The 63,809-nt window shown below is 41.1% G+C and overlaps 1 long non-coding RNA gene across 1 annotated transcript; it reads left to right on the forward strand.

Annotated features, from left to right (window-relative positions):
* The first annotated feature begins 10,866 nt into the window (after positions 1-10,866).
* Positions 10,867-60,297, forward strand: LOC126281282 (uncharacterized). Its single transcript, XR_007551244.1, has 3 exons — positions 10,867-10,975; positions 48,456-48,542; positions 60,104-60,297. It is a non-coding gene; the product is annotated as an uncharacterized LOC126281282 (long non-coding RNA).
* The last annotated feature ends 3,512 nt before the right edge of the window (positions 60,298-63,809 follow it).

Consider the following 63,809-nt stretch of genomic DNA (forward strand, 5'->3'; position numbering starts at 1 on the left):
TTGACCTCTGTTGACTGCTCCACCATAGCTTTGTGCGGCTTTGTCGCATGTTTCACAGAAAATGGGACGATGGACATTTATCAACAGGCAACAAGTTCTCCAGCAGCATGGAGTCGGGGTCAACCACCCACTCACTGTCAATCATCTTAAGGCGGCTGGAGGCCGCGCACCGTTACCGCTTTCTTAGAGCTTGAGCCGCCCTAAGCTGCCTATTGTCGCTTCCCTTAGCCACTCCCTCGGCCGGCCACGGTCAAATACTTCCCTGGGGTAAACTAGCATCCAGTGAAGTGACTCGTTTCCACAAAGTTTTCATGTCATGTGAATTACTTTAAAACCATCACCCGACATTAATTATTCCACTACGTCCATACTATACCCTCTACAAGATGCATTGTGCCTTGTCAGTCATTTTGTTCAGCCCTACTGTTCACTCAATGTGAGTTAGGTGATCTTTAATGACTTCATGTAAGGGGCATAGTTCTTGCCATCTTACAAGGTAGCTGAACAGAAAGACACATCCTGCACCGGTACAACAGCAAACACAAACACCCCAGAAATGGACAAACAACAGTCACCTTTTACGAACAAGTCCCCGGTAGAGATCAAAAACAACAAGTCACTACCAGGGGAAGTACTCAGTGAAAACACATCAAACTCCACACTAAAAGAAACCATAAAGCACGAAAGACGTGCTGCACTACAAAATCGGAGCAACAAACAAACAGCCAAGAACACCAAACAGACACAACCAAGGACCCCAAGCGGAATACTGGGATAAAATCTGCTTCCCAACTGCAGAACAAATTGACAGGATGATCCTAAGAGTTGAAAATCTGCTAACTAATCCCAAAGAACTATGTAAGCTTTTAGGGGAGGCATGTGCGCGAAGGGGAGAGGGCCTAAACCTAGAGAAAGTAGACAAGGACTTTGCGAGAGCACATGGACGTGTGCTTCTGGATTTTAAAGAAACCACACCCAAGAGTTTTTTCTTCACTAGATATTCCTTCTGAAGGTAATACAACTAAACTGCCAGGGCAGTAACGCCGGCCGTAGTGGCCGAGCGGTTCTAAGCGCGTCAGTTCGGAACCACGCGACTGCTATGGTCGCAGGTTCGAAACCTGCCACGGGCATGGATGTGTGTGATGTCCTTAGGTTAGTTAGGTTTGAGTAGTTCTAAGTTCTAGGGGACTGATGACTTTAGAAGTTAAGTCCCATAGTGCTCAGAGCCATTTGAACCATTTGTTAAGTCCCATAGTGCTCAGAGCCGTTTGAACCATTTGAGCCAGGACTGTACCCTAGTAAACATGGAACTAGGTAGGCTCTTAGAGGAAACAAAAGCAGACATCGCTTGCGTTTAGGAACCTTTTCTGTGGAAGATTTCAGGGCTCCCCTAACATTACATCACAATAGCAGGAATACTAAACGCGAAAGCCGCGATAATAGTAGTTAATAAAACCATCATAGTAACACAGATCTCCCAGTTTTGCTCGGAACACATTGCCACAGCATAAATGACAGACGGACAGGATGTATGGCTCATGTCGTCTGTTTACGCTCAGTACTCGAATGATATAGAACCTTTCATAGACAAAATAAAAAAACATTGCACGACACTCAGAAAGAAAAAGGCTGCTCATTCTAACTGACATCAACGCAAAATCCTGTGGTGGAACTCAGATAGAACTTATGACAGAGGTCAATTAGTGCTTGATGTGGTAAATGAATGCAACCTCTTCATACTGAATAGGGAGGGTCAGCCACCTACCTATCGCGGAGACGCAGGTGGTGTAAATAACATAGATCTTTCTCTAGGGAATGCAATATCTGTTCCACTAGTCAATACACGGAGGGTATTAGATAGAGCCACACACAGCGACCACAACGCAGTCGTCATTACTACGGACAGATATATCAATACACATAACATGGACCATGACAGCAGCATTTACTCATAGGAGGAGCCGACTGGCAAAAAGTTCGCGATATTGTTGAGGTGTCATCATTAAACACTGTTCAAGGCAGTATAGATTACAAAACGAGTGTACTGCCAGATGTCCTGCAAAGAGTACAGGAAGCAGCTATACCACGGGCTAAACCTGGGTGGGGATAGAAACAACCGTGGTCGACAGAACTGGCATGACTAAGGAAGGATTCACGAGACAAAATAAGGTACTACCAACAAGCAAAGACAGCTCCTGAAAGACAGATAAGACTTGATCTGTATCGTGACACTAAACAGAAATACCAGAAACAACTAAAGATAATAATGCAAGACTACGGGACCAATTTTGAAAAAACCCAGCTACAGAACGACATCTGGGGACAATCATTCAAGACAGAAGCAGAATGAGTTGACTACGACAGTTTTGTCAACACTAAAACAAGCTGACGGCACAGTGACCAGAGGATGCGGAAGCACAGCAGAATATCTTCTGAACAGGCTCCTTCCAGATGATGACCCACACAAGAAGAAAGACACCACGCTGACCTAAGAGCGAGATTGAGGCAGCCATACATCAGTGACAGTGTAACCATGACATTTGCGCAAGAAATCGCGACGGAAATCAGAAGGCTTAAAAACCGAAAAGCACCCGGCCCAGACAAAATAATTTCAGAAACATTAAAACAAACAGTAACACAAATCATACCTATTCTTACTAACATGTTCAACGAGGCACTACCAACAGGCAGAATTCTAAACCTCTGGAAAATGCTAATGTAGTAATAGTCAAGAAATCACAAGGCAAACAGCCAACAGACCCCAAAACGTACCGACCGATCAGTCTCTTAAACACTCTCGGCAAGGTACAGGAAAGGCTCCTGTGTGACTGTTTACAATCGCACAGACGCCTCCTCGCTCTAACATCCCATCAATTCGACTTCAGAGAAGGTAGATCAATAGAAGACGCCGTCAACAAAGCACTGTCAGTTACAAATAGCATCAGTGACAAATACGTGGCCACCATACTAATCGACATAGCCGGGGCTTTTGACAACTTGTGGTGGCCATCCCTCTTCTCCAGATAAAGGGAAATGAGAGATTCCCTCTACAGCAGCCTCCACGGCTACTGCAGTGGCAGAGTGGAGGGCTAGTACACGAAAGGTTGTCGAGAGAATAACAAAGGGATATCCACAGGGCTCGATGTGCGGACCAGTATTCTGAGATATCGCTATCGAGCCTTTGCCCTGGACAGTGACGACAATGTAAGATGTGTGGTGGCTTACGCAGATGACCTGCTCGTAGTGGTGTCAGCCAACTCGAGAGCAGCACTAGAGACAAAAGGCACACAACTGCTTCAGAAAATTAACAATTGATGCAAAGAAAAAAATTAAAAATAGCTCCCAACAAAACTGTATATTTACTGCTCAGAGGGACACTACAGAGGAATCCAATTATAAAATTAGACAATACAAGCATACAGAGGAAGAAAGCCACACGTTGTCTCGGACTGCATCTTGACGAAAAGCAGACTTTCAACCATCATATAAAATTGGCGATTGACAAAGCCTCCAAAATTATGCACAAACTAGCAAGATTAAACACGACTCAGTACAAATTACCTATTAAGACGATAAGGACCTACCAAATTGCGATATTTGAATCCATCGCATGCTTCGCCACAAGTGCTCGGGCTCACAGACTGACCATACAGACTAACAAGACAATTGCAAGACGAGATCAACGTAGCGTACTCCTGAGAATGAGCGGAGCCTTCAACATCACGTCACTAGAGGCACTTTGCGTTGCGATGGGGACCTGTACTATAGGCATAACAATACGTTACAGAGCTTTACTTTAGTGGCTTGAGAAGGACAAGCTCGATAAAGTCACCGAAATTACGGGAACCAACGTTATGAACGAAACACAAATGAAACAATAGCGGATTCAAACATGGCAGCGAGAGTGGGATGCATCCGAGAAGGGTCTCCGAGTACACTTTTACTTTCCTGATGTACGTGAAAGACTACAACCGAAACATGTCAACCTAAGCCGGGGGATGGTCCATTTCCTGACAGGCCACGGGGCACATTCGGTACATTTAAACCGTATGGGATTAACTAACGATGAAGTATGCGGATGTGGAGAAACTGGGACACCAGAACACGTCACACTGCTGTACAACACGCTAGCATAAGTGAGACCTATACAGGACGACTATGACATCGCCAGAATAATACGTAATCCCGATGACTGGAACACAATAAATAGCTTTGCCGATATTGTATCTAACACCACGCGAAGAATACAAGCACCAAAACCCATACTGAAGGAGGCATAGACAAGCACAAACAACACAACAAACCACATGGGAGATTAGATTAGATTAGTACTTGTTCCATAGATCATGAATACGACACTTCGTAATGATGTGGAACATGTCAGGTTAATAAAAGGTGTCTATACAAGATATTACATTAGACAAAATATTACATGACACTCAATATTTTTAATTATTTTTTTTATTTTTTATTTTTTTGTGGGGTTGGGAAATTACCCGTTTACTATATCCAAAAATTCATCTAATGAGTAGAAGGAGTTGCCATTAAGAACTTCTTTCAATTTCCTTTTAAATGCTATATGGCTATCTGTCACTTTTGATGCTATTACGTAAGTGACCAAAGACTTTTGTGGCAGCATAATTTACTCCCTTTTGAGCCAAAGTTAGATTTAACCTTGAGTAGTGAAGATCATCCTTTCTTTTGTGCAATGAACACTCTTTTACTCAATGATGAGTTGCCCCAGACTATGATGCCATGCGAAAGCAGAGAATGAAAATAGGCGTGGTAAGCTAATTTACTCAAATGTATATCGCCAAAATTTGCAATGACCCTAATAGCATAAGAAGCTGAAGTCAAACGTTTCAGCAGATCCTCAGTCTGTTTTTTCCATTTCAACCCTTCATCAATGCATACACCTAGAAATTTTGAATATTCTACCTTAGCTACCGATTTCTGATCGAAGTCTATATTTATTAATCGTGTCATTCCATTTACTGTGTGGAACTGTATATACTGTGTTTTGTCAAAGTTTAATGAGAGCCCATTTGCAGAGAACCACTTAATGATTTTCTGAAAAACATCATTTACAATTTCACCAGTTAATTCTTCTCTGTTGGGTGTGATCATCGGCAAAAAGTACCAGCTTTGCATCTTCGTGAATATAGAATGGCAAGTCAGTAATATATATTAAGAACAGCAGAGGACCCAAGACCGAACCTTGTGGCACCCCATTCTTGATTGTTCCCCAGTTTGAGAAATCACCAGTTTTTTGCATATTATGTGAACTGTTTATTTCAATTTTCTGCATTCTTCCAGTTAGGTATGATTTAAACCATTTGAGCACTGTCCCATTCATACCACAGTACTTGAGCTTATCTAGAAGTATTCCGTGATTTACACAATCAAAAGCCTTTCATAGATCACAAAAAATCCGAACAGGTGACTTCCGGTTACTCAGAGCATTTAATATTTCATTAGTGAAAGTATATATAGCATTTTCTGTTGAGAAACCCTTCTGGAAACCAAACTGACATTTTGTTAAAACTTTATTTTTACAAAGGTGTGAAGCTAATGTACAATACATTACTTTTTCAAGAATTTTGGATAAGGCAGTCAGAAGAGATATTGGGCGGTAGTTGTTGACATCAGTCATATCCCCTTTTTATGCAGTGGTTTAACAATGGCATACTTCAGTCTATCTGGGAAAATGCCCTGCTTCAGAGAGCTATTACATATGTGGCTGAGAATCCCACTTATTTCTTGGAAAAAGCTTTTATTGCCCTGCTGGAAATGCCATCAATTCCATGTGAGCTTTTATTCTTGAGTTTATTATCTTCCTAATTTCAGAAGGAGAGGTGGGTGGAATTTCAATTGTATCAAAGGGTGTGGGTAATGCCTCTTCCATTAACTGCCTTGCTTCTTGTAATGAACATTTAGATCCTATTTTCTCTACAACATTTAAAAATGATTATTCAAAATGTTTTCAACTTCTGGCTTGTTGTTTATCAAGTTTCCATTCACTTTGATGATGATACCGTCGTCCTGTACTCTTGGTTGTCCTGTCTCTCTTGTAATAATATTCCAAATTATTTTGATTTTGTTATCGGAGATATTAATCTCAGACATGATGCACATGTTTCTGGACTTTTTAATAACTTTTCTTAATGTAGCACAGTAGTTTTTATAATATTTGGCTGTTTCTAGGTCACTACTCTTTCTTGTTGTTAGATACAGTTCCCTTTTGTGGTTACAAGATATTTTTATTCCTTTAGTAAGCGAAGGTTTTTTGCATGGTTTCTTATAATTAGATTTAACTACTTTCTTGTGGAAACAGTTTTCAAATTCTCTTACAAGTGTATTATGAAATAAGTTATATTTTAAATTAGCATCGTGTTCCTTGTCCACCTCATCCCAGTCTAACTGCTGAAGATTTTCTCTGAAATGTCTAATTGTTGAGTCATTAACTGAAAGCACAACTTTGGAGGGTAGTTTTGAATTACTGAAGGGAGCTACGTCATATACTGTAACTAGCTGAGCATCATGATCAGAAAACCGATTCTCAACAGGATAAGAATTTATGTTTTTAAACCTATCTTGGTCTATAAAAGTGTTATCTATCAATGTGTCGCTGTCCTTTACTACTCGAGTAGGAAAATTAATCACAGATGTCAAATTGAAAGAACCGAGCACGACTTCCAGGTCATTCTTCCTATTACACTCTTTCAGTGAATCAACACTGTCCCCACAAATAATAATTTGCTTTCCCCTATCTGACAGATAGCATGACAAGGTATCCAAGTTTTCCAGGAATAAATGAAAGTTTCCTGAAGGGGACCTATATTGTTACAATTAAAAAGAGCCGTCCTTCAGTTTAAGTTGACAGGCACATGTTTCTATATGTTGCTCTAGACAAAACTTTTTTGTATCTAAGCTTTCTATACAGTAATAACTTTTGAGATATATGGCAACTCCTCCTCCTACCTTACTCTCTCTACTCATATGTGCAGCTAGTTTATAACCACTGGTATTTACCTTTTCCATATCACACACAATGTGATGCTCAGACAGGCATAGTATATCTATTACATTATCAGATTCAATGTCATCTAAACAAACCAGGATCTCATCTACTTTATTCTTCAATCCTGCAATATTTTGGTGAAAAATGGTAACATTATTATTTACTTTCCTGTTGTGAGAATTTTGTGAGTTTTGGACCTATTTAGAACCTGCCTGCCTGAACTTTTCATTGGACACTGATATTAGTCTAAAAAAGAGGTACATCCATGAGTACTAGTGTCCCCCTTATCGATTTCGCTAACAACCCTGCCAGTTTACTCTTTCCTTTACTATTGAGATGTAGGCCATGCCTTGCGAAATACCCCCTATCATTAGCCTCGACAGGAACCAATCCACAGTCTGACAGAGTGGCCGCTCTACGCAACTGATCCAACTCCATATTTACCCTCCTGACAGAGCGGTTCAACTGGGGCTGATCATGCCACACGAAAGCAGGCAGCAGCCCAACGTTGGTATGGGTTGTTGCCGAGGCTATTTTCACCAGGTCACACTCAATGCTGTAGCCCTGATCCCTATCAATACTGTTTCCTGCTCCACCCACTATCATCACATGATCCTGCTTTGTGAATCCCTTGGACAAGGAACCTACATCCTCTATCACCTGGCTAATACTTGCACTTGGCTTGAAAAAGTTTGTGACCTGGTACCTGTCATCTAATTTTTCCTGCACAATCTGGCCCACACCTCTTCCGTGGCTGCTACCTACCTAGTAACAGAACTTTCCTCTTACTTTCTACTTTTTTTTTTGAAACAGTTGATTTCCTAGTAAGATTCTATTGCATCTTAACTACATCTTCTTGTACTGGAGTCTCTTCCTTACTTAACTGTGGTAACAAGGCAAATCTATTGGTTGTGCCAATTGGGAAACAGTCAGACACTGTCCTCTTTCTGTGGCCCCTGTTTCCAGCTACCACTTCCCACCGCTGTTTACCCTCCTCCCTTAACCTCTTCAGTTCCTCCCTCGCTCTGTCCAAATCAGCCTGAAGGGCACTAATTTCCTTCTCCTGTTCAGCTATAATCCTATCTCTTGAGAAAACCCTGCAAGAGAATGGAAGAGTCTCGTTTGCTTCCCCAATTCCCACACCGCTACAATTTCCCCAATGAAACCACCTGTCCCAACAGCTGCACATAACCCCTGAACTAACTTTCCTACTGCAGCTCACACACTTAGTATCCATGGTAGTTTGGACATTAGTTAAGAGATTTACTAAGTGATAACGATAATGTATTAACTACAGATGGAAAAGGACACTAAATATGTTTTGGAAACTAATATGTAAGTAAACTATTACCAAATGCACTTAAATTTGTAGTATAACACTAAATATCCACAATCAAAAATTAGGCCTAACCAGCCGAATGTAACCAAAACGAACTTTTTGCGATAAGTGGAAGAATATGTAAATAAAAGAAAAACCTTTAATGGAAAGCTTGAAGAGTACACTAATGAATATATTTAATTAGTTAATCTATACCAAATGCACTTAAGAATGCGATATAACCCTAATTATGCACACTTGGAAAGTAAGGCAAAGCCCCGAAATATAAAAAAACGAACTTTTCACGATTACTGGAACAACACGCAAATAAAAGAAAAACCTTTAATGGTGAGCTTGAAAAGTACTCTAATGCACTTCCAATTGCGCTAAATATGACACATACACAACCACAGATACCGAAACCGAGGAAGGTACACTAAATGAACATGACTCAGAAGGGATCAACATGTAAGGGACCAAAACCAACAATGCATGACAATGCATGTCACAAACAACACAACAGTCATAAAAGAAATAAAGACCGGCACCACATACTAACACAATAGTCTTAAATTAATGTCGCTTGGGAGGAGAAGGCTCAAAGAACTTTTATTCCTAGGCTCCCCCCCCCCCCCATGACATACTGCATAGTGTTTAAAGTATACTACACACAAACAGTAATGTATTGCTCATCTTATTGTGTGCAGACAGAAGTACACTCTCTTCTCTATTCAGAGCTACAACCAATGAATTTTATATATCAGTAATGTATTATTTATTTAAGGAATAATGCATTAAAGTAGCAATTAACTATATTCTATTTCTACTACAAAATTACAAACGTATGTGTATTTATCATGTAAAGCTAAAATTCATGTATTCCATGTATGAAGTGCTCAATCAGTATTTAATCTGTATTATCTGTGTAAACATACAATAGCACTAACCATTTTAGATGAGAATAGCTCAGGGATGTACCAAGACCTTCTGATCTGAAATAGAAATAGGCCATTATCAACCAACATGCTACTTAGACTATATTACACATCCAAATACAGCATATGACTTCCCTCTACATACTGCAAATTATTTTCACCACACTTATTGTATTACATTTTCTTTTTTTCTTTTTCTTTGACATTTGCATTATATAAATTATATTTTGATCAACTAGGTGGTAACATATTATATGGAATCATTTTAACAGTTGTTAATTTTTCAATTAGCTGTAACATTAGAGAAATCTTTATATATTATGTTCTTTATATTTTTTTAAAAAAATGCAGTAACAACTATATACCAATAAGATTGTAACAATGAGCATTCTTTGCTGTTAGATTCAGAAGCATCTGACCCACCTCAAATTTCAAGGAAGTGGGTTACTCTGTACTGTTAATGAAATAAACAAATAAATATTCATGTGATAGAGTTTCATTAAGTCCATATCTCGTAAGGCACAGCACCAAACTATAAATATTTTATTCATTTCCTTTACTGTAATTGCCTTAAATTATCTTGTGATTTATGTGTACTAACATGTGACGAAAAACTGTTATGTAAATTGATGTTATTATTTTGAGCTGTAATATTACTCACAGTTTGTGTGTATACTCACCAGTCAGAACGTTATGATCACCGACCTACCATTAAAATAGACCCGTCCAGGCGACAGCAGCGTCACCTGACGAGGAATGACTGCTAATCAGATACACGCACGGAGCCATGTACAAGGCAACAATCGTCTACTTGTGGAGCTCTTTTAGTGTTGTTTTGGTGCTGCAGAGGTTCGCGAAAGCGACATTCAAAGCTGCTGTGACTTATGAAACTGTCGCCATCTTCAATGACCATCTTTCACGATAATTCAGAACACACTTTCGTTCGCGTTGACATAGCGGATGACGCTTTTCTGTTTTCGCTGTAAGTGGCATAAATCTTTGCTACGGTGCCTCTTGAAACCCCAAACACTTTGGCTCCTTTGGTTACGGAAACACCCACCATACAATCAACAACAATCTGTCCACGTTCGAAAAGACTGAGCTCCGACATAAATCACTCACAACTACACAGAACACTGTTCTCAGAACGTCGGATACTTGTTACGTATTGAGGACATTGCATGGGTGCCGTTGTGGTCAAATAACAACAGCGTAACCTGCAGGCTTGCCTAGCGACTGCATTTTTGTGCTCCAGGAGGCAATTCTCATAGTGTTACCGTTTTTTTTTTTTTTGTCCACTGCCTGTATATAACAGCTTTTAATACTCATAGACGTGTGGTCTGCACTATTTTAAGGTTTTTATGCCTGCTAGCTAACGACGTACTGTCGAAACTACTTGCAGAGTAATAACATGTCCGAAAGAACAGATACCACGCATTCGTATAAAGAATAATGAAGATTTGAGCATCTGCGTAGTGGTTAAAAATAAAAACGTCTTCGTTCCCGGGTCAGGCTTACGCCTCAAGTTACGCGGCACTAGTTGCGTCGTCTTCTGGTAGGAGCGCTGCTGTAGCTTCCCTCGGTGCATCAAGAGGTTGCGGGGCGCAGCGAGTGCATCACACGGGCATCGGCAGGCGCTCTGAGCAAACCGTTCCCTCACCGGCTGCAAAATGTCGTCTCCGTGCTGCGATGTTTGCAAGGGTACGTACACATCTCTGTTCACATAATGCTCGTGCCTAAATTGCTGGCTCGCGCCTGTTTTTCTATTATTACTTTATACATTTCGAACATGTAGTAGTACTGGCTGCTTTTGTCTCACCCACCGTTTACAGCAAACAGATGCTACCATTTATTTTCAGCAGTAGCTGTATAATATGAATCACCCACGCCACTTACAAACCACGTCATTTCCTTCGTTTTTTCTGTGTCTTAAGCCGCCTGTAACTCTTTCACATGCGAACCTTTGACATTCCTTGAGCGCAGAACTGTTATTGTTCGAAACCTATTTGATCTTACAGATCATTTCTGTTATTAATGTATTTTTATTTATATACTTTCAAATTTCTTGACGTCATTGTTGCACTATATGACGCCAGTCAAACGTGAGACAAGAGATTAGATTAGATTAGTTTTTCGTTCCATAGATCGGTGCTGAGGAGATCCTTGTGGATGTGGAACATGTCAACTTTTTAAACTGAAATAACAATACTAATAGTATGAGTATATAATACGTCATTTTTTAAAGCTGAAATAACAATACTAATAGTATGAGTATATACAATACATCATTTGTTTCTATTTAAAAATTCGTCAGTGGAGTAGAAGGAGTTGGCCACTAGTAAGTCTTTTAGGCTCCTTTTAAACTGATCTTTATTTGTAACTAAATTTTTTATGTTTGCTGGCAAATTATTGAAGATGAGTGTTCCAGAGTAGTGGACTCCTTTTGAACTAATATAAGTGCTTTTAAGTCCTTTTTGTCTTTCATTTTCACATTTCATTGGTTACCTATATTTTTGCCGGTTACTTTATCCTGTTTTTCATTTAAATCATTGTGGTGCATTGTCAGTGATAATTCATTGCAAAGCGCTGATTAGGACGTTATATAAACGGTTGTGGTAACTTGAACTAAAATAACGTGGGAAGGCTATGTCGTTAAAATCCGTCATCTTTGTCGTAAGGACTAACTCAAGATATACAGTTTTAGATTGTGTGGACAGGAAGGGCAAGTTTATATTTCTTTCCTTTCCTTAATGGGAGGGAGAGGGTTGGTGGGAAATTGATATTCAATCAAGTAGCTTTTTCCTAACGTTATTAGCCAAAAGTCTTACCAAAAAAAACCGGTACAATAATGAGTTCGACCCATACATCGAAAATTTAATGAAAATTCAAAACCATAAGTAGATGATACACTTAGGTTGTCAAACCACTCAGCAATCATAATCTAATACTGGCTATATGTCATCAATATTCTGACCCTCTAACGCGCTGTTTGCCCAAGATAGTATTTTCTTTTTTCCGCGAGTCATGTTCCGCCTATAGTTCCTACTTGCCATAACTTTCATTTTTCTCTATTCACAATATAACTCACACCTTGCTATTTCTATTCTCAACTAGAGTTCGAAGTAATTTAACAAGCAATAATGTAAGACAGAGCAATCCGCGGGACTCCACCTTCAAATCAACACTTACTACGATTAATAAAGACCGCAGCGACACATGGAAAGCTACACATTCTGTAGGGGTTCAATATAAACCTTCGTCGTGCGTTAATGCGTGTTTTTCCACCGCCGCCTTGTGTGTCGGCAACGCACCGGCGGAGTGTTTATTGATTTCCTCCCACGCAAAACTGACCTAGCTCACCGCTGCCACGTGTCTTGGGAGAGGATTGCATAAAATATGTATTTACTGCTGAGCAATAAACGTGGTTATACGACGCCTACCGATTTCCATCTTCCCATGCTACATGCTCCAATCGCCGCTGGTAAACCGCTTCACCGAAGCTGTTTGAATGAAACATAGAAACATTACAGTGTATACGCTAATTGATAGTGAAAACTAACGCAGGTGAAAGTATACGATATCAGCAAAATCGTTCCACTAAACGAGACACTCGCAAAATTGCTGTTAATATGTGGCGACGAACCGCATCTGAAATGTAAACTTATCGATTAAGTCCACATCTTCTTCTTCTCTTGTTCAGTAGCGCTACAGCACTTGATTAGCTTAGGCTCCTTCAACAATCTTCCTCCACACTTCTCGGTTATTTGCTGCTTTTTTCCACCCCCGGACTCCCATACTGGTGATACCCATTATTACCTCGTCGATCCATCTTCTTCTAGGTCTCCCTTTTCGCCTAGCTGAATGGATCTCACCTTTGATCATTTTCTTTGGAATTCTATCCTCTTCCATTCTGTCAAAGTGTAGTAGCCATCGTATTTCACAAATTTTACTATGTCCCTGCCTTGTATTAACTCTTGTAATTCGGCAATGTAGCGTATTCTCCAGCCTTCTACCTCCCTTATTGGCCCATAGATTTTGCGTAGTATTTTCCGCTCAATGGTTCTTAGTGCATTTTTATCGTGTTCTGTCAACGTCCATACCTCTGCCCATATGTGATAATTGGGCGGACTAGGGAATTATATATTTGTAGTTTTGGTTTTTCTTGTAACAAGGCTATTTTTGAAAAGCCGCATATTTGCAAAGTAAGCTCTGTTTCCTGCTTGTATTCTTTCCCTTATAGCCTTTCCAATACTGTTATCATTTGTTATTAGGGCTCCCAAGTAGTTAAAAGAGAACACTCCTTTGAAGCATCTCACATTGATGTTTAGGTTTTTAGGGGTTCTTCTGGACTCAGATTGTGACATTACCATATATTTTGTTTTGTTTTCATTTACTATGAGGCCAATTTTTAAGGCTTCTGTTTCCATTGCCCGGTATGTTTCTAGGAGCGTATTGGTATTTCTTCCTACTATAGCAGTGTTATCAGCGTATGCACGTATCTGGCTAGTTTTCGTAAATATGGTGCCTGTTTTGTTGGTTGTATTTACAACACTATGCAGGGCTATGTTGAATGGGACAGTAGAGAGACTATCTCCTTGCTTCACACCTTTATTAAAGTCAAAGCTTTCACTTGTTCTGCTAAGTACCTTTACTTTTGCTCTTGTCTCTGTCATTGTCATTCTGATTAGTCTTATTAGCTTAGCACATATACCAACTTCTTTCAGTACTCTATATAGTTCTTGCCAATTTCTGCTGTCAAAGGCTTGTTTGAAGTCGATGAATAGCAAATGCAGATATATATCATATTCATATAACTTTTCCGTCATTTGTGTTCTCACAAATATTTGATCGGTTGTTCCCCTGTCTGGTCGAAAGCCACACTGATATTCCCCTAGCCTTCTGCACACTTTTGTATCCTTTCTTTTAATATACTTGTGAAGATCTTATAAGCTGTGCTTAGGAGTGTTATACCTCTATAGTTTTCACATACTGTTCTGTCTCCTTTCTTATATATGCGGTTTATTATTCCAATTTTCCAATTGTCTGGCATAGTAAACTTTTCGGTTAAATCCACATCTAATTGGGCTCAAATTTCTACCATGGTCGCTGGCTGGGGAGTGAGGTATAAGGGGCGATCAAAAAGATTCCGTCTTGAGGATGTCGCTCCTTCGTATATGCAACGCAGGCACTAGTCCGATTCGGGTATATAAGCACCGATATCCTAGCGAGGGATTAGTGTGGCATTTGTGTCTTTCCTACATGTGTTCGGAAATGACGAAACGTGAATTATGGCGACCTTATTACCAAATGCCTCCAAACAGGACAAACAATGATAGACACCCTACAGAGAATGAAGAATGTCTATGGGGTAGCATGTCTGCTGAAAAGCACCGTTGTGCAATAGTAAGCCAAATTCTGTGTTGGTCGAGGTTCGACACAAGACGCCAGCCATCTAGGACGCCAGCGTCATCCATTATGGACAAATGGGTGACATTCGAGCAGTGGGACGATTGCCTCAGTGTTCACGGCGAATTTGCGTGACTGGCATACTCATTCCGGACCGAACGGCCTTTCAACGGAACCTTTCCGATCGCCCCTTAAACATTCATGATGGAGCTGCTTATGTAAGATGACATGTAATGCGCCCCTGTGGTCCAAAATAGATGGGTTGAGAAGATTCTGTATCTTGGTCTCCAAAACCTCTGACCTCAAACCTCTCGATTTTTCGCTCTAGGAGCATCTCAGATATGAAGTGTACAGCACTCTCTTTCATACTGTTAAGGAAATGGAGCAGTGGAGCGCATAACCTTCCAAGATTTACAACAATCTAAATATTATTAAACTAACTGGAACACTGCTTCATCCTGATGTCAGTGGCGGTTAATAGTCAACACATTTGTAATTATCTTTAAGAGGTCTCGTTTGTGCAGCCATGTTTAATGAAACGGTCTTGTTTCTAATATCGTTTATTTTCAGTTGTCTTTTTTCGCTATCAATTATAATACGAGCGTGAGTCAAATGAAAACCTTAAATTTTTTTTAAATATTATTTATTGTACAGAAGTGGTACAAAGCTGTATCACTTTTCAACATAATCTCCCCCACGCTCAATGCAAGTCCTCCAGCGCTTACAAAGTGCATAAATTTCTTTAGAAAAAATTCTTTTGTTAGTCCGCGCAACCACCCATGCGCCGCGTGGCGTACCTCTTCATCAGAACGGAACTTCTTTCCTTCCATTGCGTCTGTGAGTGGTCCAGACATATGGAAATCACTTGGGGCAAGGTCTGGTGAGTATGGTGGATGAGGAAGACACTCAAAATCCAGGTCTGTGAATGTTGCAACTGTTGTACGGGCAGTGTGGGGCCTTGCATTGTCATGTTGCAAAAGGACACCTGCTGACAGCAATACACGTCGCTTTGAATTTATTGCAGGCGCACATGATTTTTTAGGAGATGTGCGTATGTTGCACTGGTGACAGCGGTCCCTCTAGGCATGTAATGCCCCAAAATGACGCCTTTTTCGACGTCGTTCTCTCATTCCAGGAGTCAGCTGCCGTAGCACCCATTTTGCAGACACTTTGTGAAACTGGAGCACATCATGCACAATGTGGTGTGCTGACCCATGACTAATCTGTAAACATGCTGCAATGTCATTCAGTGTCACTCGGCGGTTTTCCTTCACTATGGCTCAAACTGCTGCAATGTTCTGTGGAGTCACAACTCGTTGTGCCTGACCTGGACGAGGAGCATCTTCCACTGAAGTCACACCATTTGCGAACTTCCTACTCCATTCGTAGACTTGCTGCTGTGACGCACATGCATCACCGTACTGAACCTTCATTAGTCGGTGAATTGCAATAGATTTCACACCTTCACTACCCAAAAACCGAATAACAGAACGCTGTTCTTCCCTGGTGCAAGTCGCAAATGGGGCGGCCATCTTTATAGTGATACTGCGACGGTATGTGTGCATCTGCACTATGTCTGCCACCTACAGGCCATTCTGCACGCTGTTCGTAGCACGCTTACCAACTTACAGAATAACGGCTCGAAATTTCGATTTGTTATTATAAATTTAAGGTTTTCATTTGACTCACCCTCGTACTTTCTTATTACTTTACACGTGGCAAGGGCCTTATCGACCGTACGCCTGCTCTACGAGCCTCTTCCATTTCTCTCCGTTGAGTGCACTGTTTATCCACTGGGTGATGATGTTCCTCCTAGCTGTGTCCTCCTGGATGTTATCTCGCCACACAGTTCTGGGTCTTCCTTTTCCTTTCATCCCATCTACATTCATGCTCATAAATTAAGGATAATGGTGATATATTGTGAAACAACGCTCTAGTGGGCGGTTTACGGGTTTAAATCACCTCAGGGTATGACCATGCGGTGCATTTGACCTGCGGTCGTCGCACGGTGGCGCTTGCAGCAGTCCACATACGCAGTGGTGTGTTGGTACATGTCAGAGTACGGTGCAGCGAGTAAGTGTTCAGACGTGCTATGGTGACTCTGTGTTGAAAATGGCTCAAAGGACGCGTATTGATGATGTTATCAGGGGGAGAATACCAGGGCGACTGCAGACTGGTGAAACACTCAGGTCGTAGCACGGGCCTTCCGTGTGCCACAAAGTGTGTTCTCAAGATTATGGCAACGATTCCAGCAGACAGGAAACGTGTCCAAGCGGTACAGTACAGGACGTCCGCAGTGTACAACACCACAAGAAGACCGATATCTCAACATCAGTGCCCGCAAATGGCCACAGAGTACTGCAGGTAGCCTTGCTCGGGACCTTACCGCAGTCATTAGAACAGTTGTCTCCAGACACACAATCTACAGACGACTGACCAGACATGGTTTATTCGCCCGGAGACCTACAAGGTGCATTCCACTGACCCCTAGTCACAGGAAAGCCCATAAAGTTCAAATGGTTCAAATGGCTCTGAGCACTATGGGACTTAACTTCTGTGGTCATCAGTCCCCTAGAACTTAGAACTACTTAAACCTAACTAACCTAAGGACATCACACACATCCATGCCCGAGGCAGGATTCGAACCTGCGACCGTAGCGGTCGCGCTGTTCGACTGTAGCGGCTAGAACCGCTCGGCCACCCCGGCCGGCGAAAGACCATAAATCCTGGTGTCACGAATACTGCACATGGTCACTGGAACAGTGGGCCCAGTTATGTTCATGGACTAGTCCAGGTATGGTCTGAACAGTGATTCTCGCCGGGTTTTCATCTGGCGTGAACCTGGAAACAGACACCAACCCCTTAACGTCCTTGAAAGGGACCTGTATGGAGGTCGTGGTTTGATGGTGGGGGGTGCGATTATGATTGGTGCACGTACACCCCTGCATGTCTTTGACAGAGGAACTGTAACAGGCCAGGTGATCGAGATGTCATTTTGCACCAGTATGTCCGCCTTTTCAGGGGTGAAGTGGGTCCCCCATCCTCCTGATGGATGATAATGCGAGACCACACCGAGCTGCCATCGTGGAGTAGAACCTTAAAACAGAAGATATCAGGCGAATGGAGTGGCCTGCTTGTTCTCCAGACCTAAACCCTATCGAGCACGTCTGGGATGCTCTCGGTCGATGTATCGCTGCACATCTTCAAACCCCTACGACACTTCAGGAGCTCCGTTAGGCTCTGGTGCAAGAATGGGAGGCTATACCCCAGCAGCTGCTCGACCACTTGATCCAGAGTATGCCAACCCGTTGTGTGGCCTGGGATCATACCCCATATTGATGTCGGGGTACATGCGCAGGAAACAGTGGCGTTTGTAGCACATGTGTTTCAGGGCGGTTTTCTCAACTTATCACCAATACCGTGGACTTACATATCTGTGTCGTGTGTGTTCCCTATGTGCCTATGCTATTAGCACTAGTTTTGTGTAGTGCCACGTTGCGTGGCACCACATTCCGCAATTATCCTTAATTTATGTTCATGAGTGTGTATCCTGCAGAATGGTATTCTAGGTAGTCTGTTTTCATCATTCTCTATACCCTGACCGTCCGTCAAAACAACATGACCGCTGAGAGATATAAAGGAAGAGAGTAAGGTTCTGGAAAAGGTACTGACAGGGATAGGAGCCTTGCGAGCCCAGTACTGCGGTCAGTTACGCTACGTTTTTTTGAGGATCCATAGTGTGAGTTGATCCTACAGATTCTCGATTGAGTTTAAATGTGGGAACTTTGGTGGCTAGGAAAGTGCTGTAAACTCACCCTGGTGCTCTTCAAACACGCACGTAAACTGAGAGCTGTGTGAGAAGTTGCATTGTCCTGCTGGTAAGTGCCATCCTACCGAGGAAAAACACATGGTATGCTGGGGTGGACATGGTTCCCAAGAATAGACCTGTAGTATGCTGACCCAGCGCGCCTTCCTAACTGACGAAACACACACAGAATGCCCACTGCCAGGACCATTCCGACGATTGTTGCAGGTTGTTTGCTTTCAGACGTTTCACGCCATACACGCCAACAGCTTCTGTCCGATAGAGCATAAAACGTGATTCATCTGAAAACGCCACCTGTCTCCACTCGGTGGACGTCCAGTTGCCGGCCGATGCGGCCGAGCGGTTCTAGGCGCTTCAGTCCGGAACCGAGCGACCGCTGCGGTCGCAAGTTCGAATCCTGCCTCGGGCATGGATGTGTGTGATTTCCTTAGGTTAGTTAGGTTTAAGTAGTTCTAAGTCTAGGGGACTGATGACCTCAGATATTAAGTCCCATAGTGCTCAGAGCCAATTGAACCATTTTTGAACGTCCAGTTGCGGCTGGTACAGTAAATTTTAGCCTTCGCTGTCGATGAAAAGCAGTCGGCAAGGGTGCACCAACAAGGGGGGGGGGGGGGGGGGGGGGGAGCGGATGAGTGATTCCCCTCCACCCTCCCGACCTGAGAGTCGAAACTAAATTGAAATCAAATGGTAATTTTTATAATCTGCGCCGATGTTGAGCACGCGAACTTACACTCTAGAACAGAGGATTTAGTTCACTACACCCCAAGCCACCTTACTTTGTGTGCCCGAGAGAGTGTACTACCTGTACCAGTGACTTATGCTCCCCATCCTGTTCGAATCGCATGGCTTTCCGATCTCCCACAACAGCAGGTGCTTCGCGGTTACCTTCGGTCGATATTACAATATCAAATTTCTTTGTCAAAGATTTGATTTAATATTCGTTAAATATATTTGACAAAGATCTTTGACGTGGTGCTGAAAAGGGGTATTACACTGTCATCATATTTTTCGTCAAAGTTCAATATAGCTGACAACAACAACTTGTTATTTACCGCAGCATTTGCATGTACCATAACTGCACTGTGTGCACATGCGGAAGAGAAGCGGTCGAAAAAAAAGGAAACGTACCTGGGTGAAGCCTTGGGTTTTACTGCGACACGATAGAAGCATTCAACAAAACTCGTTAAGTGAGTTTATAATGGAAGACGTCAAGTCGTACATCAGTTACTTAAGAATGGATGAGCATACCTTTCAGTATGTGCTCAGTGAAGTGTATCCTCATATCACAAAGCACAATGCTCACTGAAGAACAGCTATATTTGCAGAAGACAGGCTCACTGTAACACTGATTCCTTGCTACAGGAGAGAGTTAGGTTAGGTTACTTTAGGTCAGGTCTCCAATCTTCTTAATATATTTTTGTATTCAGGGTGCCTCAAGTTGTAAAGCGCCTCATCAGCTTCATACATCTCTACTAATTTTGAAGTTGTCGGTACACACCAACTGTATTTACCGGCAGTGCTTATACTAACACTACACATGACAGAACGATGCCAGTGCTCCATGTGGTAACATGTTGCATTACAGTGAATAGAAGACAAGCGACTTCTTTGATCAAATCTACAGCGAGGACCTAGATTTGATCAAATTTGTTTGATGACACACTAGATTTGACAAAGTTCCCTATTACACCATCAAATTTCTTTGACAAAGATATTTGACACAGAAATTTTGTAGTGTAATGCCGGCCTTAGGGTACTATATGCTTTACTCCCATCTTGTCTTTGCTACTACTGTTAAACTGCTTGCCTGAAATCAGGAGCGTATACAAACAATTTGCTGTATATTTAACAACCCAGAAAAAATTGTGAATTCTACACATTTCAAAAAATTAAAATTTTTTTGTCTAAAATAAAACACATTTTTGCAGTTGTTTGATATTTTTCAGTATCAAAACAGCTTAAAACAGTAGCTTTTGAAGGTTTTTTTCCCTGGGCTGACAAAGGAAGGACCCCTTGTGTCTTCTTCCTCTTCTACGCAACCGCCCTCACCCACAAAACTTCATTAATCCGCCCCTGCGATGCGCCTCCTGCAGAGGCCATACACAGCAATGATCGCTGAACGGTCATTGAGGATAGGCTGCTGGTAGCCCCTTGGTTCAACTGGGCGGTCAGTTGCTCAACTGTTGCACGCCTATTAGTCGATACACACCTCCTCAGCCGTCGTTCACCCTTGTCATCTACGGCATTACTGATGCCCTTCGCCATTTTGCCAAGCACTGTGTACTTTAACCACAGCGACACCCACAGTTTACAAAGTTAGCCGTTTCGGAAATGCTTCTACCCTTGTCCCAGTAGCCAATGATCATACCATTTTGGACGTCAGACAAATCGCTCCGTTTTCGCATTATTATGACGAATGCACTGTTTTCCGCGACCCCCAATTCGCTTTATATACCTTCCACTGCCAGAGCTGCCATTTGTCGTCTGTGAATGGTGATTGCACGTTAATGTCGAACATAGGCGGCGTTCACATTCTTTAGCATTTCGACGATGTTACGGTGTTTGTACAGTTATCTTAATTCGTCGGTAATATAGGCTATACCTACGGAAGTGAGCAACAATCGACCCCCGTGCCACAGGTTACCTGTACTAAGTCACATCCCTCCAACTTAAGGCGGAAACAAGCTCTACTGAGTGAGGCCAAGAAAATCTCTGCATCACCCTCTCTACCACTGCACCAGGAATTCTGTCATCCGCCACAGCAACGATTGCGATCGAGAAGACCAGCAAGCGTTACTGTAGGATAACTCATCGCGGGTGGTTTTGATCTAAATGAAAGCTGGGAGCATGAATGGTCAACAGAAACATTGGGAACAAGAGCCCATCACCTTGATCGCACAAAGAAGCCAAAAAGTTTTGACCTACCAATGAACCTTTGGTGTCGCCTTAGCAGGTTAAGGACTGGACATGGTTGTTGTAGCTACTTCAGGTACAATTGGGGCTGGACCAGTTCACCAATGTGTGAATGTAATCAAGAAGAGCAGACAACTGATCATTTAGTCCAACACTGTTCACTTCATTCATACCCTGGAACTCCGGATGACTTGTTCACTCTCACACCCAGCTTAATTAACTGGTTGAAAAAAAAAACTTTAAGGTTTAATCTTGTCTAATATCATATGTATATTGCATAGAATCATTTGCCTTATATCAACTGTATATTGTATAAAATCACTATACGATTAAATAAATAAATAAATATTTTTTTCTTTTCCGTCCATTCCATATTATTTTCATTACAAACAGGTGCAGATTTTTTTCTTAGTGTTTTTCTTTCGTATATTAACAGTTTTTCTTCATCTTCGTTCTAAATACACTACTGGAAATGGAAAAAAGAACACATTGACACCAATGTGTCAGACCCACCATACTTGCTCCGGACACTACGAGAGGGCTGTACAAGCAATGATCACACGCACGGTACAGCGGACACACCAGGAACCGCGATACTGGCCGTCGAATGGCGCTAGCTGCGCAGCATTTGTGCACCGCCGCCGTCAGTGTCAGCCAGTTTGCCGTGGCATACGGAGCTCCATCGCAGTCTTTAACACTGGTAGCATGCCGCGACAGCGTGGACGTGAACCGTATGTGCAGTTGACGGACTTTGAGCGAGGGCGTATAGTGGGCATGCGGGAGACCGGGTGGACGTACCGCCGAATTGCTCAACACGTGGGGCGTGAGGTCTCCACAGTACATCGATGTCGTCGCCAGTGGTCGGCGGAAGGTGCACGTGCCCGTCGACCTGGGACCGGACCGCAGAGACGCACGGATGCACGCCAAGACCGTAGGATCCTACGCAGTGCCGTACGGGACCGCACCGCCACTTCCCAGCAAATTAGGGACACTGTTGCTCCTGGGGTATCGGCGAGGACCATGCGCAACTGTCTCCATGAAGCTGGGCTACGGTCCCGCACACAGTTAGGCCGTCTTCCGCTCACGCCCCAACGTCGTGCAGCCCGCCTCCAGTGGTGTCGCGACAGGCGTGAATGGAGGGACGAATGGAGACGTGTCGTCTTCAGCGATGAGAGTCGCTTCTGCCTTGGTGCCAATGATGGTCGTATGCGTGTTTGGCGCCGTGCAGGTGAGCGCCACAATCAGGACTGCATACGACCGAGGCACACAGGGCCAACACCCGGCATCATGGTGTGGGGAGCGATCTCCTACACTGGCCGTACACCTCTGGTGATCGTCGAGGGGACACTGAATAGTGCACGGTACATCCAAACCGTCATCGAACCCATCGTTCTACCATTCCTAGACCGGCAAGGGAACTTGCTGTTCCAACAGGACAATGCACGTCCGCATGTATCCCGTGCCACCCAACGTGCTCTAGAAGGTGTAAGTCAACTACCCTGGCCAGCAAGATCTCCGGATCTGTCCCCCATTGAGCATGATTGGGACTGGATGAAGCGTCGTCTCACGCGGTCTGCACGTCCAGCACGAACGCTGGTCCAACTGAGGCGCCAGGTGGAAATGGCATGGCAAGCCGTTCCACAGGACTACATCCAGCATCTCTACGATCGTCTCCATGGGAGAATAGCAGCCTGCATTGCTGCGAAAGGTGGATATACACTGTACTAGTGCCGACATTGTGCATGCTCTGTTGCCTGTGTCTATGTGCCTGTGGTTCTGTCAGTGTGATCATGTGATGTATCTGACCCCAGGAATGTGTCAATAAAGTTTCCCCTTCCTGGGACAATGAATTCACGGTGTTCTTATTTCAATTTCCAGGAGTGTATTAACACTCCACATGCGTATAACGTTGTATGTATGTATTGAACTGGGGACCTAGAAACGACGGAGAGGCTTCGTCCCCACCGTAGCTCTGTGGTACACAACCCCATATCAAGCTACAGCAGTCCACTCACCCCACCGCCGCCACACGCCGAACCTACAGTTATTGTGCGGGAACGTCTCATTCCAGACAAGTGTAACCCCCAAAGTTTGCGTGGTAGAGTAGTTATGGTGTAGGCGTATGTGGAGAAAGTGCTTGCGCCGACATAGTGTAACTGAGACGGAATAAGGGGAACCAGCCCGCATTCGCCTAGGCAGATGGAAAACCGCCTTAAAAACCATCCACAGGCTGGCCGGTACACCGGACCTCGACACATCCGCCGGGCGGATTCGTACCGGGGACCGGCACGCCTTCCCACTCGGGAAGCAGTGCGTTACACCGCACGGCTAGCCGGGTGGGCTCTGTATAACATAACTGGTAAATAGTCGATTGATACACGGATTTTGAAGTTAGTAAGTAATCTTTTCTTTAGAATTTTGATGAAACTAAAATGTGTTTTGTTCGCGGTTCCTGGACAGGTAGGAGAAACTAAAAGCTTTATAAGGTTTACACTGGATTGAGACAAGGGGACACCATTTCACCTATTTTAAAAAAGATGTATAGAGAAGAGAATGGAGAATTTGAGAAGATGGATAGAGAATTTACTGAAACCACCTCACAAGGGATCCAACTGCTAGATGTGAACATTACTAGACTCGCCTTGGCAGATGTGGTAGCATTAATAAGTAGTTACAAAACAGAGTTAAACGGAATAATACAAAACTATTACAAAATTGCTGAGAAAACAGGATTACGTGTTAATGAAGAAAAGGTAGAATACCTGATCACAAGTAAGAAAATCAGAAGTGATGTGCCTTTGGCTGCAGATCGATTCACTTTCAAGACTGTTGACCGTTTTAAGTACTTAGAGGGTTTTTTACTAACAGTAGAACATATATAGGAACAGATTAGTTATGATACACCGTGTATATTTGTTGCTGAGTATTAGATTGTTTTTACGGCAGTTCGAAGGGACTGGCTGTGTTATATCTACGGAGCAGATGTCCGTGTACATTCAGTCTCTTCAGCTATTGTAATATGTGGCTATGTTAGACCTCAATACGTGTTATCACTGGTAGTTGAGCGTAGCAACGTAATTCTTGCAGTATTTGAAGCGCATCGTATTTCGTTTCTGAAATTTCTTAACAGGTACCTGTTCGGCTAGAAACCTTCTTCGGATAGTCAGACATTTCCATTGCTTCGTTTGACAAGGCGTTTGTAGGAGCCGTGGACAAAGGAAATGAGAGCTCTTATTTTAAGAGTGCCTTTATCGAACCGCCGCTACAAAGAGATCACATATAATCTAAGACTGGTCGGATGAGAGCTCTTTGTAGGGTTAAAAGATACTGAAATAAGCTCCTCAACAGGTACCAACTATCGATCTCACAAAGATCAACAACTGTTTGGTTCATCGTAATCATGTAAACGGTTCAAAAAGGCGCCCTTAAAATTACAGTTGTCAGTTCTGTTTGGTGCAAGTGGCTTGGATTGATGTCCACCACTCCTAAAAATGCCTAGTTAACGGAAGCATTGCAAATGTCTTTAACATCCCCAACATGAGTCTTAGAGTAGAAATCCCAAGAAATGGACAAGAACCTATACACTAAACGTTTTAAGTATTGTGAAAATTACGTCTATTACGCCCACCAACATGTCGACTACTTATTATTGCTGAGGGATCCATTAATATGTAGAGTTCGCACCTTGCTATTGATACCCGTTTTGAACTTTCGTATGCTTACCAGTTAAGTAACACAATAGCGGAACACGGGTAAAGTGGCCACCCTGTGAAACTATTGTCAGTCTGTGACCTCATATCATAATCACATGAAATATATCTTCATAAACTGTATTACACATTCAGTCGCTGTAAAATAATTGTATTATTATTATTATTATTATTAAAACACTTCTTTTGTAATACAAAAGTAGTTTGAGATACAGAAAAGGATAAATAATAGTCAGATAAAGTGGAATCTGGCTCCGAAAGGTTTATGTTTGGATGTCTCTTCCTAAACTGTGTCACTCAATCCTTGCCTGCCATCTTTTACTCTTTGTTGAATGGGAAAAGTAAACTATATCGTCGCTCAGAAAGCTGAAGTGCAAAGTGGCGTCAATCAGTTACGAATATGTCATAATGTCTTCGTTCCATGCCAAAAGTACATTTAAGTTCTTCCTGTTGCTCTTGGTTAAATACGCATCTGAAGTTATCCTGAATCTTCTTGTCTGTAGTATCACAGGATTTTTTTTTTACAAACTCTTCTTTTAAGTGTGTTTCTCGAAACACTGAATAGTCTGGCTACTGTAACAAACGGCGCTACAGTCTGGAACCGCGCGACCACTACCGTCGCCGGTTCGAATCCTGCATCGAGCTTGGCTGTCTTATTTCCTTAGGTTAGTTAGGTTAAAGTAGTTCTAAGTTCTAGGGGACTGATGACCTCAGAAGTTAAGTCCCATAGTGCTCAGAGCCATTTGAACCATATAACCCGTTGTCAGCCATGAGGAAGTCGTAGGATACTCTTAGCAGTGCCAGTTGTGTTGACAGTTCGAGCAGCGCGGTCTATTGCCCGACGAATTTGCAGCAATTCTGAAGCGAATGCCGTGAAGCGTTTCCTTCAGTTTAGAAATCGAGATGAACTTACATGGGCTTAAGTCAGGAGAGTGAAGTAAGTGGAATAGCACTCAGCAGCCCCATCAGTCGGTCAAATGAGTAATAACTTGCACTGTACATGCTTGAACATTGTCCTGCAAAATGATGGTCAGGTTCTGCAGAAAGTGTCAACACTTCTGTCTCTATGCTGTTCATTTTTGGAAAACAACTTGCGACCAGCTTAGAGACAGAAGTGATGACACTTTCTGTAGGACCTGATCATAATTTTGCAGGACAATGCTCAAGCACGGACAGTGCAAGTTATTACTGATGTATTTGACCACTGGGGTTGCTATGTGCTATACCTGCTACTGCACTCCCCTGACTTAAGCCCTCGTGAGTTCAACTCCATTTCTAAACTGAAGGACACACTTCACGGCATTCGTTTCAGAATTGCTACAAATTCGTCGGGCAATAGACCGCGCCGCTCCAACTGTAAAACTTTGAAATATGTATTTATTTTGCACGAGCTGTAAATACATAGTTGCCACTATTTAATTTCCAATCCTCATATACATACAAATGAATTTGTCACTTGCTTTACATCATAGAAGAAACACAAAATCTGTTGTTTCTTGACATGGTCAAGTTGGAGGTACGCCATTTATTATTGTTTACAGTTATTGGTTTCATAGAAAGTCCTTTATTAGGCAAGAGCGCAATTTATTACTTTCACCGATTAATTTATTTTATTCATTACTAGTTTCACTAGTTTCGGCTATATTGTCCATATTCAGATCAAAGCGCAAGAAATCTGTTTTCTGCGTACAAACGCCAACCGATAGGGCACATTGTCATAAATCCTGTGCGAACTGCATAGCTCAATCTTAGTTTACAGCTCGATGAAACATGAGTGTAAAATCACTCAAGACTAAGAGAACGTTGCACCCACTGCGTAATAACGTTAACGTTGTGTAATTTCCACATGCGCAGAGTGAGGTTACAATTAACACATTGCGTTACTCTAGAGACGAAGCAACAAATAACAATACATAATTTTCACATTGTCATATGAAGTTGTATCAACAGTATGGTACAGACTCCAAATGTGCAGCGTGAACATCGCAAAAGTAGCCCATGACAAGTGGTATCGGTGAACAAGGAAAATGTCCGTTATACCGTGATCTGAAGACTGATGGCAACATTAGCCGAAACTAATGATCAATGAGAATAAATTGTGATCTTTGCTAAAAGAGGATTTTTTCCGAATCCAAGAACTGTAAAGAAACACAAATTACTGCAGAGTAGCTCCTGCAGCAATCGACACGAAACTCGCTGTCCAAACCGAAGAAGTCTCTCTGAATAGTTTTAAATGTTCACCACTAGTCTGCAGCAATCTCCAATAAATTAAAACGAATTGACAAATTGACGCGCCCTGGATACTACAATCTTCCTTATCTTACACCATTGCAACTTGTAATTGTAACATACTGAGACATGGAATATGGATTTGATCAAACTCTCTTGAAATTTACCCAGGCAGATATAAAAATACAATGTAACACGAGAGATTTCCAAATATGTTCTCCTAAATTAATTGACAGATTTTACTTATAAATAAGAGTTTTATATTTATAGCAGATGCTATAAACGAAGCCCTGGTTTTTGAGATGATTTCTGAATTTGTCTGTCATGGACTAGAAAAGTGTAGTATAATCAAGAGGCAAGGCAACCAATAAAATGAATTACTACTTAGTGTGGCATTGTGCCTGATATAATGGGAAATTATAAGACTTACTACAATAAAATTGTATTATCAGCTCGGGAAGCCTCTACAATCACGGATACCCGACCACAACATTAAATCATGTGTTATTACAACCATTACAAGAAATGCGTTCTATCACTCAGTTATCCACTTCCCGTGCTCGGAATCCATGTCGTGAACCACCTCTGAAGTAACTACGCTGACGGATCCAATTAGAGACATTATACACGTATTCTTCACATGTTCTTAATAAAAAGAGCTTCCGATAAATGAACTGAGGAAATAAGAAATCTAAGTTCCTTGTGGTATGGCGATTGTATTATTTGAACATTATGCACACACATATGGAACAAAACTGTATCATAATGTGTAATTCTTTTGTCTAACAGCTACAAGAAACATTACAATGGAAAAATGACATTCCTGGAGACCGAAAATCTCCTCTGTAGGAATCAACATGTTGTAGACAGTCTTCATTGGTTTGCCGCCGCATCACGTTCAGCAAATTCCACAATATTTCCTCAGAGCAACTGTCCGACATCTTCAGGTGGTTCAACGTCGCTGGTGGCTAGGTATGACTGACCAGATAGATGCCGAGTTCCTTGACTTCCGGAATGCATTCTATACACTTCCTAATGAACAAAATGCGAGTGTTCGGAATATCAGACCAAATGTGTGGCTGGATTAAACAGTTTCTAGCAAACAGAGCACCGTACATCATTCTGAACGCAGAGGTGTCGTCAGAAATAAAATTAACTTTAGATGTGCTGCAGGGGGGAGGGGTAGAACCATTACCTTCACAACATACACTATGTGATCAAAAGTATCCGGACACCTGGCTAAAAATGACTTACAAGTTCGTGGCGCCCTCCATCCGTAATGCTGGAATTCCATTTGATGTTGGCCCACCCTTAACTTTGACGACGACTTCCACTCTCGCAGGCATATGTTCAGTCAGTTGCTGGAGGGTTTCTTGGGGAATGGCAACCCATTCTTCGCAGAGTGCTGCACTGAAGTGTTCCATAGGATTCAGATCGGGACTCTGTGCAGGCCAGTCCATTACAAGGATGTAATTGTCGTGCAGCCACTCCGCCAAAGGCCGTGCATTGTGAACAGATGTTCTATCGTGTTAAAAGATGCAATTGCCATCCCCGAATTGCTCTTCAACAATGGGAAGCAAGAAGTTGCTTAAAACATCACTACAGGCCTGTTCTGTGATAGAGACATGAAAAACAAGAAGGGGTACAAGCCCCTTGCATGAAAAACACGACCACACCGTAACAACACTGCCTCCGAATTTTACTGTTGGCACTAACACGCTGGCAGATGACATTCATAGGGCATTCGCCACACCCACAGACTGCCGCCGGATCGCCACATTGTGTACCGTGATTAGTCACTCCACACAACGTTTTTCCACTGTTCAGTCGTCCAATGTTTACGATCCTTACACCAAGCGAGGAGTTGTTTGGCATTTGCCGGTTCGACCATGAAATCCAAGTTTTCTCACCTCCCGCCTAACTGTCATAGTACTTAGGGGTTACATAGTGATCAAAAGTATCCGCACACGCCCATAAACATACTTTTTTCATACTATGTGCAGTTTTCTGCCACCTACTGCCAAGTACTCCATATCAGCGACCTCAGTCGTCATTAGACATCGTGAGAGAGCAAAATGGGGCGCTCCGCGGAACTCACGGACTTCGAACGTGGTCAGGTGATTGGGTGTCACTTGTGTCATACGTCGGTAAGCGAGATTTCCACACTCCTAAACATCTCTAGGTCCACTGTTTCCGATGTGATACTGAAGTGGAAACGTGAAGAGACACCGACAGAGACCGCCTACAGTTGAAGAAGGTCGTAATGTGTAATAGGCAGGTAGCTATCCAGATCATCACATAGGAATTCCAAACTGCATCAGGATCCACTGCAAGTACTATGACAGTTAGGCAGGAAGTGAGAATACTTGGATTTCATGGTCGAGCGGCTGCTCTAAGCCACACATGACGCTGGTAAATGAAAAACTATGCCTCGCTTGGTGTAAGGATCGTAAACATTGGACGATTGAACAGTGGAAAAACGTTGTGTGGGGTGACGAATCACGGTACACAATGTGGCGATCAGGCAGTAGTCTGTGGGTGTGGCGAATGCCCGGTGAATGTCATCTGCCACCGTGTTTAGTGCCAACAGTAAAATTCGGAGGCAGTGTTGTTTTGGTGTGGTCGTGGTTTTCATGTAAGGGGCTTGCACCCCTTCTTGTTTTGCATGTCACTATCACAGCAGAGGCCTACACTGATGTTTTAAGCAACTTCTTGCTCCCCACTGTTGAACAGCAAGTCGGGGATGGCGATTGCATCTACCAACACGATCGAACATCTGTTCATAATGCACTGCCTTTGGTGGAATGGCTACACGACAGTAACATCCTTATAATGGACTGGCATGCACAGAGTCATGATCTGAATCCTATGGAACACCTTAGATGTTTTGGAGCGCCGACTTCGTGCCAGGCCTCACCGACCGACATCGATACCTCTCCTCAGTGCAGCACTCCGTGAAGAATGGGCTGCCATTCCCCAAGAAACCATTCAGCATCTGACTGAACATATGCCTGCGAGAGTGGAAGCTGTCATCAAGGCTAAGTGTGGGCCAACACTATTGAATTCCAGCATTACCCTGTGTAATGTAAGTTAAAATTATTTAAATTTATTGATGTTCCAGTGCAGATACTCTTTGTACACAATACTGAAATCTAAGGTTGATAGTCACCGGGACCTAAGTGAATATCAGTCTGAAGTCATACGCAGTCTTTCGACTTCTATCGAAATAGCCATTACCATCTGCTGCTGCACTGATAGCCTTCTCAGAGTCAGCGATTACTGCTTATTGTCAGATCATGGGTACACGTCTGAGTAAGAGGTCATGTAAAAATGATTGCTATAAATTCCTTTTCACCGCAACAAAACACATCATGTAACAATAAAGACTTTAGTTTTAGACCTATTGCGCGCAGCATCATCCGATCGCCGTAGTCGGCAGCTTGAGAAACCAACGTATTAGAACCTACGATTACTGCGACGTCTACCATTTCAGTAAGAGGGAGGCGAGAAGCCAAGAAAATGTTGGCGCGGTGTGCTGGGAATGAGAACATGGAATACACTGGCACAGAGACGAAAGCTGATCCACCTCATTTTATTAACCGTAAGCAGAAACAATAGTTACAAACGGCATTTCGTTCCACTTGCAAGACACCTACAATTTAAAAGCAATTTAATTTCCTGAAGAAAAAAAACAGCTTATTGTTCGAAATTTGTCTGTGGAAGTTATATATTATTTTTTACGCAAGAGGTCCCGGATTCGATTCCCGGCAGGGGGTGGGTTTTGTGTGTCTTTAATTATCATTTTCATCATCATTGACACGTAAGTCGCCGAAGTGACGTCAACTACAAAGACGCAATACGGCGGCCGAATTCCGAAGGGGATGTCACGGCCAGTAAATGCCATACGATCATTTCATTTTATTATGATAGTTCAATAGGAAATGTCTGAGTAATTTCCAAGATGATTGCTTATACAAGTCGCGGGGTTCAAACGATACATATCGAACGCGTGATCATAAATCGATCATGCAACTATGGTGGCGGGCGTTATGTTTACAGTGCTCGCTGCAGCGATGACAAAAGAAGAGCGTTACAAAAATACTTGCAATTGCAAAGGAGACGACTTACCTTACTCGTCGTCGGTGTTGTCGTCATCTTAAAGTCAATTTCGGTGGGCCGGATGGATAATTTGGAAGAGTTGAACAAAGTATTCTCCCTGATACTCGTTCGTTTTCCGCACAGTCCGCAATGAAATTGTAACGGTACTTCAGCATCGAAACTGTTCTTACGGAATTTTACACACTTCGCACAATCACAGCTTACACAGTCCCTTCTTCCCTCGTCTGGTAGCACTCCATATTTACGACAAGTCAAACAATTTTCTACATGGATAAACATGGAATTAGATTTTTCCATGTGAGAGAATCCGCCGAAGAAACGTCAAGAACACCAGACAACCCACTCTCTAGCGATATAAATCGTCTGGGTTTCCCTAGCAACTCAAAACAATTCGGGGAGGTATATAATTTCGAGCAACTACGAGAACAACGGGAAACAGATAACAATGACGATCACAAATAATTATCACAACGTCCGCCACGGAGTCGCATTATCGATTTACGATCGCAAGTTCGATACGTATTGTTTGGATCTCGAGACTTCGATAGGCAATCATTCTTGGAAATTAACAACATCTGTTTCACGAGATCATGGTGACACACTCGACTTATCGTGCATTGTCTATACAAGCGAACACACTTCGTACAGTATATAATTTGTAGAATTGCGATTTTTTTTTTTTGTAATTACAAAATTTCTAAAATTCGTGCTTCTCCAACACTAACTGCCTCAGCCAAACTTTGATTTGCTCTGAACGTAACTGCAGTGTCAAAGCTCTACATATTAGTTAAATAAACATGACTGTGAGAATTTGTTATGCGTCCTCAGAAAGATGCAATCGATTTGACGCCTGCGTTTTGGACGGCACCATAAATCGGCGGAACTCAGATGTTTGCTGATGTCTTACCTTCTGACTTCTTTCGTTGATCCGTGTTCTTACTGCTCGTCACGGTTTTCTTAAGATTTTGCTCGCTGGGGACGGATACCTCCATGTTGCTCGCCAGTCGCGACGTCTCAGACTGTTGCACAGCAACGGCCTGGCCCGCTGGTTAGACTCCTGTATTGTTGAGAACAGCGTCACGTTGCGATATGTTTTGCAATCTAAGAGAATATGCGAAAAATAATTCATACACAGTTAAGGAAAATATCCATCTATAATAGCAGGGGTTTAACTACACCTCTCAAAACAATTTAAGCGTCACTTTTTTTAAAAACTCAGTCACTGTCTCCCAGTGCGATATAGAAGTTCGAAATTTCGCTCGAAGATGCTTATAACATTTCTCTGTAATGGTGAAAAACCGTGGCGCTCTGTCGCCGCACACTGGGGGTCCACGACGCTTCAGACAGCAAGATGTCGTCACATGCGAAAAAAAAAAAAAAACGCTACAGTTCAGAAGTTTATGTGACGTGTAAGGTGCGTTAATGATTTCAAGTTGTGATAAAATTTCACCACACTTCTGCTCAATGCCACCGTGAACGGATCACGCAATGGGAAGGTTCAAATAGTTCAACTGGTTCTAAGCGCTACGGGACTCTGAGGCCATCAGTCCTCTAGACGTAGAACTACACTACTGGCCATTAAAATTGCTACACCAACAAGAAATGCAGATGATAAACGGCTATTCATTGAACAAATATATTATACTAGAACTGACACGTGGTTACATTTTCACGCAATTTGGGTGCATAGATACTGAGAAATCAGTCCTCACAACAACCACCTCTAGCCGTAATAACGGCCTTGATACTCCTGGGCATTGAGTCAAACAGAGCTTGGATGGCGTGTACAGGTACAACTGCACATGCAGCTTCAACACGACACCGCAGTTCATCAAGAATAGTGACAGCCGTTTTGCTCGTCACAATATACCAGTCACTACTCTTGATGAACTGTGGTATAGTAGTGAAGCTGCATGGGCAGCTGTACCTGTACACGCCATCCAAGCTCTGTTTGACTCTATACCCTGGCGTATCAAGGTCGTTATTACGGCTAGAGGTGGTTGTTCTGGGTACTGATTTCTCAGGATCTATGCATCCAAATTGCGTGAAAATGTAATCACTTGTCAGTTCTAGTATAATATGTTTGTCCAATGAATACCCGTTTATCATCTGCATTTCTTCTGGGTGTAGCAATTTTAATGGCCAGTAGTGTACATGACCATCCACACACCCTGACCAAATGTTCATACGGTATCATTTCTTAAACCTGTGGTGGGTCACAGCATTCAAGTTTGCACCAGCCCACACTCGACAGTTGTGAGAATTGAGAACAGATTCCCTGGTGAACGTGGCTTCATCCGTGAAAACCATCCGCCATAGCAAGTCGGGCTCGTCCACAAAACGGTGCAAGAATTTCTCTGGTGACCCAGAGTCCTGTGACTGCATTGTCTGTGCCTTCTAGGGGTGGTACAGGCGTAGCTGCTGTTCGTGCAAACAACGCGAGACATTTTGGTAATGCACATTTAGCCACCTGCTACGTTTCTGGTATCCGCTAGCGCATCCTCTTCAAATGGTTCAAATGGCTCTGAGCACTATGGGACTCAACTGCTGTGGTCATCAGTCCCCTAGAACTTAGAATTACTTAAACCTAAGTAACCTAAGGACATCACACACATCCATGCCCGAGGCAGGATTCGAAACTGCGACCGTAGCAGTCGCACGGTTCCGGACTGCGCACCTAGAACCGCGAGACCACCGTGGCCGGCGCATCTTCTTCTACTGCATGTAGTACAGTCTCTTCAAAGTCTGGTGTGCGGCGCCACCGTGGAGCACCACGGTTGGCTCTACTGGTGGTGAATGTACCCGTCTCCGAGGCCTGCTGGTACACCGTGCCAAAGAGGAGTTACGCTCTGCGTACAATTGACGACCAGCCCTCCAACTGCACTCAGCTTTACGTACAATAACATCATGTCGGCAAATTCCGAAAACTTGTAGTTCCCTGTGGTCAACAGGAAGATGCAGCTTGCATTCTGTACTGTAGTGGATGATTACTAACGTACAAAATGACTCTAAGCACTCTGGGACTTAACATCTGAGGTCATCAGTCCTCTGGACATGGGACTACTTGAACATAACTAACCTAAGGACATCACACACATCCATGCCCGAGGCAGGATTCGAACCTGCGACCGTAGCAACAGCGCGGTTCCGGACTGAAGCGCCTAGAACCGCTCGGACACCGAGTCTGGCTACTAACGTATAGTTGCACAGTATGAACAAAGACCACAAGCACAATGGTAGGTACAAATCTCTCTGGGCATATCACAAACTCAATAGAAAGACATAAGAAGCCTATAGTGGGCATGAAACGTCAGGTGATGGGTGCATGACATAATTATGTAATACACTAGTCAGCCGCGACGAAACTCCAGGAGATTTGAGCGTTTATTTTGCGTTTAGAAGGGAAACGGTACGTTTTCGGACGTTAGTTCCGATGCTAAACTTGACCGTCTTCGCCCCCACTACAAGTGCACAACGTCTGTAAAGGGAATTTAGTTAGACCTGTTTGGGATGTTTTATTCGAATTAGTCTGCACTGCCACCTCAAAAAGTAGTATTTACTATTTACTGTTCCTCCTTTGTAAAGAGGCAAATGCGTTGTCTTTGGCCCCCCCTCATACACACACACACACACACACACACACACACACACACTGCTGTCATATACAGATCGTCAGCATGAGGTGTGGTAGATTCGCGTGACAACATTGGAAGGACAACAGCTTCCCATACGATTGATGAGGCTGTCCAGCACTCCTAGTGGAAGCGCTTCTCACCACTGGACAGACACCATGAGGATGTACACAGTGGTCCATAGTGAGGGTGGTACTGCTGCTGTCCTTTGGGCCAGAGTGTCCCACAAGTCTTCAATCCGATTTAAGTCCAAGTTGCTATCTGGTCGCTCCATATGCGTGATGTGCTCATGTTGTACATCTCCACCTACACCCATATTCCACCAATCGCTGTAAAGTTCATGGCTGAGGGTAGTTCCCGTTGTACAACTTATTAGGGTTTCTTCGCACTCCACTCGAGTACGGAATGCTGGGAGAATAACTCCTTAATTGTCTCTGTGCGCGCTGTAATTAATCTAGTCTTTTTTCACGGACCCTGGCAACGCCCTTCTCGCAGTGGATACACCGGTTTCTGTCATATCACCGAAGTTAAACGCTGTCGGGCGTGGCCGGCACTTGGATGGATGACCGTCTGGGCCGCCATGAGCTGTTGCCATTTTTCAGGATGCACTCAGCCTCTTGATGCCAACTGAGGAGCTACTCGATCGAATAGTAGCGGCTCCGGTCAAAACCATCATAACGACAGGGTGAGCGGTGTGCTGACCACACGCCCCTCCTGTCCGCATCCTCAATGAGGATGACACGGCGGTCGGATGGTCCCGATGGGCCACTTTTGGCCTGAAGACGGAGTGCTGTTTCCACGGACCCTACAAGAGCGATACGTAGAAGGCTGTAATACATTCCTAGATCCCTCACTTGATACTTGATCTTGGAATTTTGCGTAATTGTTGACGTCTGGCAGTTCATTTTTCCCAGCAGCTCGCCCGTGAGTTCAGACACATAACTAGTACAAAATATTCGTAAGCAATATCTTCCCAGACAAGAAGTTGTTCCTTTAAAGGAATCGTAGTCTGCCATTTGCTTTCCCTGCAACTGAACCTTGTGCATCGTTCCATGAGTATTTCTATACATTGTTACTCCCAGATACACCGCTCTGCAAAACTTAAGGACGAGATACATGAAATAACATACCATGACTACTTGGTGAAAATGTCAGAGGTCTCCCAGTCGTGCACAGAAAGTTGGGTGCCACATGGCGGGAAGTCAGCTTGATTGTAGTGTCAAATGGGGTTGTCCTGCAACGTGGGGCGGTTAAAGGAATGGGAAAATACATACAGTGTTTGTAACACACCAAGCAGTCAAATGAGATTGCCCTGCAACGCGGAGCGGTTAAAGGAATGGGAAAATACGTACAGTGTTTGTCACACAGCAAGCAGTTACAGAGCACTGTAGGGGTTTTCTTCACTACAAGGTGGTCTGGAGGCAACATCTGGATGACTTCACAGGGGGAAGACTCGTCGGGAAACTGGAAGAACGACGAAGTGTGACGAGTGTAGTCCTGAAATTCGCTATTGTGCACAGAATTGTTTCCCCTGCATCAAGGATGTTCCGAACCACAGGCTCTGCCGCCTGAAGGAGAGGACGTGGTCGACAGCGGTAAACTACAGCAGCAGATAACGGCTACATGGTGTAACAGGCAAGAAAGGACAGACGTCAAACGGCGGGCGCAATTGCAACCACATTTAACAAGACTACAACACTCGCAACTCACGCTCCACGGTAGACTGAAGACTGCATGGGGGTGATCTCTATGCCCAACGACCAGTGTGTTGTCTTCTGTTGCCGCACATCGGCGGCGTCGATGCGATGGTGCCAAGAGCTTTTGGACTGGACCACCGAGCAGTGCGATCGTATTCTCTTCTCGAGGAGTTCATATTTAGTCTTATAAGTGATTCAGGATATATCCTCACATGCCGAGAGGTGAGAAAACGTAATGCACCCAGGAACGTTGGTGACCATGAACGTTTTGGTGGCCAAGGTGTTATGGTGTAGGAAGGCTTAAGGGGAGTTAGAACGGAAAAAAATTGTTCACATTTTCGAATTTTTATCTCATTATAAAATTTGCAATTTTCCAAATAAAATGATATATACGTCACTTATAAACTCACGTGGGAAGTATTTTATTTTTTAAATACAATCTACACTGGTTGGAAATGTTACAATTTTACATGCATTACTTCAAGATCTAATAAAATTGGTAATTTTTTTATATAGAAGGCTTACAACAAAACTGGAATGTGTTGGTCATGTCCAGAAGAGGATGGGCACCAGACTGAGGAAGTTGAAACAAAGCTTTTAAGACAAGAAACTTTCTGAAGATAAAACCTATTTTCAGAGACCTGGCAAGCACTGTATTACTGAAGAAGTGTCTGCATGATCAGACTCAAAATCCCAATGAGTCGTTCAATAATCTTATATGGACTCGCTTATAAAAAAAGTGTTTTTGTCGGAATGAAGACACTAAAGTGGGGGGTCAATGATGCTATTATTGCCTTTCAATAATGCCAACATTGGTCATCGGTTGGGTGAAAGTGCTACAGCATATGGGAATTATTCCTGGAGCAAATTGCATCAGAGAACTTGAACGGATGGACAAGGTCCGCATTGATAAAGCAGAGTATGCAATACAGTTGGCCACTAGGGATTCAAGAAAGAAGAAAAAACTTGGAAAAAGATCAACAGGTTGGTATACAGTATGGTGCAGGGTGCTTCTGAGTGACTAAAAATAAAAAAAATTAAGCATTTATTAAGTGAGTTACAGTCTTCTGAAACTTTAGAAGCCGTTCCTAAAAATTTACATTTTTTGTTGCATTGTTGCATTTTTTCCTAAATCTCAGAAACCACTTCGAGTAGAGTATTCAAATTTTCAGGGAGTAACAACATATGAGTCCACTGAACTAGAAGAAGAGCATAATGCTATGTATAATTAAAATTATTTGTGATAACGTACAAAAAGTACACAAAATTTTAACCGTGTAATTAAAAAATTGTATTTTCGAAAACAGTGGCTGAAATGCAATTATTGTAGTTCAGTAGACTCAGAATACACAGTTAAATGTCCTGTAAAAGTTTAATGTCAATGGCTACAGTGGTTCCCCGAAATATAGGGAAGCCAAGTCACTAAATTTAACATTGTCGGATATGGCTTTCCAATTCCCCTCTTGCTGCATGGGCATGCTGACCTCCAAATCTTTGAACACGGTACACTCAACTGTCACCGTTGTTGTAGCTCTGTATTGCTTGCTCACGTGGGCCTTTTCAGGGGTGCATTCGGCCCTGACTTCATTTTTATGGATGACAATTCGCGACGGCATCGAATAGCGCAGGGGGATTAGCTGTTGGAAAGCGAGGACGTTCGGTGAATGGACTAACGTCCCCACGACTTAAATCCCATGGAGCACGTGTGACATGGGTTGCGGACACGTATGTTGCACGTGCACCAGTGACCATCCAACAGTCGTCAGTTGCTCTGGTGGAAGAATGGAACGCCCTGCCACAAGACTCTGTACCAAACTTGTGGCCAGCAAGGGAGTACGTTTCAGAGCATACATTGCCGTGGTGATCACACACCCTGTCTGTCAACTTGCCACTATTTTACAGGAAGAATGGTATAAGATTCCCTTGAAAACCATACAGGTCCTGTATCTATCCATTCCGAGCGGATTGGAAGCTGTTTTGAATGGCTACTGTTTTCCTACACCGTATTAGGCACGGTCATGTGTTGTGTTTGTCGTGTTACCACATTTTTTCCACATCCAGTATTATCCTAATTAGTGTAAATGGTTTTCAATGTAAACTTTTCGATTAAGATCGCATCTAATAGGATTCGAATTTCACCCAGTGCCTACCTTAACAAGAAATACAATGAGCTTGCTTCATATCTGCATAAACGCCTGCAAGAGGGGACATTTGCTTACCTTGAAATCTGAAATACAGAGTTTTTGTTCATTACAAAAGTTTCATACACTTTTACACTGAGTAGCCAAAGAAACTGGCACATCTACATCTACATCTATATGGTTACTCTGCAATTCACACTTAAGTGCCTGGCACAGGGTTCATCGAACCATTTTCATACTACTTCACTACCATTCCACTCTCGAATGGCGATGGGAAAAAGGAACACCTAAATCTTTCCGTTCGACCTCTGATTTCTCTTATTTTATTATTATGATCATTTCTCCTTTCGTAGGCGGGTGTCAACAAAATATTTTCGCATTCGGAAGAGAAAGCTGGTGATTGAAATTTCGTAAATAGATCTCGCCGCAAAGAAACCCGCCTTTGTTTCAGTGACTGTCACCCCAACTCACGTATGATATCAGTGACACTCTCATCCCTATTGCGCGATAACACGAAACGAGCTGCCCTACTTTGCACTTTTTCGATATCCTCTGTCAATCCTACCTGGTAAGGTAATATAATGTAGGACCCCGCGAGCACGCAGAAGTGCCGCAACACGATGTGGCGTGGACTCAACAAATGATTGAAGTAGTGCTGGAGGGAATTGACACCATGGATCCTGCAGAGCTGTCCATAAATCCGTAAGACTACGAGGGGGTGGAGATCTCTTCTGAACAGCACGTTGCAAGGCATCCCAGATATGCTCAATAATGTTGTCTGGGAAGTTTGGTGGCGAGTGGAAGTGTTTAAACTCAGAAGAGTGTTCCTGGTGCCCCTCTGTAGCAATTCTGGACGATTGGGATGTAGCATTGTCCTGCTGGAATTGCCCAAGTCCGTCGGAATGCGCAATGGACGTGAATGAATGCAGGTGAACATACAAGATGCTGACGTACGTGTCACCTGTCAGAGTTGTATCTAGACGCATCAGGGGTCCCATTTCACTCCAACTGCACACGCCCCACACCATTACAGAGCGTCCACCATCTTGAAAAGTCCCTTGCTGACATGCAGGGCCCAGGGATTAATGAGGTTGTCTCCATACCCGTGAACGTCCATCCGCTCAATACTATTTGAAACGAGACCCGTCTGACCAGATAGCATGTTTCCAGTCATTAACAGTGCAATGTCGGTATTGACAGCCCAGGCTAGGCGTAAAGCTTTGTGTCGTGCAGTCATCAAGGGTACACGAGTGGGCCTTCGACTTCGAAAGCGCATATCGATTATATTTCATTGAATGGTTCGCACGCTGACACTTGTTGATGGCCCAGCATTGTAATCTACAGCAGGGTTGCACTTCTGTCACCTTGAACGATTCTCTTCAGTCGTCGTTGGTCCCGTTCTTGCAGGATCTTGTTCCGGCCCGCAGCGATGTCGGAGTTACATGTTTTACCGGAGTGCTGATATCCACGGGTCACTCGCGAAATGGTCGTACGGGAAAATCCCCACTTCATTGCTACCTCGGAGACGCTGTTTCCCATCGCCCGTGCGCCAACTGTAACACCACGTTCAAACTCACTTGCTCGCAACTCGTGGTCGTGCGGTAGCGTTCTCGCTTTCCACGCCCGGGTCCCCAGGTTCGATTCCCGGCAGGGTTAGGAATTTTCTCTGCCTCGTGATGACTGGATGGTGTGTGATGTCCTTAGGTTGGTTAGGTTTAAGTAGTTCTAAGTTCTAGGGGACTGATGACCATAGATGTTAACTCCCATAGTGCTCAGAGCCATTTGAACTATCTTCAATTATTAGATTTAAATTTATTTCAACACTTTCATTGTCAATCCGGTCAATTGACGGGACGTGATCGTTTCGGTACACTGTTGATGGCGTCAGTTGACAGAGTACGATTTTTGTCGATCTAAAATCAAAATCACTTACACCGACGGGCTCGATCGCTCTTCATTGTATTGAGAGCAACATATAGTTTCTAAAACAGACATAAAATGATTGGCATTCTAAGAAACGGCAAGGTTTATATGGCCGACAGTTAAACTGTTAACGGTCTTACCAAGAGCCCTCGGAAAGACAACGAATGTCTGAAGCTAGCAGGGGCAAGAGGGTGGGGGTAAATCATACGTCGCTTGTGTGGACGAAACTCCTGCCGACTCTGACGATGCTCGCGCGGTAATTACACAACTCGATGAGGAATGACGCAGAATATCTTTGAACTCCCCTCTCCAAGCTCTCTGTCTCTCTTTGCTTTCGGTCTATCTCTTGTTAGTTTAACTTCAATATTGTCAAGAGACGAACCCATATACGTTACAGTTTATCTCGAGTGACTGCCTGTCCATCGTCCTGTTCTCTAGTCCATCGGAGTCTAGTTTACTCGTGTTATCTACAGATAACACGCCCAAACTGGTAGAGTTTACTTTAAAGTAGATAATAAATCAATCTGTCACTCGTGAGGATCATGAGTCAACTTAGTAGCATTTGAAACAGTCCAGAATGTTCCAGATGTGTACGTCACGCAAAGGTTCACTCGTCTCTGAAATTAATTCCGTGATCAATGCTTGGTCGACATTTTTAGTACCTTTTAGAGGTGTTTTATCTTCCGAGATAGTAAAACGTGACAATTGGCATCAAAACCTTTTGCTTGTTGAGCGTTTGTATGTAAAGCTGCTAGTCTCGATGGAGTTTATGACGTCTATCACACACACGTTTAGACCTGTCTGGTTTTCCCTTACAGATCATACTCAGTATCTGAATCGTCCAGGAAGATAACTCACGTAAGTCCGCAGCTCGTGGTCGTGCGGTAGCGTTCTCGCTTTCCACGCCCGGGTTCCCAGGTTCGATTCCCGGCGGGGTCAGCGATTTTCTCTGCCTCGTGATGACTGGGTGTTGTGTGATGTCCTTAGGTTAGTTAGGTTTAAGTAGTTCTAAGTTCTAGGGGACTGATGACCATAGACGTTAAGTCCCATAGTGCTCAGAGCCATTTGAACCATTTTTTGATAACTCACGTAAAAGAAAGCAAAATTTTAAGGAACTACTAAAAACTGTCATTTAAAATGAAAAGATATATAGTGGTCACTTCATTTAGAAGATGTAAAGGCACAAAATTTCGAAGTATATTATTTATGAATTTCGAGTTATTAACAAAGGACTGTTGGACACAATAAACACTGACACAATCGAAGGTAAATAACGGAATTTGCAAAGGTATTTGTTAAGTTAGAATCACTGGTTAATAATATGTAATACCTATGAAAAAATGTACATCATATGTGCAATATTTACATATGATATACATTTTTTCTGACAAATGAAAGTACATGCTTAGAAACAAGTTATTATGTCAGAAGACAGTTAAAAAAATTGTATCTTATATGCTTTCTGTTCTTATCACCTCAGCATTTACTGAAACAGAATTTTCGGTGATGGGTGTAAACCAGCAAGAAGAGAGGGACAGAGCTTCAATAAATTAAAATAAAAAAGTTATTGTTCACATATTTAAACATAAATTTGCATTGCAGCGCCAGTTATTAATCTTTTAAAACCACCAACAACTCATATTTAATGGCAGAAGACAAAAAAATCTTATTTAAGTACATAGATAATACATTTGTAGAAATATACTATTCATTCACCTTTCCTTGAAATAAGATACGTTATTTGTCTCTAAAATTGTTAATGCTAATCGTGGTTCAATTATAACTGAGAAGGCTGAAGAAGTATGTAAATGATTTCATTTTAATCTGGAGACTGAGAGAAAACATTCATATATTGACTTGGCCGCGGAGAATAATTTCATTCAGTTCTTTCATTCTACTAAAAAAATAGACTGAACGAAAAATTGCCGACTGAGCAGTCGGTTGCCCCCATCACTACGTTCTGTGCGCTGACCAGTAGACACTTGTAAGTTTCCGTGTGGCTTGCCATTCCGTTTACATTTGGGCAAATTCAAGGTGGATACACTTCATAGCACACATGCCGAGGCGGCTGCGATACAAGCACACGAGGGAGTGGCTTCACTTACTCTTTTTTTATCGTTGCAGGAACCAGAGCGGTGTAATTGCAAATAAACAGCATCTTTTTGTTTATACAGGATTGTCTCTTGCCTTCCTTCTCAGTAAGCCGTTGTTTGAGTGCATCCAAACTCTGTTGTTCAGAAGCCATCAAATGATGGTCTCATTTGAAGGCAGAAGCTGCCACCACGACAACGTCATCTTGGGATTATGTCACTGTACATACTGTACTTTTTCGTGCTGAAGCATGCAGTGCATCTTGTGTGCAGTTTCTAGCACTGAATAATCGTCATTTTTGCCTTTGTTGTAGCTGATGTTTTGACAGGTAGCGCCAGCTGGTTGAGACTCATACGCTGAAGCGCCAAACAAACTAGAAATACAGAAATATGTAAACAGGCAGAATACGGCGCTGCGGTCGGCAACACCCATCTAAGACAACATGTGTCTGGCGCATTTGTTAGATTGTTTACTGCTACTACAATGGCAGATTATCAACATTTAAGTGATTTTGGACGTGGTGTTACCGTCGGCGCACGAGAGATGAACACAGCATCTCCGACGTAGCGATCAAATGGGGATTTTCTCGTACGACCATTTCACGAGTGTATCGAGATCCGGTAAAACATCAAATCTCCGACGTCGCTGCTCCCGGAAGATCCTGCAAGAACGGGGCCAACGACAACTGAAGAGATTCGTTCAACGTGACAGAAGTGCAACTTTTCCACAAATTGGTTGGGCCATCAGCAAATGTCAGCGTGTGAACCATTCAACGAAACATTATCGATATGGGATTTTGGATCCGGAGGCAAACGCATGTACCCTTGATGACTGCACGACACAAAGCTTTACGCCTCACGTGGGCCTGTCAGCACCAACATTTGACTGTTGATGACTGGAAACGTGTTTAGTCAGACAAGTCTCATTTCAAATTGTATAAAGCGGATGGACGTGTACGGATATGGAGAGAACCTCATGAATGCATGGATCCTGCATGTCAGCAGAGGTCTGTTCAAGAAGGTGGACGCTCTGTAATGGTGTGGGGCGTGTGCAGTTGGAGTGATATGGGACCCCTGATACGTCTAGATCCGACTCTGACAGCTGATACGTATGTACGCATCCTGTCTGATCACCAGCATTCATTCATGTCCATTGTGCATTCCGACGGACTTGCCAAATTCCAGCAGGACAGTGCGACACCCCACACGTCCAGAACTGCTACAGAGTGGTTCTGAGTTGAAACACTTCAGCTGACCAACAAACTCCCCAGACGTGAACACTATTGTGCATATCTGGGATGCCTTGCAACGTGCTGTTCAGAGAAGATCTCCACCCCCTCATTCTCTTACGGATTTATGGAGAGCCCTGCGCGATTAATTGCGGCAATTTCCTCTAGCACTGCTACAGAGATTAGTCGAGTCCATGTCATGTTGCGGCACTTGTCAACAATAACGCATATCTGGCACAATCAAGTGGATAGTGCTTTATCACCCATTTTTCATTGTTTATCACTTGCTGAATGTATTATTCCTATGATCTGCATGCACTTTTAATAAAGTGGTTTTGAGATTTTGGTACTTGGGTTACACTGGCGGGTTCTTAAAAAGCCGAACACTAAAACCAATCTATGAGAGTCAATATAAAATAATTTCATCACTTGAAACGCCATATGCAGCCAAAGAAAGTTACAGCACAGGAAATCATAATTCTAGTTTCTGTGTGAATATGACAAGGTTTACACTTTATTTCGTGGCATAGTTAGGACACTGCAAGGGATTGGCGGATTGTTTGTCACTGGTAAGGAAAATCCCAATATTTGCAGAAATATTTGTTCTCCAACATTTAAAGTGAATATTTTGACTCTGCTTAGCCTCATAATGAGGTATCTTAAGCAGAATGACATCCTCTACGTCAACCAGCATGGATTTCGAAAACATCAATCATGTGAAACCAAACTCACACTTTTCACATGACATACTGAAAGCTTTGGATCTAGGCAAACAGATAGATGCTGTATTTGTTGATTTCTGAAAAGCATTTGACTCAGTACCACACCTACGCTTACTTTCAAAAACTATGATCATATGGGGTATCAACTGAAATTTGTGACTAGATTGAGGACTTTTTGGTAGGGTGCACGCACCATGTTATCTTGTATGGAGAGCCATCGTCGCCGGCCAGGGTGGCCGAGCGGTTCTAGGCGCTACAGTCTGGAACCGCACGATCGCTACGGTTGCAGGTTCAAATCCTGCCTTGGGCATGGATGTGTGTGATGTCCTTAGGTTAGTTAGGTTTAAGTAGAACTAAGTTCTAGGGGACTGACGATCTCAGCAGTTAAGTCCCATAGTGCTCAGAGCCATTTTTAGAGTCATTGTCAGATGAAGAAGTAACTTTGGGTGTGCCCCTGGGAAGTCTGTTGGGACTCCTGCTGCTCATATTGTGTATTAGTACAAATAACTGGTTTTAACAGTTTGTAGGATTATGCAACGGAATGATCACCTAGGTTCAGTCATGGATAAAGCAGATAGTAGACTTTGGGTTATTGGTAGAATACTGGGGAAGTGCAATCAGTCTACAGAGGAGATTGCTTACAAATCACTTGTCCAACCAGTTCTAGAATATTGCTCCAGTGTGGGACTAATACCAGTTACAACTAACAGGGGATATTGAATGCATACAGAGAAGGACAGCATGAATGGTCACAGGTTTGTTTAATCCATGCGAGAGTCACAGACATACTGAAGTAGTTGAATTGGAAGACTCTTGAAGACAGACGTAAATTATCCTGAGAAAGTCTCTTAACTGGCTTTAAATGACGACTCTAGAAATTTACTACAATCCCCTACTATCACTCACTTAGAGATTGTGAGGATGAAATTAGAATAATTACTGTACACATAGAGCCACAATCATTCTTACCGCACTCCATACGTGAATGGAACGGGAAGAAACCCTAATAACAGGTACAATGTGACATACCCTCTGTCATGCATCTCGCATTGGTTCGCAGAGTATAGATATCGATGTAGATGGTGCTTTCTGAACCGCTTTTTTTTATGTAACGTTATCTGTTGCTGTAGGCATTATTGGCTCACTTTGAATTTCTTACTTTTTAGAGTTCATGTTTCTTCTTGGAGTCACAATTCGTCATTACATCAAGCACAATAAATAACATGCACTCAGAATTTCTGAATGAGAGAAAAATTTATTTTATAGCTTGCAGACATTTACACTGAATTAATTCAAGCACAAAATACGAGTTAATTCCAGACATATCAGAGACTAACTGAACTGAACCACTTAGCATAAACGGCAATCCACCGTGTCACCTAAAGAGCACACACTACACTCGAACCCCTTGTCGTACTTCTACTCACACAATTACAAAACATAAAGGCATGCCAATCTAATATACACTATGTAATCAAAAGTATCCGAACACTCCCAAAAACAACCGTTTTTCATATTACGTGCATTGTGCTGCCAGGTACTCCATATCAGCGACCTCACTAGTCATTAGACATTGTGAGAGAGCAGAATGGGGTGCTCCATGGAACTCACGGACTTCGAACGAGGTCAGGTGCTTGGGTGTAACTTGTTCACACATCTGTACACAAGATTTCGACACCCCTAAACATCTCTAAGTACACTGTTTCCGATGTAACAGTGAAGTGGAAATGTTAAGGGACATGTACAGCACAAAAGCGTACAGGCTGACCTCGCCTGTTGACTGACAGAGACCGCCGATAGTTGAAGAGGGTCGTAATGTGTAACAGGCAGACATCGATCCAGACCATCACACAGGAGTTCGAAACTGCATCAGGAACCACTGCAAGTACTATGACAGTTAGGTGAGAGGTGAGAAACTTGGATTTCTTGGTCAAGTGGCTGCTCATAGGCCGCACATCAAGCTGGTGAATGCCAAACGATGTCTTGCATGGTGTAAGGAGTGTAAACATTGCACGATTGAACAGTGGAAAAACGTTGTGTGAAGTGACAAATCATGGTACACAATATGGTTATCCATTGATAGGTTGTGGGTATGGCAAATGCCCGTGAACATCATCTGCCAGCATGTGTAGTGCTCCATCAGTGCTAAAATGCTCCATCAGTTAAAGACAGCTGAGAATGTTGGCAGGGAAATCTGTAGTTAGTGTGACACATAGAGCATCACTCACTACCTTGTGAGATGTTGCTCAGTGAAATGCTCTCAAAATAGCCAGCATTGTATTTTTCCAGCTGGGCCATTGTGTTGACTCAGCATAATTTTGGATGCCACTGTGATCGTTCCTGTGACACCTTTTAAACCAGATAAAGCCAGAATATCCTTGGAATGCAAACTGTGTCTAAATGAGTATTGTACAGTAGTGCAGGCTTTGAACATATAATTGAAACTGGTGGATGCTAATTATTTAAATATTTTTTGGATAGTAAAGTGATTCAATAAGCTTTTATCTTAATTTTTTAAATACTTCTTTTATGCACATATTCTTAGTGGAAATTTGTTGAATGTTTACTTAAATGTTTTCATCTGAAATGACATAGTACTCAAATATTTTCTCTTGAAATAACCTATTCATTATATAAGTTCCTGAATCAGACAAGTAAGGGTAAATTTGACATATAACTCAGTGTATGGACAGGAGAGTATGGGAGATTAATGAAATAGCTGGGCTGTCTATTCTTAAACAGCATCACAATATGTCTATCTGAAGGAACGAAGGAAGAAAGGTGGTAAGATCAGAGTTTAATGTAAATAGCACAGATAGAACAAGGATGAGAAGGAATCCATGTATGTTATTTTCAAAGGAATTACCTCATGACCTTTGCATCAGGTTGTTTTCTAAAACTCTAATCTGAATAGCCAGATTGGTATTTGAACATGCTCCTTCTGAAAAAGCATTCAGTGCATTAACTGCTGTGTCAGGTTGGTTGGTATACCTCCTTGAGTTTAAAAATAACAACATATGTAAAACAGTTAGCTAACCACCTTAGCCACTGACAGTAAATACTAAATGACCTTTAGGAGCAGATTGGTTTAGTTCTTGTGAACACATTACTTTCATTATGGCTACTTTATCACTTGACACAAGACACAAAAAAATGTAACCAAAACACAATGAGCATATTTTTATTCCATATTTTACAGTTACATTAGCTGCTACACCTCAAACTTACCTTGGTTTGTCCTTTACATTGTATTTTTGTATAATAATTAATAAATAAATAATTCACACTGCTGTTCTCTATCAGGACTGCAGACATAATATTAAATTTCCAGCAGAGATGCTATAACAACAGCATTTTGAAAGTTTTCTCCAACTTAATGGATCATATTTCACGACAGTCTGTAGCAGGACGTACATGTATGTTGAGATGTGAAGATAAACATGAAGGAACCACTTACTGGAAATGTTTTCAGTTATTTGAAAATGTACTCATATTCTTTTTCATGTATAGGTGTTTATGAAAATAAAATGTCTGTTTGTTGCAGATACCTGCAAGGAGGAAGAAAAATGTGGAAAGGAGTGCAAGTGTCCTGAGAGCTGTAAATGTTGCCAGTCAGGGAAGGATGATACAAGTAAATATTTTGTCAGCCTAGGTTTATTAATAGCTACAACTTGACACTGAACTTCCTTATATGTGACACATGTTTAATCATGTCCAAGATGTATCAAGAGATAGTCAAGTTTAATTGCATTTCAAGTGATAAAAACATACTGATCATCATCTTTTCCCGAGTTTATTTACCTGCAATTACAAATGTGTGGCTCAACTCACTTAGATCACTATCACACTTTTATCATTGCTTGGACATTTAGTTGAGAGAAATCATTATTTTCTGTTGATTTAAATCATAATCATTTATGGACAAAAACTGTGTTTAGTACCACTACAGTTCTGTAGCCACATTAATTTCCAAGTCAAAGATCTTATTACAATCTTCCCCTGTCCTTACAACAGTCCAAACATTATCTGAGAAAATTACAGACAGTACAGAGTTTGAGAATTCCTTTTATATCATCAGAACATTTCTGTAAGTAAGAATGTTACAGCAGATAAGAATCCAGCTGCATGAGGTGCTTGGCACAGTACATTACAGAAGCTGTTACTTTCTTGTGAGTTAGAAGAAACTGGCTTGATGGTGCAGCTCATGAAGAGAGTGGACTTTAATAGATAATAACAATATCCACAGATCTTGGTAGTACCTGCATGAACCTAATTTAAGATCCTTGTTTTACAAAATAACTTCAGTTCCCTAGTAATGTATGATCTTTTTCCTCCTATTTTTAAGGCATATTGAATTAAGGGAGCACCCTGTTGTCAATAGGATACCAAATACTGAGACACAGATAAAAATTCATTGTAAGAGAGAAAGGCTTTTTATTGTACGATGAATTTACGATCTTGATCATGAATTAAATTGAAAACAGTAACACAATTAAGAAAGAAATGGATTTAAATGTTTGTACAATATTTCTCTATACTTGAGATACTCTGAATTTTATTTCATGTGAGAGATAACAATATAAGAAAAAAGGGGAGACAGGGATTCATCATTAATTAGGTTAAAGACAATTTACGAGAGAAGGGTGCAGGATGCAATGATTAATAAGAGATTTGTTTGATTGCACACAATGGATGTTGTGTATGTTGCATGTAGTATGATCACAAATGTGCAAATTTATGATTGAACTATGTGAGAAATGCTAGTAGGAGGTAAAACTAGGTATGGATGAAATTAACACTCTGGAACAAACTTTGTGAAAACATACATTTCTGTATTGTTGTTAGACTGGAAACAACTTAAGTGATACAGGAACTCTGAAGGGCAGACTCAAAAACTGACACTGTAGAATGACACTCCAGAATGATTGTGTTTGTAAAGTTGTACATTATGTCTGTGACTGAATATTTGGTTAATAATTTTTGATCAGGTCATCCTACACTGAATTATTAATTGAAGACTGTTTTAAAAGATATCTGGGATTTTGTTAATGTTGTCACTTATCATTAAATATTTTGACAGCTATCCTAGCTGTTACTTTGAGATGTCCAGTTAATTAAGCTGAAACATGAAAATCAGTTGTTTCCCAATAAACTTTAAGAAAGTTCTTACTTTGTGATCTGCTAAATTCTACCTTCTAAAACAGTTTATTACAGTTCCATACTTTAAATAACCAATTTGTTGTTCCATTTACTGTTTCTTTTATTAGAGCAGCCCGGTTAAGCAAATATTCCTTCCACAAAATCTCTTCAGTATAATTTGAAAACTCTGTGCTAATCACAAGATTTGACTTTTAAAGAAACAGCTCATGAGGATGTTGAGCAATAACCAAGCATCCCAGTCAAATCTGTAGTTTCATATTAGCTTTGAAGTGAATAACACATGTTGAGAGTTTTACCGATTGTGTAGTTGACCTGCAGAAGATTGTTGCAGAATGTGACATGTGCACTCCTTTCCTCTTTCTAGCTGCTCACTCTGCAAAAATTACTCCCTTCATAGGCCCAGATAACTACCACAAACATTAAAAAGACTTAAGAGTTTTAAAAGTTATTTTAAGAAAACTTACAGGTAGTACAGCACGCTTACATTTCATATGTACTCTTTGGATTGATATCAGAATTCATTTCTACTAAGAGAATAATCACAAGTATGAAACACTCCCATTTTTCATGCTATTTGAAGTTCATGACACAACCATATAAGGGCATAAACTTCCCATTTAAGCAACTCTGATAAACCCTCTTGATAATCCTAAACTCTAAACTCCATCCAAACAGGCCTCAGAAGGCTCAACAGTACTTACCAATCACCATGTTATCTTCAGTCCAGTATTGTTGTACAAAGTTTGACATGTTCAAGGAAATATTCTCCCATTATTTCAATATTTCTTTTCCAGTTAAAAACCAAACATCAAAAACTAGAAAAAGAAATGTTACATGGCTGACGAAAGCCATTAAAATATCATGTGCTGAAAAGAAGAGACTTTATGAAACCTCAAAAACACAAAGAATTTTGGTGTATTTCAAGAATTATAAGAGAGTGCTTCACAAAGTCATAAAAGAAGCTAAAAAAACAACAAATGATCACCATATAAAAATGGCCAGGAACAAAATGAAAGCTATGTGGAAGATAGTCAGAGAACAAGTAGGAAATGAGACCCAAAATGTAAATCTTCAGGTAATCAATGCTGGCAAAAAAATTACAAATCCAGAAGAAGTAGCCAATGCTTTTAATACATACTTGCAAATATTAGTGAAAAATTACTCTCTGGCATAAAATCTTCAAATAAAAATCCTGCTACAACACCATCAAATCAAAATAGAAACTGCAACTACCTATTTCTTACTCCAACCAACCCTAAGGAAATTATACTATCAATTAGAGGGTTAAAAACAAAATTTTCAACAGGTGTGGATGAGATTCCAGATTATGTCATTAAAAATGTGGGTGACCTCATTGCAATACCATTAGCCCACATTTTCAACAGTTCATTAACAAATGGAGTCTTTCCTTCCTGCTTAAAGACACTGAAACTGAAACCACTGTTCAAAAAGGGTAAGAAAGAAGACATAGCCAATTATAGACCTATTGCTTGCTATCTACATTTTCGAAAATACTAGAAAAATTTTTTCATAGGAGGTTGCTAGATTTTCTGGAAAAGTGCAAAATATTATCCACAACCCAACATGGCTTCCACAAAGGCCGATCAACAGAAACAACAATATATGAATTTCTGGGTGAAGTACTCGAAAAATTGATAGTGGACAGAAAGTAACTGGCATATGGCTTGATCTGTCTAAGGCTTTCGACATCATAGACCACACCCTATTGCTGCAGAAGCTTAAAAGAATTGGTATCAGAGGTATGCCTAACAACTGGCTTAGATCATATCTTGCTGACCGCAAGCAAGTAGTAGAAATAAATTTTCACAAAGAAAATAAATCAACAAGACACTATTATGATTATAAAGCAGTAAAATATGGAGTACCGCAGGGCTCGGTACTGGACCCAATCCTACTTTTTGATATATATAAGTGACCTAACATCAACCAACCAGTACCATAGCACTATCCAGTTTGCAGATGACACAAGCATATTAATCAGTGGGAAGACTGCAGAGATACTACAGACAAGACTGTCTGAGGCATTGACAAATGTTGTAAACTGGTTCAACCAAAACAAACTAAAAATAAATAAAAGTAAAACAGTAGCATTAAATTTTCATAATGTCAAGAGAAACACTGAAGAGGATGTAAGAATTCAGATGTCAGACACAGATATTGCAAGTGTGCCTAATACAAAATTTCTGGAGGTCTGGCTACAGGATAATCTTAGAAGGGAAACTCACATTGACAACATATTAAAGAAGCTAAGTACCATGTGTTATTTAATGAGAGTGTTAGAAAACTGCTGTCATAAGGACTGTCTAATGACAGTTTACTATTCTAATATACATTCTGTCCTAAAATATGGGATCACTTTCTGGGGTAACTCACAATCCTGCCTAAAACTCTTCAGGATGCAAATAAGAATAGTGAGAATCATGGCTGGAATAAAAAGGAACAAACCATGTAGACCATTATTTAAAAGGATGGGGATTAGTCCCCTTCCATGTATTTTCCTATTTGAAAGTGCAATGTTTATAAAGAAATATACAATAACAAATCCTAGTATCCTCCCCAAAAATGAAAATGTTCATCATCATAATACAAGACAGAAAACTGACTTTCATGTACTCCATACAAAAACCAGTTTGTGCCAAAAAGGAACATTAATTACACCATGGAAAAATTATCTACAATAAATTTCCAAGAGAAATTAAAGTAAAGACTGATGTAAAAAATTTTAAAGCAGCTTTAAAAGAATATCTGTAACTTCAAGAGTCTAAATGATGATTATGCAAATACTGTAACCATTAATACTGGCCTATAAATACATTCAGATGTAATTCTCAAGTTTCTAATGGGGTTCAAGTATAAGTTGTATACCGACTTGCCCAGTATATGAAGTAAAATTCTGTGAATGTAATTCTGTAGTGTACATGTCAATGTTCCTCAAAAATCCTTAGAGCTTAAGTGAGGATAATGCAAATACTGTAATCGTTAATATTGGCTTACACATGTATTCAGTTGTAAACTTCAAGTTTCTAATGTGGTTTAATTATAACTTACACATTGACTTGTCCAGTATACGAAGTGCTGTAAAATTTTGTAAGATATACATTGACCTGTCCAATATCTGATGTGCTGTACTGTACATGTAAGATTTACTGGACCAATAAATACAATACAATACAATACAGTCAATAGACATCACTGCATGTGGATATGGAGGGTCCTGTGGTCAGCACACTGCTCATACGGCCATTGCTAGCTTTCATGGCTGCCTCTTGACAATACCATCTTTAAATCCCCAAGTCAGAAAACATTTTTATAATTTTTTGAATAATAATAATAATAATAATAATTCCCGTGGAGACCCGGGAAAAGAATAGGCCTTCGGTATGTTCTGCCAGTCGTAACAGATGACGAAAAGAACAAACCACTAATAGGGCTAACCCCCCTTTTAGTGTGATTAGTTGGTTCAGGACAGAACAAATGAAGCCTCGGACAAGCGCTGTCATGGTCGGGGATGACGCTTGAACACTATGCCCACTCACAATGGTAATGACACTGCTAGCCACACGCAAAATGATTTAAATCCAAATATAGGTGTTTTGAAGGATATGCTTCCTGCAACCACTCTAGAGGGAAAACAAAGACAGAGGATGAGATGGTCAGATAAAGTTAACGGACACCTCATGTTCTGTTATTACCAATCAACAAACTTAGGAAGGAAGACAACTGGGTACAGATCACAAGTATACACAACATTTATTACCAGATAGCCAGAATTAAAATTTTTAACAGAACAACGACTAGCTGATCAGATCCGTGTAATAATCAAAAATAACAGGATACCCCAGTCAGAATTAGAAAACATCAAACAAGTACAACAAATACTAGAACAAAGTAATGTGCAATCAGGAGAAGAAGAAGAAGAAGAAGAAGGAAGAAGAAAATACAGTAATGGACTCAAACATCTCAGAGCAAACAAACAAATAACACACATCAATTAAACAATCAGAGGAAAACGAAATCTTAAGCACAAATAGAACATGAAGTGACACACATGTTAGATATAGAAGAAAAATTTCAGCTGACATATATAGAATACAAAGACACAAATACAGACATTAGACCATTCTTGCATAGACCACCAAATAACCCACAAGTTGAAACAACAATAACAACTATCAACACAATCATACACAACAAAATAAATGAAAATACAACTATGGAAGAGTTACAACTACTGGTTTATATAGGTGCACTCACTACACTAGATATACACACTAGGCAGAGATCAGAACCAACGAACACACAGAAAAAAACCACAAATCCAGCATGGCAACACAGGCTACAGATCAGAATAGAAAAACTGAGAAAAGACATCAGACAGCTAACAAAATTTATAAGAAATGAAATGGCAGAAAAAAACGAAAAAGGTTAGATAAAATCTCACAACAAGAAGTGATAGATCAATTAGATGAAAAGAAGCAGAAATTACAAGCTTTGGCCAAACAACTTAGGAGATACAAAAAAAAGTGAAAATAGAAGAAAACAAAACCAAACATTCAACACACACCAAAAGAAATTTTACCGGACAATAGATAAAACACACATTAAAATAGACAATCCACCAAACATAACAGACATGGAACACTTCTGGAGCAACATATGGTCAAACCCGGTACAACATAACAGGCATGCATGGTGGATACAAGCAGAAACAAGATGACACCACAAATGCCTGAAGTGATAATTATGCAACATGAAGTCACCCAAGCAATTAATTCTACTCACAATTGGAAAGCCCCTGGAAAAGATGAAATAGCAAATTTCTGGCTAAATAAGTTCACCTCAACACATTCACATCTAACTAAATTATTTAACAGTTACATTGCAGAGCCATACACATTCCCTGATACACTTACACGTGGAATAACTTATCTGAAACCTAAAGATCAAGCAGACGCAGCAAACCCAGCAAAATATCGCCCCATAACATGCCTACCAACAATATACAAAATATTAACTTCAGTCATTACACAGAAATTAATGATACATACAACACAGAACAAAATTATAAATGAAGAACAAATAGGCTGCTGCAAAGGAGCACGAGGATGTAAAGAGCAACTGATAATAGATGCAGAGGTGACATATCAAGCTAAAACTAAACAAAGGTCGCTACACTACGCATACATTGATTACCGAAAAGCTTTTGATAGTGTACCCCACTTATGGTTACTACAAATATTGGAAATATACAAAGTAGACCCTAAATTGATACAGTTCCTAAACATAGTAGTGAAAAATTGGAAAACCACACTTAATATCCAAACAAATTCAAATAATATCACATCACAGCCAATAAAGATTAAGCTGGAATATACCAAGGCGACTCATTAAGTTCTTTCTGGTTCTGCCTTGCTCTGAACTGACTATCCAACATGCTAAATAATATAAATTGTGAATACAATATTACCCACACAAAATCACACATTTGCAATACAAGGATGATCTTAAACTACTGGCAGCAACAAATCAACAACTCAACCAATTACTAAAGATAACAGAAGTATTCAGCAATGGTATAAATATGGCTTTTGGAACAGACAAATGTAAGAAAAATAGCATAGTCAATGGAAAACACACTAAACAAGAAGATTACTTATTGGATAACCGCAGGGACTGCATAGAAGCGATGGAAAAAACAGATGCCTATAAATATCTAGGATACAGACAAAAAATAGGAATAGATAATACAAATATTAAAGAAGAACTAAAAGGAAAATATAGACAAAGACTAACAAAAATACTGAAAACAGAATTGACAGCAAGAAACAAGACAAAATCTATAAATACTTATGCTATACCAATATTGACCTACTCATTTGGAGTAGTGAAATGGAGTAACACAGACCTAGAAGCACTCAATACACTTACACGATCACAATGCCACAAATATAGAATACATCACATACATTCAGCAACAGAAAGATTCACATTAAGCAGAAAGGAAGAAGGAAGGGGATTTATCGACATAAAAAACATACATTATGGTCAATAAACTAGAAAGAAACTTCCACATGGGAAAAATATATTAAAAACAAAGATTCCAAGACTTACCAAGCGGGAAAGCGCCGGCAGACAGGCACATGAACAAAACACACAAACACACACACAGAATTACTAGCTTTCAGGAAGGAGAGGGAAAGACGAAAGGATGTGGGTTTTAAGGGAGAGGGTAAGGAGTCATTCCAATCCCGGGAGCGGAAAGACTTCCCTTTCCGCTCCCGGGATTGGAATGACTCCTTACCCTCTCCCTTAAAACCCACATCCTTTTGTCTTTCCCTCTCCTTCCTGAAGAAGCAACCATCGGTTGCGAAAGCTAGTAATTCTGTGTGTGTGTTTGTGTGTTTTGTTCATGTGCCTGTCTGCCGGCGCTTTCCCGCTTGGTAAGTCTTGGAATCTTTGTTTTTAATACATTATGGTCAGGTAGACAATTTAAGAAAATTCTTTCTAGAACGAGCAGAAACTAGCAAAATACACAAAGCAATCACTCATATAAATACATCGGCTACACCACTGCAATTTCATAACCACTTCTACAACCCTTTAGATCACATAAGATCAACAGATACGAAGAAAGTAAATTGGAAAAAGAAAACACTACTTGCCAAGCACCCTATCATCTAACACAGCCACACATCGATCAAGACGCATCCAACACAAGGCTAAGAAAAGGCAATATATACAGTGAGACAGAAGGATTCATGATTGCAATACAGGATCAAACAATAAACACCAGATATTACAGCAAGCATATTAAAGATCCCAATACCGCAACAGATAAATGCAGGCTTTGCAAACAACAAATAGAAACTGTAGATCACATCACAAGCAGATGTACAATACTAGCAAATACAGAATACCCCAGAAGACATGACAATGTAGCAAAAATAATACATCAACAGCTTGCCTTACAACATAAACTTATAAAACAACTCGTTCCTACATACAAGTATGCACCACAAAATGTACTGGAGAATGATGAATACAAATTATACTGGAACAGAACCACTATAACAGATAAAACAACACCACATAACAAATCTGACATCATACTCGCCAATAAAAAGAAGAAATTAACACAACTAATCGAATCCCAATACAACAAATATACAGAAGAAAATAGGAGAAAAAAATTCAAAAATACATCCAACTGGTTGAGGAAGTCAGGATAAAGTTGACATTATACCAATTATACTATCAACTACAGGAGTCATACCACACAATATCCACCAGTACATCAATGCAATACAGCTACATCCAAACTTATATATACAACTACAGAAATCTGTAATTATTGATACATGTTCAATTACCTGAAAGTTCCTAAATGCTATGTAACATATACCATACAGTTAAAAGGAAATCACGCTTGATCAAGGTCAGCATCACTTTCCATTTTTAACCAGACCTAAGGTCTGAGAAAGGAAAGAAGATAATAATAATAATAATAATAATAATAATAATGTTGCTGCAGCATTCAACTACACTATAAAATATACTTAATCATACACAGCAAAACATTAAAAGAGTCAAACTTTGATCATCAGATACCCAGCACTTAGATTACATTTTTAGCTTTGTATGTAAATGTCTGCAACCTGACACTGAGATGTTTGACACTTGAAGTACATTCCTTTGTAAGATGAAGGATAATAAATTTGAATGCCACAGCATTATTACTGATTTTCTCCTCAACAGACTGTTTGTACTGTCACCATACCCTCTGATGTTTTCATATTTTCAGTTTTATTCATTATCTGTCTTCACAAAATCAGCTTCCTAGAATCTACATTTCTAATTCACACCTTTGCAGTTAGTCCAACCATTCACATTATGTCTACTGTCAACTGATATTCATGGATATTTATCAATAACGCATGTAGTATGTGTGTGGTGATACATAAAACAAAACTGTGATGAGTTTAATTACACAACTGCCCCTATCATATACATTTAATGCATTTACCTCAGCCTGCTTTATTAGTATTCTTCATTTTCTTATATCAACTCAGTCTAACTGATGATATGCTTACTCCAGAATACTGCTCTCTCCTGTCCAGTTAGTGCCTACTATTACCTGTTCATTTTTCTTTCACTAATCTCATCTTTTCATTGTTAATGTTGTCTTCCCATCTTATGTGAGGCTTACCCGATGACCAGACAATTTCCGTTGATCCACTAATTACCTCTTTTATCTAATGAGAAAATTTTACATTCTGCAGTTTTCATTACATGTCCTGCACAACCGTTTCTTGTTTGTTTCATTTTATTGATGCCATCACGTGGTTGCGAATGCCAGTCCATCATTCTTCAGCTTCTAATATTCTCTACTCTTAAGTATCGAGGCATCTTGCTACTCCATCACTTTATCCATTCCATCCCTTGTGCAGTTTTATGGACCCTTGCTAACAGATGTACCAGACATGATTCCAACATGAATATAAAGTGTCATTTTAGTGTTCTCCTCCTAAATATCAGATAAATAAAACGGGAGTGGTAGAGGCAATTCAGTAGTATAATTTGCTTTGAATATAATGTAAACAGATGCTCCCAGTTTGTTTCTTCCACATCCTTTATCCACAATATCTGATTAAAACAGTATTGTTTCCTACATGTAGATTGATTCTGGTCATAATTTTCCTTGGATGTCCATTCCTCTTCTACCAAGATGCAATTTGATTGTGTATTTTTCCATCTCGTGGCATTTTATTTCTTTTGTTGACAAATATACTGTTTTAACAGACTAGCATTTTACTATTCATTTTATACTTATGATGAATGTATATGTTTAACCACCTATAACCACCAGAAACTGATTCTGAAAGCTTTTGCATTGGATACTCCTTTCATAACTTCTTAGTTACTAAAATTTTCATCTAAAACTAATTATTTTTGTTGCAGAAGAGAGGCATTTAGCAAAAAATATTTTCATGTGAAAATGGGAAGGCATAATCCCCCTTTTAGGGAAAAAAGAGTGAATTTCTTAAAAATATGGTATCAGTGATGGAAAATGTTAATTATGAAGTCTCTTCATTGTGGGCAGATAATTTTATTTAGCTTTTGCTGGGGATTGTTAACATGATTGTATACAAACGTATCATAAATGTAAAGTATTTTTGTTCTACAATAAATCTGAGAAACTTCAGATTATTAGAATAACCAGAATTTTTTTGTATTGTACAATGCATTCAGTAGTTTGTTTTCCTCACAGTGCTTTGGTGCAGTAATATAAAATTCTATTTCCTAGTTGGCAGTAGTGATTTTTCACTGAAGTCATGTGACAACCATGATACCAAGTCACATCACAGAACAAACAGAAGTGTTGATGACAACATATACAGAGCTTTTACACTCCTATACGAATAGGCTTTGATAGGGGGTGGCAGTTGTTCATCAGATGTAGGCCTAACTATTCCACACAGTGAAGTCAGTCATCAATTTCATTGTCCAACAATGAATTTTCACATACTTTATCACTTTCTGGTCTACTGAATTCATTATCAAGCTCTTCATCACAATTCACTTTCAAAATACACTTTGCAGTCACAGTAATCAATTGAGAATAGACATTTTATTGTTGACTATACTGAAGGTGCACACAGTCAAAGTGATGTCTTGTGGCAATAAATATAACCAGAACATAACTGGCGAGCTAAGAATACAAAATGGAACAGGATTTCTTGGCTGAACACACAAGTTTTTTCACAAAAATATTTCCAAAGTAATGTTTTTAATTCTTCTTATTAAATTATCCAGTTATATTTGGAATTTCAAGTCTTGGTTACAATTAATGAGATAAAAATGTAATATTAGTACTTCAGATAAAACTTGCTTCACATACTTCAAAATACTCATTCTTGGACTACTTTTGATGCAATTTTTTTTCATATTTAGACATATACTGTCTATGGATTAATAACAAGAAAACTCATAAATATTTTGTTTGTTTTACAGAGGGCAGCCAGTGTGAGTGCAAACAGGGTGAAAATGCTCCATGTGTGTGTCCTGAGAACAGCTGCAAATGTGAATGAATAACCTTAATCATCAGCCAGTGTTTCACCTACAGTACCACTATTTAAGACTTGTCCTGTGTTATAAATTATTTTAATTATGTCCCTGAAGAACAATAAAACATATGTACAGTGAAATATACTGTAATTCTGTTTCATTTGCTGAAGGATACTTGTAATAGAATCATGACATTCATCGAAATGAGAAACAGCTATGAAACTATATGATAATTGATTAGATAATAACACAGGGGCCTTTGCTTAGGATGATATTTTTATTTTCAACGTCATCTAAACAGTTACAGCAATTTATAAGAACTAAAAAGGAGGAAGTACGGTATTTCAATATTTCAGTGCATGTGAGTTTGAGATGTAAGAACTTCCAACATTTATTATTTCACAAATTGATTTGCAACAGTATGGTCAAACAGATCATCCTTTACATATAATAAAATAAGTAACCATGTCCTTGATTCAGTTATTGGATTGAACATCACTGTGTTTATTAGGCATGATCCTACTGAAAATGGTACGACATCACTTTCCTCAGACCTGAAAACTAAATCATCACCCAACCAGTTATAAGGGGACCAGTAGTTTGGCATAGACTCTGTACCCTAATGCAGCTTACTTTGGTTCTCTAAGTTAATTACAAGTCAAGTTACATGACATTGAAGTTGTAACCTACCTTTTTGGATGCCTCACAGTGGTAGTTTTGCTTCTATAGGAACTTAAAATTTTTCAGAATGCTATCTGATTAATTCATGCACCAAGCTGCAGTTTTTGTACTGGGACAATGTCCTTATCCACTTCTGTTGTTCTCATAAATCATTGAGAGAAAAATGTTGATGGATATTTGAACTACACTGCTGAAATAAAACCTAGTACACCTGGAAAAATGACATTGTTTTTGATCCAATAACAGCATATGCCAACTGGGAGATAGTAGTTGTATTGAAAAAGTTTCAACATTGTCCACCAACGGAGAGCATAGTGATGTAGTTAAAGAGCGTCACCTATGCCTACTATTTAATAGGGAATGCTCACAGCCAGAATGCTCAGTGTGATACAAACATGTGAAGGAAGAAGGCAACCATGCAACAGAGATGCACTCGTGCTTCCTACAGTCAAATGAGCAAGTTTGACAGGGGTCAAATTGTAGCCTTCTGAGTGGCAGGGTGGTCGTTTTGGAGAACTGTTACACAAACTGGATGTGCTGCTTTATTGCACAACAAATCTGATAAGTGTCACATGATTATTCTCGCACTTGTAGGTGAGGTTCTGGGCATCTATGCAACACAGGCACATGCAGTGGCAGACTGTACAGCTACCACAGGATAGATACGAGAGCTTGTGAGCCCAGAAGTGTTGACACTAACTGTTGCAAATCAGATATTAGTAGGGAGACTACAGGCACACACACTGCTAGCTCATCTTCCACTCATGCCACAGCATCAACGTGCATGGTGCAACTGGTGCCATCAGAGAATCACTTGGAAGATGGAACTGCACACCATGGTCTTCAATGATGAAAGCAGATTCTGCTTTCATGTAACTGATGGTCATTTGCACATATACAACTGCTCGCTCAACGGTAGATCTGTACCTACAGATTGGAAAATTGCGCAGGTCGCACCAGTGTTTAAGAAGGATAGTAGGAGTAATCCATCGAACTACAGACCTATATCATTGACATCGGTTTGCAGTAGCATATACTGTATTCAGACATTATGAATCACCTCCAAGGGAACGATCTATTGATACGTAATCAGCATGGTTTTCAGAAAACATAGTTCTCGTGCAACGCAGCTAGCTCTTTATTTGCACGAAGTAATGGCCGCTATCGACAGGGGATCTCAAGTTGATTCCGTATTTCTAGATTTCCGGAAAGCTTTTAACACCGTTCCTCACAAGCGACTTCTAATCAAGCTGCGGGCCTATGGGGTATCATCTCAGTTGTGCGACTGGATTCGTGATTTCCTGTCAGGAACGTCACAGTTCGTAGTGATAGACAGCAAATCATCGAGTGAAACTGAAGTGATATCAGGTGTTCCCCAGGGAAGCATCCTGGGACCTCTGCTGTTCCTGATCTATATAAATGACCTGGGTGACAATCTGAGCAGTTCTCTTAGGTTGTTCACAGATGATGCAGTAATTTACCGTCTACTAAGGTCATCCGAAGACCAGTATCAGTTGCAAAGTGATTTAGAAAAGATTGCTGTATGGTGTGGCAGGTGGCAGTTGACGGTAAATAACGAAAAGTGTGAGGTGATCCACATGAGTTCCAAAAGAAATCCGTTGGAATTCGATTACTCAATAAATAGTACAATTCTCAAGGCTGTCAATTCAACTAAGCACGTGGGTGTTAAAATTACGAACAACTTCAGTTGGAAATACCACATAGATAATATTGTGGGGAAGGCGAGCCAAAGGTTGCATTTCATTGGCAGGACACTTAGAAGATGCGACAAGTCCACTAAAGAGACAGCCTACACTACACTCATTCGTCCTCTGTTAGAATATGCTGCACGGTGTGGGATCCTTACCAGGTGGGATTGACGGAGGACATAGAAAGGGTGCAAAAAGGGCAGCTCGTTTTGTATTATCACGTAATAGGGGAGAGAGTGTGGCAGATATGATACGTGAGTTGGGATGGAAGTCATTAAAGCAAAGACGTTTTTCTTCGCAGTGAGATCTACTTACGAAATTTCAGTCACCAACTTTCTCTTCAGAATGCGAAAATATTTTGTTGAGCCCAGCCTACATAGGTAGGAATGATCATCAAAATAAAATAAGAGAAATCAGAGCTCGAACAGAAAGGCTTAGGTGTTCGTTTTTCCCGCGCACTGTTTGGGAGTGGAATGGTAGAGAGGTAGTATGAGTGTGGTTCGATAAACCCTCTGCCAAGCACTTAAATGTGAATTGCAGAGAAATCATGTAGATGTAGATGTAGATGTATGATGTAGACCTGGTGAGGGCTGTCTTATAGAATACATCTAACCAAGACATACTACCCCCCCCCCCCCCCCCCCCCCCCAGGCCTTCTGGTCTTGGGTGCAATAAGCTACAACTCTTATTCATCTTTAGTGCTTCTGGAGGGGCGAACAAGTGTTGAGTATGTGCTGAATGTTGTTAGACCCATTCTTCTGCCATTCTTACAACAGGAAGGTGATGTGTTATTCCAAGAGCGTAATGCTCACCCACACACTGCCCATTAAACTCAACGTGCTCTGCAAGACATGCAGCAACTTCCCTGGCCACCACAATCTCTGGATATTGTCTCCAATTGGGCATGTGTGGAACGTGATGGGACGAGAAGTGACTTGTGCGACTCGTCAACCTACAGCTCTTACAGAAAATGTCAAGCAAGTGTGCTATAACGTATCTCGAGACAGCACCGCCATCTGTACAATTGACTGGATCTTCCTGGCAGATTAAAACTGTGTGCATGACCGAGACTCAAACTCGGGACCTTTGCGTTTCGTGGGCAAGTGCTCTACTAACTGAGCTACCCAAGCACAACTCACGCCCCATCCTCACAGCTTTACTTCTGCCAGTATCTCGTCTCCTACCTACCAAACTTTACAGAAGTTCTCCTGTGAACCTTGCAGAATCATCATCATCAGTGCACACTCCGGTGCAGAGTGAAA

The sequence above is a fragment of the Schistocerca gregaria genome, chromosome 7 (genome assembly GCF_023897955.1).
Source record: "Schistocerca gregaria isolate iqSchGreg1 chromosome 7, iqSchGreg1.2, whole genome shotgun sequence".
Lineage (NCBI taxonomy): Eukaryota > Metazoa > Arthropoda > Insecta > Orthoptera > Acrididae > Schistocerca > Schistocerca gregaria.